At 42.1% G+C, this 71138-nt stretch overlaps 6 protein-coding genes, 1 long non-coding RNA gene and 1 pseudogene across 9 annotated transcripts in view; 6 read left to right on the top strand and 2 right to left on the bottom strand.

Annotated features, from left to right (window-relative positions):
* Positions 1-379, top strand: part of LOC129851429 (uncharacterized) — a 6939-nt gene extending 6560 nt beyond the window's left edge. The window contains exon 2 of the long non-coding RNA XR_008758970.1: positions 1-379. This exon is cut by the window's left edge and continues 1041 nt beyond it. This is a non-coding gene — a long non-coding RNA (uncharacterized LOC129851429).
* A 784-nt stretch (positions 380-1163) lies between these two features.
* LOC129851428 (adenosine receptor A1-like) lies at positions 1164-4622 on the bottom strand. Its single transcript, XM_055917949.1, has 2 exons — positions 4176-4622; positions 1164-2257 (listed from the first exon to the last, which is right to left on the bottom strand). The coding sequence occupies exons 1-2, from the start codon at positions 4514-4516 to the stop codon at positions 1630-1632; spliced, it is 969 nt and encodes a 322-aa protein (XP_055773924.1). The 5' UTR covers positions 4517-4622; the 3' UTR covers positions 1164-1629.
* An 8523-nt stretch (positions 4623-13145) lies between these two features.
* Positions 13146-16630, top strand: LOC129851427 (adenosine receptor A3-like). Its single transcript, XM_055917948.1, has 2 exons — positions 13146-15424; positions 15508-16630. Exons 1-2 carry the CDS (start codon positions 15096-15098, stop codon positions 16211-16213), a joined length of 1035 nt encoding a protein of 344 aa, XP_055773923.1. The 5' UTR covers positions 13146-15095; the 3' UTR covers positions 16214-16630.
* A 3837-nt stretch (positions 16631-20467) lies between these two features.
* LOC129834941 (adenosine receptor A3-like) lies at positions 20468-22061 on the top strand. Its single transcript, XM_055900314.1, has 2 exons — positions 20468-20877; positions 20961-22061. The coding sequence occupies exons 1-2, from the start codon at positions 20549-20551 to the stop codon at positions 21664-21666; spliced, it is 1035 nt and encodes a 344-aa protein (XP_055756289.1). The 5' UTR covers positions 20468-20548; the 3' UTR covers positions 21667-22061.
* Positions 22062-27058: 4997 nt separating this feature from the next.
* On the top strand, positions 27059-34625 carry LOC129851426 (adenosine receptor A1-like; annotated as a pseudogene).
* Positions 34626-48198: 13573 nt separating this feature from the next.
* LOC129851425 (60S acidic ribosomal protein P2-like) lies at positions 48199-55304 on the top strand. 2 transcript variants are annotated; one of them, XM_055917947.1, is made up of 5 exons: positions 48199-48306; positions 54127-54250; positions 54395-54443; positions 54781-54873; positions 55175-55304. In XM_055917947.1, exons 2-5 carry the CDS (start codon positions 54128-54130, stop codon positions 55246-55248), a joined length of 339 nt encoding a protein of 112 aa, XP_055773922.1. In that variant the 5' UTR covers positions 48199-48306; position 54127; the 3' UTR covers positions 55249-55304. The 2 variants fall into 2 exon arrangements, with proteins under 2 accessions (XP_055773922.1, XP_055773921.1); XM_055917946.1 differs by having other exon boundaries at positions 55172-55304.
* A 101-nt stretch (positions 55305-55405) lies between these two features.
* LOC129851423 (uncharacterized) lies at positions 55406-62499 on the top strand. Of its 2 annotated transcripts, none has more exons than XM_055917943.1 (4): positions 55406-59140; positions 59898-59967; positions 60360-60470; positions 60924-62499. In XM_055917943.1, the coding sequence occupies exons 1-4, from the start codon at positions 58858-58860 to the stop codon at positions 61609-61611; spliced, it is 1152 nt and encodes a 383-aa protein (XP_055773918.1). In that variant the 5' UTR covers positions 55406-58857; the 3' UTR covers positions 61612-62499. The 2 variants fall into 2 exon arrangements, with proteins under 2 accessions (XP_055773918.1, XP_055773917.1); XM_055917942.1 differs by having other exon boundaries at positions 59844-59967.
* Positions 62500-62652: 153 nt separating this feature from the next.
* On the bottom strand, positions 62653-70071 carry LOC129851424 (uncharacterized). The gene is made up of 6 exons (XM_055917944.1): positions 67991-70071; positions 66975-67617; positions 65067-65171; positions 64815-64876; positions 64221-64502; positions 62653-63835 (listed from the first exon to the last, which is right to left on the bottom strand). Exons 2-6 carry the CDS (start codon positions 67606-67608, stop codon positions 63806-63808), a joined length of 1113 nt encoding a protein of 370 aa, XP_055773919.1. The 5' UTR covers positions 67609-67617; positions 67991-70071; the 3' UTR covers positions 62653-63805.
* Positions 70072-71138: the final 1067 nt, after the last annotated feature.

Below are 71138 nucleotides of genomic sequence, written 5' to 3'. Positions count from 1 at the left end.
CACAAAATATATTTTCCCTCACACACCAGGGGTGGAAAGAGTACTGGAATATATTACTCAAGTAGAAGTACTGTTACTTTAATGAAAATACAACAACAACAAAAAGTACTCAGAAAAGATACTAAATTACAGTAACGAGAGTAGTTGTAATGAGTTACTTTACACCTCTGCTCATAGGTTCACGACTCAGAGCAGGAAGTAAAGAATATGAAATTACCTTAATAGAGAATGCATGAGTTTGACATAATCTAAACTATAAGGGTTGGTTCTCGAGACCTAAATCAAGCCCTGAATAAGTTTTTTCAGTCTTGTAGTACTGTTACAAGTCAACATTATTCAAGGTTTTATGAACGAATAAAGGTTAAATAAAGCTATGAAACTGCCTCTATCTTTTACTCTGAATTTTGAAGGAATTCAATTCAAGACCTCAGATTACTCCTATTTTTAGGGCTTCTACTCTTTAGCTTGTACGTAAATTATCTTTCTCTTGTATATAATGTCATGTGGATTATAATGTTTTGCATAGACATACCACAACCATGGACGAAACTACATCTTCCGCAGCGATGCTACTAGTATCACAATGACTTGAACACTAAAGCATGACCTAGTTTACAATATGTGAACAAAACTGAAAGTATGTAGCTCTAATGGAAAAATACACGATGGTTACAAAGGTCAGTGGACATGTGATAGAGTGAAGCCAGCCATTGTATCACTCTGGTAGGAACACAATGCGTTCATCTATTGCAATATGTCATATTGCAATAATGTAATACATATCCCACTGCGTACTGCCATCTAGTGCACTTAGACAAGACCAGGGGAACTGTAGATGTACTGCCAGTTAATATACATGAATCAATAGACACAATGTAATCATTAGCTTCAACAATTGTATATTACAACAAATGTAATAGTATGTATTTTACAAACCATTTTGAAATAAAAACTTAACTTCAGAGAGGATTTCCTCATCTCAGAAAATATATATTTTGATAAAGAAAGAATTTGATGGAGACCTATTTGTATACTTTCTGTGTCACCTGATGGTATAAAGACATTACCGCCATAAAATACGTGAAACATAATCTTGTGGGAAAAGTTGTGTTAGAACGTTGCGTATGGTTGTGTTGAAAATAACCATGATCATAAAAAAGTCATTAGGGAAGTGCCTCTTCATTGAGATCTTATTTCCAATTCTGGGAAAGAACTGTATACATACAGAAGGTAACAATTATAAAAACGACAAACTTTTGGATTGAGGAAGTGGCATTTAGACAAAGGAAATGTATCAATGAAATTAAACACCCACTACGCTTTCTATTTTCACCATCAGTTTCATTCGCAACAAATGCAATTTGCTGTGATATGACAACTCCGTTGAGCAATGCTAAAGTAAAATACTTTGACATTAGCTCTACCTGATCTACACATGCGTATATTATACTGATAACACAATGCATAAAGACACATTTGAGATATATACCACATTCTAAATTGCTTTGCATCCCTACAATGACCCTTTTCAAAGTATCTGAGAATAAAACCCTGGAACTATAACTTCTTACCACACTCTATACATGCCACTAACTGTCCCTCACTCACTCAATGATGAACTCCCCTGCATCAGTCATTCCTGGCTACCCTAGGATTACTGCTGGTGTTCTTCTCAGTGGTCTGGTTGTCACCTCGGTACACAAACTTCCTCCATATCCTCAGGTATGCTTCCTGGATCTTGCGGATCTTGAAGGCATACACGATCGGGTTGACAGCTGAATTGCCATGGGAGAGGAGGATGCCCACATAGAAGGCCTGTTGGGGTATGTCTGATGGGTTACCAAAGTAGGCAACACAGTTCATGAAGTGTAGAGGGAGCCAGCAAAAGGCGAAGAGTACCAGAACCAGAGTCAGGGATCGGGCCAGGCTCCTCTCCTTCCTGAAGTAGATGTGGGACTGGGCACCGCTACCCGTCCTCCCCTTCAGGTTCTTCCGGATCATACAGAATATGTAGCAGTACAGGACAGTCATGATAAGCAACGGTGTGAGGGTGCAGAGGAAGAAATTGAAGTATACGATGTATGACATGGGAATCACAGCCAGGAAACGGCAAATGATGGTGGTTGAGTTCCCTGAGTGAGACAAGGTGTCATGGTTGTACCACCCAAACATGGGTGGGAAGCTCAACATGAAGGCAACAAACCAACATATTGCTACCACCACCCAAGATCTCCTCTCTGTTACTGTCCTCTTGTACCTGTTGAAGCAGAGAATCTGTTCATCTGACATGACAACCTTGATGCTTTCCTTTGTATGCACGCACCCACCTATTTAGTGACACAGTCATAATAATAATTATAAAGGGGACATCCTTTGAGAAAATGTGCTCGGTGATAAATGTAGTGCCCTCCGTAATTATTGGGACAGTAAATATTATTTTCTTATTTCGGCTCTATACTCCAAAAGTTTGGATTTAAAATCAAGCAATGACTATGTGGTTAAAGTGCAGATTATCAGCTTTAATTTTTAAGTATTTTCATCCATATTCATAGAACGCAGTGACTGCATCAAGCTTGTGACTTTACACATTTGTTGGATGCATTTGCTGTTTGTTCTGTTTTGTATTTCAGATTATTTTGTGCCCAATAGAAATGAATGGTAAATGCTGTTGTCGTGGAATTTTTGACACAAGGACACTCAAAGTCAATCTTAAATGAATCATCCTTTATTTGTCAGTGCGCTGGAGAGGTTTCAACCAACTCAATGCACCATAGTACACATGTCAATCAGGAGCTCTACTGGGGCAGTCCCAGCAAGTGTCTTATATACGGCTATACACAGACAAGTTATATTTGCATGATTTAGCATAATTAATTAATCATTACCGTTTTGTTTCATTCATGTGACCGACCAATACTGGTTCCTAACATGTGACAGACCAATATCTCACGAGGCTTCTTCTCTCTAAGCTGAGACCTTGAAACTGAGATATCTTTAATTTGTTCTCAAAACAAGGTCTGGGCGAACTGCCAAATTGCAGATACTGATAAGGATTCGTGAAATCAGTCACTTGCATGAACACAGAACAGTACATGAATAGAACACAGAAATGAGTTATCAGAAAGGCACAAACATAAAAATTCCCTTACAATGTATTGTGTCATTTTGGAGTCACTTTCATTGTATTTAAGAATAGAATGTGTTTCTAAACAGTTCTATGTTAATGTGAATGCAACCATGATCACAGATAATCCTGAATGAATTGTGAATAATGATGAGCGAGAATCGAAATTATTAATCGAAATTATGGATTGCAGTTTATCCGCTTGTTGTCCTCTTATGCCATAGTCTGCACATCTCAATAGTCATTAGAAACCACATTTGTCAGCCATATCAGCTATGTTTTTTTTAAAGAATGCAAAATGAGGCCGAATGAACTGTTTCACTGACAGACAAGGCTCCGCTGATAGCCAGGTGAAGCAATGGTAAAATATTGGGACTGCTGTTGGGACAGCTTTATGTAGGCCCTAACAGTTTGTGGGCACAGTTTGTCACTGTTAACGTGCAATTCATTTGTTGTTTAGTGTTGTGGAGTGGCTTTGCTGGCATGCATCCCACTTTTATAAATGTTTTCCCCCACCAAGATTTACCTGCTAAAATTGCAACTGTGTGAGAGGTTAGAATACCCTGGGTGTATGATATTTGTACGTCTGTAACTTTCTCACTCAACATTATTCACAATTTATTCAGAATTATTGTAATCATGGTAGTGTCCACATTAATGTAAAAGTACTTAGAAACATATTCTATTCTTATTTACAATAAAAGTAACTCGAAAATGACACAATACATTATCTACCATTCATTTCTATTGGGCACAAAATAATCTGAAACACAACCACAACCAAAACAGCTAATGCATCCAACAAATTTGTACTACTTTATTACACATATAAGTGAATTTGTCCCAATACTTTTGGTTCCCTAAAATGGGGGACTTTGTACAAAAGGGATGTAATTTCTAGACTGTTCATGAAAATACCCTCAAATGAATGCTGACAGTCTGCACTTTGATCTCGTAGTTATTTTTTGATTTCAAACAAAAGAAGAAAAAATGCTTCACTGTCCCAATAATTACAGACGTTTTACAATATTTAGGTCAGAAGACAGCTCACCTGAGAGGGATGAAGACTCGTAGATATCGGTCCACACAGATGGCTAGTAGAAACAGTACAGAGGCCAATGTCAACAAAATTTCCACACAGCTTATGAAGAGACAGACATTGAATGAAATCTGCACTCTTCCATCTACCAGTATAGCTGCTGGCACAGCCACAGAACCCACAAGGAAGTCTGCCACAGCCAGAGAAACCATAAAGCAGAAGGTGGGCTGCCGTAGAGAGCTGCTCAACCACACTGCCGAGATCACTAGCACATTGCCCAGACAGCAGGCAACAGCGATCAGCACCTCCAGCACTGTGTAGGCCACCTCTCCTCCAGACATCCTGTCAGCCATTCCGATGGAAGTGTAATATTCTACTGTATTCCACTGAACTATAATCCTGAGGATTTTACAGCAATGTTTCTTGGACCAGACTGTCGAGTAAGTACATTTGCTCACTGAAAATGTTACCCCCTGCAACTTCATGCTTAGCTTCCGTTTCCTTTTCAACAAATGCAAAAGGTTTAAACGATATGCACATTGACAAATCATTAATATAAACAACATTTTAAATTGTCCTGCATCCTCAAATAATCTATTTTTGAAAAATTCTAATAAAATCATGTAAATATAAACAAATCTAAAATGTAATAATTTTCTGTAATTTTTATTAAAACAAATGGCATCTTTGTGTATCCTTTATTTCTATACATATACAGTTGAAGTCGGAAGTTTACATACACTTAGGTTGGAATCATTAAAAGTTGTTTTTCAACCACTCCACAAATTTCTTGTTAACAAATTTCTTGTTTGGCAAGTCGGGTAGGACATCTACTTTGTGCATGACACAAGTAATTATTCCAACAATTGTTTACAGACTGATTATTTCACTTACAATTCACTGTTTAACAATTCAAGTGGGTCAGAAGTTTACATACACTAAGTTGACTGTGCCTTTAAACAGCTTGTAAAATTCCAGAAAAGTATGTCATGGCTTTAGAAGCTTCTGGTAGGCTAATTGACATAATTTTAGTCAATTGGAGGTGTACCTGTGGATGTATTTCAAGGCCTACCTTCAAATTCAGTGCGTCTTGCTTGACATCATGGGACAATCAAAAGAAATCAGCCAAGACCTCCATAAGTCTGGTTCATCCTTGGGAGCAATTTCCAAACGCCTGAAGGTACCACGTTCATCTGTACAAACAATAGTTCTCAAGTATAAACACCATGGGACCACGCAGCCATCATATCGCTCAGGAAGGAGACGCAAACTGTCTCCTGGAGATTAATGTACTTTGGTGAGAAAAGTGCAAATCAATCCCAGAACAAAGGCAAAGGACCTTGCGAAGCTGCTGGAAGAAACAGGTACAAAAGTATCTATATCCACAGTAAAACGAGTCCTATATCGACATAACCTGAAAGGTCGCTCATCAAGGAAGCTCCAAAACCGCCATAAAAAAGACAGACTATGGTTTGCAACTGCACATGGGGACAAAGATCGTACTTATTGGAGAAATGTCCTCTGGTCTGATAAAACAAAAATAGAACTGTTTGGCCATAATGCCAATTGTGTAAAGACACCAAATTAGTGTATGTAAAGTGTATGTAAACTATGTTTGGAGGGAAAAGGGGGAGGCTTGCAACCCAAAGAACACCATCCCAACCGTGAAGCACGGGAGTGGCAGCATCATGTTGTGGGGGTGCTTTGCTACAGGAGGGACTGGTGCACTTCACAAAATAGATGGTATCATGAGGCAGGAAAATTAAGTGGATATATTGAAGCAACATCTCAAGACATCAGTCAGGAAGTTAAAGCTTGGTTGCAAATGGGTCTTCCAAATGAACAATGACCCCAAGTATGCTTACAAAGTTGTTGCAAAATGGCTTAAGGACAACAAAGTCAAGGTATTGGAGTGACCATCACAAAGCCTTGACCTCAATCCCATAGAAAATGTGTGGGCAGAACTGAAAAAGCGTGTGCGGACAAGGAGGCCTACAAACCTCACTCATTTACACCAGCTTTGTAAGGAGGAATGGGACAAAATTCACCCAACTTGTTGTGGCTTGTGGAAGGCTACCCATCACGTTTGACCCAAGTTAAACAATTTAAAGGCAATTTGGCAATGCTGCCAAATACTAATTGGGTGATTGTAAACTTCTGATCCACTGGGAATGTGATGAAATAAACCATTCTCTCTACTATTATTCTGACATTTAACATTCTTAAAATAAAATGGTGATCCCAACTGAACTAAAACAGGGAATTTTTACTTGGATTAAATGTCAGGAATTGTGAAAAACTGAGTTTAAATATTTTTGCCTACGGTGTATGTAAACTTCCGACTTCAACTGTATATATTTGTTTATTAAAAACATTTATTCCGATTTTTCAGGGATGCTGGAGCACCTGCAGCACCCCTACTTCTTGTGGCTATGCTGGCCGCCCACAGGAAGCGAATGCAATCCGTAATTATGGTTGAGCCCAAGTTTGCCCGAGCATATGATGTAATGGCTTTGGTGAGCCCACATGGCTGATGGAGATTTGTTTAAGTTACAATCAGAGAGGAAGAGGTGAAGCGAGAGCTTTTATCTGTCCAAAATAAGCCCAATGTGTTTCTATGGGCTTATTTTGGACCTAAGCTTGTAGCCTGCCTTCCTGGCTTTATGACAAAGACTCCAATTGTTAGGGTTGAGACATGTGTCAGCGTCGTGTGTATAGGTGGCAGGGAAGTCAGACGCAGGAGAATAAATGAAGTGTAGATGGAGACTTTTAATAAATCACCATGACATGCTCCACACACGCGAAAAATATATATATTAAATAACAATGGGTACGAGGACCCGTCGCGCACCTATACATCAAACAAACAACACTTGACATAAAAACAATCTCTGACAAACACATGAAGGGAAACAGAGGGTTAAATACACAACAGGTAATGAATGGGATTGACAACAGGTGTGTGGGAAGACAAGACAAAACCAATGGAAAATGAAAAATGGATCGATGATGGCTAGAAGGCCGGTGAAGTCGACCGCCGAACACCGCCCGGACAAGGAGAGGCAACGACTTCGGCAGAAGTCGTGACATTACCCCCCCCCTGACGCGCGGCTCCAGCCGCGCGTCGACACCGGCCTCGGGGACGACCCGGAGGGCGAGGTGCAGGGCGATCCGGATGGAGGCGGTGGAATTCTTTTAACATGGAAGGATCTAAAACGTCCTCCACCGGAACCCAGCATCTCTCCTCCGGCCCGTACCCCTCCCAGTCCACGAGGTACTGAAGGCCCCTCGCCCGACGTCTCGAATCCATAATGGATCGAACAGAGTACGCCGGGACCCCCTCAATGTCTAGAGGAGGCGGAGGAACTTCACGCACTTCAGCCTCCTGGAGCGGGCCAGCCACCACCGGCCTGAGGAGAGACACATGGAACGAGGGGTTAATACGGTAATTAGTGGGCAGTTGTAATCTATAACATACCTCGTTCACTCTCCTCAGGACTTTAAACGGCCCCACAAACCGCGGACACAGCTTCCGGCAGAGCAGGCGGAGGGGCAGGTTTCGGGTCGAGAGCCAGACCCTGTCCCCTGGTACGAACACCGGGGCCTCACTGCGGCGACGGTCTGCGCCAATTTTCTGGCGCCTTATGGCACGCTGAAGGTGGACGTGGGCTGCCTCCCAAGTTTCCTCAGCGTGCCGAAACGAATTGTCCACCGCAGGAGCTTCGGTCTGACTCTGATGCCAAGGAGCCAGAACCGGCTGATACCCTAATACACATTGAAAAGGGGTAAGGTTAGTGGAGGAGTGACGTAGCGAGTTCTGGGCCATCTTTGCCCAGGGCACGAACTTCGCCCACTCCCCCGGCCGGTCCTGGCAATAGGACCGCAGAAACCTGCCCACATCCTGGTTAACTCTCTCCACCTGCCCATTACTCTCGGGGTGAAAACCTGAGGTAAGACTAACCGAGATCCCCAGACGTTCCATGAACGCCTTCCAGACCCTTGACGTGAACTGGGGACCCCGATCAGACACTATATCCTCAGGCACCCCATAATGCCGGAAAACATGTGTAAACAGGGCCTCCGCAGTTTGTAAGGCCGTAGGGAGACCGGGCAAAGGGAGAAGACGACAGGACTTAGAGAACCGATCCACAACGACCAGGATCGTGGTGTAACCCTGTGAAGGTGGAAGATCAGTCAAAAAATCCACTGACAGGTGCGACCACGGCCGTTGAGGAACGGGTAAAGGTAAAAGCTTAACTCTAGGCAGGTGTCTAGGAGCCTTGCACTGGGCGCACACCGAACAGGAGGAAACATAAATCCTCACGTCCTTAGCTAAAGTGGGCCACCAGTACCTCCCATCAAGACAGCGCATCGTCCGACCTATCCCAGGATGACCAGAGGAGGGTGATGTGTGAGCCCAATAAATCAATCGGTCGCGGACAGCAGACGGAACGTACAGACGACCAGCTGGACACTCAGGAGGAGAGGGCTCTGCACGTGACGCCCGCTCAATGTCCGCGTCCAGCTCCCACACTACTGGCGCCACCAAACACGACTCTGGGAGTATAGGAGTGGGATCCATGGGTCGCTCCTCTGTGTCATACAGCCGAGACAATGCGTCTGCCTTGACGTTCTGGGAGCCTGGTCTGTAAGTAAGCGTAAACACAAAACGAGTGAAAAACATGGCCCACCTTGCCTGGCGAGGATTTAGTCTCTTCGCCTGCCGGATGTACTCCAGATTGCGGTGGTCAGTCCAGATGAGAAAAGGGTGATTAGCCCCCTCAAGCCAATGCCTCCACACCTTCAAGGCTTTTACGACAGCTAACAGCTCTAGGTCCCCCACATCATAGTTACGCTCCGCCGGGCTGAGCCTCTTCGAAAAGAAAGCACAGGGGCGAAGCTTCGGTGGCACACCCGAACGCTGAGAGAGCACTGCTCCTATCCCAGCTTCGGATGCGTCCACCTCTACTATGAATGGCAAAGAGGGATCCGGATGAGCCAACACAGGCGCCGAGGTAAACAGAGCCTTCAGTTTTCCAAAAGCCCTATTCGCCTCGGCCGACCACTGCAAGCGCACCGGTCCCCCCTTTAGCAGTGAGGTAATGGGAGCTGCAACCTGACCAAAACCCCGGATAAATCTCCGGTAGTAATTGGCAAACCCTAAAAAACGCTGCACCTCCTTTACCATGGTTGGAGTCGGCCAATTACGCACGGCTGTAATGCGGTCGCTCTCCATTTCCACTCCTGAAGTGGAAATCTGATGCCCTAGGAAGGAGATGGATTGTTGAAAGAACAAGCATTTCTCAGCCTTGACATATAGATCATGCTCCAACAGGCGACCAAGCACCCTGCGCACCAAGGACACATGCTCGGCGCGTGTAGCAGAGTATATCAAAATATCATCGATATACACCACTACCCCCCGCCCGTTCAGGTTCCTGAAGATCTCATCTACAAATGATTGGAAGACTGATGGAGCATTCATCAACCCATATGGCATGACCAGGTACTCATAATGACCTGAGGTGGTGCTAAATGCCGTCTTCCACTCATCACCCCTCCTAATACGCACCAGATTGTACGCACTCCTGAGATCCAATTTTGTGAAGAAGCGGGCCCCGCGCATTGACTCCATTACTGTATTGATCAAAGGTAGCGGGTAACTATATTTTACCGTGATTTTATTAAGGTCTCGATAATCAATGCACGGGCGTAAACCGCCATCCTTCTTCTTCACAAAAAAAAAACTCGAAGAGGCGGGTGAAATGGATTGCTGAATGAACCCCTGACGCAGGGATTCAGAGATATAATTATCCATAGCCACTGTCTCCGCTTGCGACAGAGGATACACGTGACTCCTGGGATATGCAGCGTCTACCAGGAGATCTATCGCACAATCCCCCTGTCGATGGGGTGGTAATTGAGTCGCCTTCTTTTTACAGAAGGCGAGTGCCAAATCGGCATATTCTGGAGGAATGCGCACGGTGGAAACCTGGTCTGGACTTTCCACCGTAGTAGCACCAACGGAAACCCCTACACACCTACCTGAGCACTCTCGCGACCACCCCGTGAGAGCCCTCTGTGGCCAAGAAACAGTGGGGTTATGAGTAGTTAACCAGGGTAGGCCTAACACCACAGAATACGCAGGGGAATCAATAAAGAAAAGACTAATCTTCTCCTTGTGACCCTCCTGCGTTATCATAGACAAAAGTGCGGTGACCTCCCTGATAAACCCTGACCCTATAGGTCGACTATCTAAGGCATGAATAGGGAAAGGCATATCCACAGAAACAATAGGAATTCCTAAACTATAAGCTAAATTTTTATTAATGAAATTCCCAGCCGCGCCTGAATCTACTAGCGCCTTATACTGGGAATGCAGGGAAAAATCCGGAAAAGTGACAGAGACAAACATAAGTGCAGCAGAGGGCTCTGGATGAGTATGGTGCCTACTCACCTGGGGTGATGCCAGAGTGCCCTGCCTGCCTTCTCTATTCCCAGAGGAACCAACCCGGCACCGATCAGCAGTGTGATCTCTGTGATCATAGATGGTGCTCGAGCGGGTACCCCCTCCGGTCTCCCTGCGCACCATCCCTCCCAATTCCATAGGTTCGGGAGAGAGAGTGCGGGAGGATGGAACAACCAGACCCCGATCTAGACGTCCCCGAGTAGCCAGTACGTTGTCCAGCCTGATGGACATATCCACCAGCTGGTCGAAGTTGAGGGTGGTGTCTCTACAGGCCAGCTCCCGACGGACGTCCTCGCGTAGACTACAACGGTAGTGGTCGATCAGGGCCCTGTCGCTCCATCCAGCGCCGGCAGCCAAAGTCCTAAACTCCAAAGCGAACTCCTGAGCACTCCTCGTCCCCTGCCTCAGATGATAGAGGAGCTCACCTGCTGCTCTGCCTTCGGAAGGGTGGTCGAATACCTTCCGGAAATGGCAGATGAGCTCCTCAAAATGGTCCAACGCCTTATCCTCTCCACACACAGCGTTGGCCCACTCCAGGGCTTTCCCGGTAAGGCATGAGACGAGGGCGGAGCTTTTCTCACGGTCTGATGGTACTGGAGAGACCGTGGCCAGATACAAGTTCAGTTTTAGGAGAAAACCCTGGCAGCTGGCAGCATCTCCATTGTATCCCGTGGGTAGGGATAACTGGATCCTGTTCTGTTCCGGAGGAGAAAAAGCGTTCAAAGGAATTCCAGGTGATGGTGGAGGTGCTGGAAAAGCTCCCTGTCTCTCCCAGCGGTCCATATTCTGGACAATGCGATCCATGGCAGCGCACAGACTGTCAATCTCCTCCGCTTGTTCCATGACGTGTTCCTCAACCTCCATTAGTGAAGTGCCTCCTCCTGCTGACTTCATTTTTATGGTCAGAGATTCTGTCAGCGTCGTGTGTATAGGTGGCAGGGAAGTCAGACGCAGGAGAGTAAATGAAGTGTAGATGGAGACTTTTAATAAATCACCATGACATGCTCCACACACGCGAAATATATATACATTAAATAACAATGGGTACGAGGACCCGTCGCGCACCTATACATCAAACAAACAACACTTGACATAAAAACTATCTCTGACAAACACATGAAGGGAAACAGAGGGTTAAATACACAACAGGTAATGAATGGGATTGACAACAGGTGTGTGGGAAGACAAGACAAAACCAATGGAAAATGAAAAATGGATCGATGATGGCTAGAAGGCCGGTGAAGTCGACCGCCGAACACCGCCCGGACAAGGAGAGGCAACGACTTCGGCAGAAGTCGTGACAACATGAGCACCTCGTCATTATATACAGAACGGTTACAATGGAGATTTAGAGAAAATGGACACATGCCACTTCCTATGCCCCCTGTTTTGTTTGGCTAGGGGTTAGGTTTAGGGGTTAAGGTCAGTGGCAATTTTAGCATGTAAATCTTGGTGGGGCAAACTCCACATTTTTTTTGTTTAATGCATGCCAGCAAAACCACTACACAACACAACACTAAACAATACATGAATTGTACTATAACGGTGACAAACATTGCCCACAAACTGTTAGGGTCTACATAAAGCTGTCCCAATAGCTTTCTTTTCAGCACCATGGAGTGAATCCTTTCCACCTCTACACCTGGCTATCAGCGAAGCAGTTTGACTGTCTGGCAGAGAAACAGTTCATTCAGCCTCATATACTGCCTTTTTTTAAATATAGCTGATGTGGCGGACTTGCTTAAACAATTGTGGTTTCTACTGACAATTGAGATGTACAAACAATGGCATAAGGGGACGACGAGCGCATGAGAGGCAATAACTAATTTCGCTTAAGACATTAATGAGCGAGCTAGGACGGACGTTGTCAATATAACTATTTGTTCAGCACTTTTGAAATATACAGCGACGGAATTCAGAACATGGGCCGTTCTTACAGTATTCTCCCTGTACACCAAGTCAGAACCGTAGGATAAATAAAGGGGGCACATAAGCAGCCAATGAAAGCGCTTACAATATTTGATAATTACATTTCTCTAAAACGATAGGCTACATGTGCACCACCAAGTCAGAACAGTAGGCTAAGTTATGAAGGCACATAGGCTACTAACGGCTTACTACACAACATACACTTAGTATTTCTTTCTTAGCTACAGTATACCTATCTTCCTGTTATATTATAGAATTTATGCAGCAGCATAAAATACATTTTTGGACTCACCTTGTTGTACTGTGCTCACTTGAACAGTAAGGTGGCGCAGCGTTTCTTCTGGGAACATTTTGTCATCAAACTTTGTCATCAAAGTCTGGCATTCTCTGGATTTATGGTGCTTTCATGACAACTGGGAACAAGTAAAAAAACAAGGTAGATTCATGACGTCAGTGATCTTCATGTCTAGAAAGAGGCCAGAGTTGCCGACTTAGAATTCCATGTTGGATGACCGTTCAAAACGTATTTTCCCAGGCTGAGCTAGTTTTATCCCGAGTTGCCAGTTGTCTTGAACTCACTGAAGTCATGCTGGATTGATATCAGGGCCAATGTATTCAACCTTTTCTGGCCCATGGTGGGTTGCGAGTGAATGTTTATCATTTTAAGCTTGGAAAAAAGACCCTTAAACCCAGACTTGGACCACACACCCACTCCACTGACCAGCAGGCTAGCTAGTGATTGCTTTGCAAAACTTGCAGTTAGCCACTGATTCCTTCCAAACCACTCATTGTTGAATTTGCGATATCCAACTTGTTGTGTAATGTTTATGTCCAATGGCTGAAGAGCACCGATACATTTTATCTATAATTTCTCTTCATATGACAAGGAATGAAAAGGATTTGCCAGTAGATTGTCAACTTGATTCATGATGATGACTGCTTGCTAGCTACGATTTTGAAAGTATGATGTTGACATGCTCTGTCCAATCAAATCTCCGGTTAATATAATGTGATTTGACGTCATTTTATCTGTGGCCAATAACCTTGAGGCTTCTTGGATGGGCACTTCTAATGTAAATCTATGGCTGCACCCAAGGGGCTTGAATTTTCGAGCTCTACCTGTAATTTTTGTGGTGACGTAGTGACCCCATGAGTGACAGAACACTGAGCCAATCACGGCACAACCAGAGAACATTACTAACCCCTAAGCTCCATATTTTCCGATGGTTGCCCCACAACCATAGAAAGCATAGCTAGACTGAAACACCGACATTTTGGGGCTGCCTTATAAAAGACAGCAAAAAAGAGACCATGTTTGTATGCAGCTTAATTAAGTCAATCAATTTTTTTACATTGTTTGCAAACGGATATGTGACACGTATTAATGCCAACATATCATGCAAAACAGAAAAAAAATAGAGGCAAAACCTGCCCTGAATGACGGGTCGCCACTGGTTAAGGTTAGGAGTTAGATTAAAGGGTTAAGGTTAGGGGACGGGTTAGTTAAAAGGTTTAGGGTAAGGGTTAGCTAAAATGCTAAAGTTGTCTGTGATGAGATTCAAACAAGCAACTTTTGGCTTGCTAGATGTTCGCGTTACACGCCCAACCCGACCAACCACCCTCATTTAGTTTTAGCCTTAAGTAACCTTCTATCTTATGTAACCATACCAAACCTAATATATCATAGTAATTTGGGTGTCCCGGATTTACATGTACTATGTTACGTCTAGTCTATGAGACCAGGCTGGATTTTGAAGTAGCATGGTTTTCTAAGTTAAAAGCAAAAAGAAAAATTATGGAAGTGAAACATTTGAACTGAATTGTGGGACAGTGTTAAAAATGGTGATTGAACTTGATTACTGAAACGATGATGATTGAAAACCATGCCTTAAAATACATGTTGAAACTGGCCTTTTTGTTGTCTGCCCCTGCCTTTCTGTGCCTACTTGTCCAAGACATAACACCTGTCACTTTCCACATTGTGACATGTATACCATTCACAGAAGCAAGTGTATTTTTGAGCATCCTTCCTCTAAAGCTACAGGAAATGTGTACACCACGACCACAGCTAAACACGACCACAGCTTAACACGACCACATCTGAACATGTTTCTGCAGCCAACATAAAGTGTTGTATCACCTCTCAGATTTGAAGATGGAAAAACCTTGCCTCGTATTACCAAATGCTTATGTAAGACAATGTTTCATCTGAGAGGAACATAAATGTTTTAGCTGTGGTAGCATTTTCAGATTTACTACAAGTCTATTTATGGTATATTGAAACTCTTTAATACAGTCTCCTCCTACTAACAGTGTAGGTGAAGTGAGATACCACAACTCCACCTATCACCAACCTATAGCGGGCAAGTGGTGGCTTTGACATTTCAATAAACCTTTTCAATAACCAAGTGAACATCCTCGATCCTATAGGAACAAGAAACGTACTGGCAAATCTCCAGCGGTCTAGAATAGAGCACACTTAGTGTTAAGTACAGCAATTGCCAATATTAAACTTCCATTGGACAGTTGACAGGATGTCTGGAGGAGATGTTGTCTACACAGTGCTGGAGGTGCTGATCGCTGTTGCCTGCTGTCTGGGAAATGTGCTGGTGATCTGGGCAGTGTGGTCGAGCAGCAACCTCCGGCAGCCCACCTTCTGCTTTGTGGTCTCTCTGGCTGCAGCTGACTTCCTTGTAGGTTCTGTGGCTGTGCCGCTGGCTGTGCTGGTGGATGGACGGGTGTGCACCTCATTCAATGTATGTCTCTTCATAAGCTGTGTGGTCATCATGTTGACAATGACTTCGGTTATGTCTCTGCTAGCCATCTCTGTGGACAGATTCCTACGCGTCTTCATCCCTCTCAGGTGAGCGTGCATGCATATATAGTACATACACAGTTTAAAAAAATGGTTGTTGTGTCATATGAACAGATTCTCTGCTTCAACAGGTACAAGAGGACAGTGACAAAGAGCAGATCTTGGGTGGTGGTAGCAATATGTTGGTTTGTTGCCTTCATGTTGAGCTTCACACCCACGTTTGGGTGGTACAACCGTGACACCTTGTCCCACTCAGGGAACTCAACCACCATCATCTGCCGTTTCCTGGCTGTGATTCCCATGTCATACTTGGTTTACTTAATATTCTTCTTCTGCACCCTCACTCCGTTGCTTGTCATGGCTGTCCTGTACTGCTACATCTTCTGTATCATACAAAAGAACCTGAGAGGGAGGGTGGGGAGCAGTACCAAGTCCCACACCTACTTCAGGAAGGAGATGAGCCTGGCCCGATCCCTGACTCTGGTCCTTGTACTCTTCGCCTTTTGCTGGCTCCCCCTAAACATCATGAACTGTGTTGCCTACTTTGGTAACACATCAAACATACCCCAACAGGCCTTCTATGTGAGCATCCTCCTCTCCCATGGCAATTCAGCTGTCAACCCGATCGTTTATGCCTTCAAGATCCGCAAGATCCAGGAAGCGTACCTGAGGATTTGGAGGAAGGTCTTTGTGTGTCGAGGTGACAGTCAGGGCTCTCAGACCAACCAGACCACTGAAAACATTATCAGCAGCAACCCTAACAGTGCGGATAGAAATATTGATGGAAATGCTATCAGTGTTATGAAAATTGACACAGTTGAAGGTACAGCATGTTAATAGTGTAGGAAGACAATATAAGTGATAGTCGCTTAGCTTTTTTTCTTTGGCAAAGTGCATCAAGACCTTAGAACCTGTATAAAAAGGGAAAACTACTGCCAGGGTGTTATACATTGGCATATTTTATAATATTTGGCATTTGTTGAAAAAAACTGAGGGGTAAAAATAGACAGAGGAAGTTGCAAGGAAGTCAAGTAAGTGGGCTCTTGCAGGTTTCTTTTTACTCTTATTGATTTCCTGTTTAAAGACTCTCGTTTCTTGAATGTACTGAATTTTAAATGTTTTTTTCTGTATGATCAAGTTTGCCTGAAATGGTAATAACATGATTTTCCAATAAATATGTAATGTCTAATCTGAAAACGTAAATGTGAATGTGAATTGGGCATATGAAATAAGGAAATAAAAATTGCAATCTCATTCAATGATTTGTCTGCTTCAGCAATAAATGATAAGAGTGTCTGCTAAATTAGTCAAAAATATAATAAAATAATCTGTAAACCCCATGGGACTAAATGGGACTAAAGCAGGTTTTTTCATTGTGACTAAAGCAGGATTTTTCATTCTTTAAAAAGAGAAGAAGCAAAAAAAATAGATTGTAACGGCTGTTGGAAGGAGAGGACCATGGTGCAGCGTGGTACGTGTCCATATTTATTTAATGAACACTAAAATAACTAAAATAACAAAGAAAACAACCGAAACAGTTCTGGATGGTGCAGACACACAACAGAAAACAACTACCCACAAACCACAGGTGGGAAGAGGCTACCTAAGTATGGTTCTCAATCAGAAACAACGATAGACTGCTGCCTCTGATTGGGAACCATACCAGGCCAAACACATAGAAATACAAAACATAGAACAAAAACATAGAATGCCCACCCCAACTCACGCCTTGACCAAACCAAAATAGAGACATAAAAAAGGAACTAAGGTCAGGGCGTGACATACAGTAGATGTTAAGTTAAAGGGATCGTTGTGTCAAAACATAGGCCCCTTATTAAGCTATGACGCGAAAACAATAGAATCTTCCACAGAAGTTGTGTGGATGATAATGCAGTAGAGTTCGTGCTGCTTCTAGTCTTCTGAAATCCTACTGGTATTACGTTTTCAATGCCATTGTTTTATTGCTGACTCCCTCAGAACAAAAATACAATATTATATATGTTAACTCACTGTTTTTATATTTTACCATTGGAACACATTCACCCAGTCTACGACCCTCTTCTCTGTATCGATGTCCATTACAGCAGTCATAATAGGATAGCTAGCATTGTGTAATGTAGCTTTAGAGCTGTATTAAGTGCTAATGGTTGTTGGAGGCACCCTTCATCTCCAATAGGAAGTTTGGTGAGGATGTGGAGAACATTACACTCAGTTGGTTACCGGTAATGGGAACTCTTCACCACAGCCACATAATCCCCTGCGGAACCTGACCTGGCGAACCTCTGCATGGTACTGTACTAATTCATTACTGCTATTCATAGGGTTGGTTACAGTCTCAGAGGTGTATTCACTGGCCAGTGGGTTTCTGTTGCAAAACGTACCCAGAAGTCAAAACTTTGGCGGACAGATAGGGCTCAACCATCGCCCGAGCACCTGTCCTTTTGCCATCCTATTAAAATAGGAACTCGCAGCTCAGTATATGTTTTTAATTTTATGATTTACTTTGGTAATATTCCATAGAATTGGATAGTTAGCATTTTTCACATTTCATGTCAAAATCATGTTAAAGTAACGTTTAGACACTTTAGGATTATCTGGATATAAATCCACAAAATGTTAATTTCGGGGATATTGACTTGCAGTGGTTTTTGGACACAAATGATAAAAACGTAGCGTTGTCTTACCTTGTCCATAGATTGCTTACAGGGCAAGGAAACCAATTTAGGTTAACTATTCCTTTAAATACTCTTCTTTCCTGCATCATTGTCCTACTTCTCATCATGTTCACTTTCAGTTTCATTCTCAACATGCAAAATGCTACAATAATGCCAATGTGGTTAAGAAAACCTTTGCTGAAATACAATGGCAATAGCTCTTCTTTATACAGTATATTAGAATAAAACGTTCTACCACATTAGAATGATTTAGTCCCTGTATTGGCGATGCCAGGTCAATCTAGAGGAGGTAATGAGGAATAGAGGACTACAATCTTATATCCAGAGAGCTGTAGGCTAGAATACCATGGACCGGTCCATTTGTGTGAGATTAGGTTTTGGAACAAGTGTTAGGTTATAGGGATAGTTCACCAAAATTCCAATATTAGCATTTTTGGTGCTTCATGTCCAAATGATCTATAAGTAATTTTATTGAGGTACACAATACATTTGAGATACTTTAGTATGATTTGGACATGAAGCTCAAAAAATGATACTATCGGTGCCAAAGTTAGCATTTGGAAACAGTGGCCTGGGGTGTGGTCAGTGTGACAGAACGGTGTGCAATGTTCAATTCAACAGAAATTGTACTGTATTGAACTTCCAGTTGAAAAATGCTGTGATTATGATTGCCCAGAGGGCGATTACCGTATGATGTGCTGCACGAGTTTTGCGATTTCAAATGGTTACACTCAAATTGGTCAGGCCACACCCACCAAATCGGAGTAAACGTACCTCAAAGGCTATCGAAGGACAATGTGGACCCTTTTGGAGAAAAGTGTTGTTCAGTACAAATTGTCAAGCAAAATGAACACACCCCAGGTAAACGAAAGCAAAACATGGATTGCTGGCATACCTTGTCTATAGACTGCTTACAGGGTAAGGAAAACCAAAATGTAATTTTGTAATTATCATTGAACAAATCATTAACTATGACTCACTCACAGTGCTAGGATTACTGATGATACATGTTTTGTTCACGGTGGTCTGGTTGCCCTGGTTGTCATCTCAACTGTTTTGTTGGGGGGGGGGTGCAAATCTACAGATGGCTATAACGGTCCTCTAATATAGGACTAGTATAGGTATATATATATTTATATTTTTTACCCTGATTTTTCAGGGGGTGCAGCAGCACCCTCAGCACCCCTACTTCTCGCGGCTATGCTGACAGCCCACAGGAAGCGAATGCAACCCGGAATCATGGTGGATCCCAAGTTTGACAGAGCATGTAATGGCATTGGTGAGCCCACATGGCTGATGGATATTTGTTTGAGTAACAATCAGAGAGGAAGAGGCGAAGCGAGAGCTTTTATCTGTCCAAAATAAGCCCAATGCGTTTCTATGGGCTTATTTTGGACCTTGTCGTCTGCCTTCCCGGCTTTAGGACAAAGACTCCAATTGTTAGGGTTGAGACATGAGCACCTCGTCATTCTATACAGTTCTGTTACAATGGAGATTTAGAGCAAATGAACGCCTGCCACTTCCTATGCCCCTTGTTTTCTTTGGCTAGGGGTTAGGGTCAGGGGTTAAGAGTAGGGTTAGGAGAAGGGCTAGTTAAAAGGTTTAGGGTAAGGGTTAGCTAACATGCTAAGTAGTTGTAGTTGCAAAGTTGCTAAAATGCTAAAGTTGTTTGTGATGAGATTCAAACACGCAACCTTTGGCTAGCTAGATGTTTGCGTTATACGCCGACCCCGACCAACCACTCTCATTTCGTTTTTGCCTTAAGTAACCCTCTGTCTTATGTAACTATACCAAACATAATATATTGGATATCCATTTGCTATGTTACGTCTAGTCTATGAGACCAGAATGGATTTTTAAAGTAGCATGGTTTCTAAGTTAAAAGAAAAAATAAAATATTATGGCAGTGAAACATTTGAACTGAATTGTGGGACAGTGTTAAAAATGGTGATTGAACTTGATTACTGAAATGATGATGATTGAAAACCATGGCCTATAATACATTTGTTGTCTGCCTCTGCCTTCACTGTGCCTGCTCATCCCAGACATAACACCTGTCACTTTCCACATTGTGACATGTATACCATTCACAGAGATAAGTGTATTTTGAGCATCCTTCCTCTAAAGCCACAGGAAATGTGTACAACACAACCACAGCTAAGTATTTTTCTGCAGCCAACATAAATTTGCAGATTGCGACACCTTGCCTCTTATTGCCAAATTTTCAAGATAAGGGTTCAACTGAGATGAACAAACTATTTTTTACACAGTCTCCTCCTACTAGCAGTGTAGGATAAGTGAGAAACCACAACAACCCTTATCACCAATCTATAGCAGGCAAGTGGGGGCTGTGACATTTCAATAAACCTTTTCAATAGCTAAGTGAACATCCTCGAGCATACAGGAAAAGGAAAATCTCCAGCGGTATAGAATAGAGCACACTTAGTGTTAAGTACAGGAATTGCCAATATTAAACTTCCATTGGACAGTTGACAGGATGTCTGGAGGAGATGTTGTCTACACAGTGCTGGAGGTGCTGATCGCTGTTGCCTGCTGTCTGGGAAATGTGCTAGTGATCTCGGCAGTGTGGTCGAGCAGCAACCTCCGGCAGCCCACCTTCTGCTTTGTGGTCTCTCTGGCTGCAGCTGACTTCCTTGTAGGTTCTGTGGCTGTGCCGCTGGCTGTGCTGGTGGATGGACGGGTGTGCACCTCATTCAATGTATGTCTCTTCATAAGCTGTGTGGTCATCATGTTGACAATGACTTCGGTCATGTCTCTGCTAGCCATCTCTGTGGACAGATTCCTACGCGTCTTCATCCCTCTCAGGTGAGCGTGCATGCATATACAGTACATACACAGTTTAAAAAAATGGTTGTCGTGTCATATGAACAGATTCTCTGCTTCAACAGGTACAAGAGGACAGTGACAAAGAGCAGATCTTGGGTGGTGGTAGCAATATGTTGGTTTGTTGCCTTCATGTTGAGCTTCCCACCCACGTTTGGGTGGTACAACCATGACACCTTGTCTCACTCAGGGAACTCAACCACCATCATCTGCCATTTCCGGGCTGTGATTCCCATGTCATACTTGGTTTACTTTTTCTTCTTCCTCTGCACCCTCACTCCGTTGCTTGTCATGGCTGTCCTGTACTGCTACATCTTCTGTATCATACAAAAGAACCTGAGAGAGAGGGTGGGGAGCAGTACCCAGTCCCACACCTACTTCAGGAAGGAGAGGAGCCTGGCCCGATCCCTGACTCTGGTCCTGGTGCTCTTCGTCTTTTGCTGGCTCCCTCTGGACATCATGAACTGTGTTGCCTACTTTGGTAAGACATCAAACATACCCCAACAGGCCTTCTATGTGGGCATCCTCCTCTCCCATGGCAATTCAGCTGTCAACCCGATCGTTTATGCCTTCAAGATCCGCAAGATCCAGGAAGCGTACCTGAGGATTTGGAGGAAGGTCTTTGTGTATCGAGGTGACAGTCAGGGCTCTCAGAGCAACCAGACCACTGAAAACATTATCAGCAGCAACCCTAACAGTGCGGATAGAAATATTGATGGAAATGCTATCAGTGTTATGAAAATTGACACAGTTGAAAGTACAGCATGTTAATAGTGTAGGAAGACAATATAAGTGATAGTCGCTTAGCTTTTTTTCTTTGGCAAAGTGCATCAAGACCTTAGAACCTGTATAAAAAGGGAAAACTACTGCCAGGGTGTTATACATTGGCATATTTTATAATATTTGGCATTTGTTGAAAAAAACTGAGGGATAAAAATAGACAGAGGAAGTTGCAAGGAAGTCAAGTAAGTGGGCTCTTGCAGGTTTCTTTTTACTCTTATCGATTTCCTGTTTAAAGACTCGTGTTTCTTGAATGTACTGAATTTTGAATATTTTTTTTCTGTATGATTACGTTGCCCAGAAATGGAAATAACATGCACTATTTGGCAGTTATCCCAAAAAATGTGTAGGAAAAAAAATTGCAATCTCACTCAATGATTTGTCTGCTTCAGCAATAAATGGTTACATTGAGTTGAGTGATAGTGGCCAGGGATCTGGGTCATTGTTGAGTAATATTTCACCATGTTCCTGTACAGATGCCAAAATTTTCTACCCACAATATCTGGGGGAGTCACAAGCGCCTCAATATTTACACTTCTCCTATAGGACATATTTGGCAGTGCTATCCGAGTTCCTTGGAACATCCCTACCCTATACACTAACCCTAACCTCAACCCTTACTTTAACCATTTTAAATGTCAACTTCAATGAGGTAGGGATGTCCCAAGGATCCCGGATTGCACTGACATATTGCTGATTTATCCTTCTACTCTACTTCATTGATGAAGGCAGCCATGACATCCAGAAAACAGATACAGATGTATAATCTTAATTTGACCAGTATTGTTGCAACAAAATAATCCTGCAGCAACGGGATTTGAACGTTTCGTACATAATGTTGCGTGTGCGATTGTTAGGCTATTAGCTGTCCAGAATCAGTCTACATGAAAAATGCAATACTGTAAATACAGTGGGGAGAACAAGTATTTGATACACTGCCGAGTTTGCAGATTTTCCTACTTACAAAGCATCTAGAGGTCTGTAATTTTTTATCATAGGTACACTTCAACTGTGAGAGACGGAATCTAAAACAAAAATCCAGAAAATCACATTGTATGATTTTTAAGTAATTCATTTGCATTTTATTGCATGACATAAGTATTTGATCACCTACCAACCAGTAAGAATTCCGGCTCTCACAGACCTGTTAGTTTTTCTTTAAGAAGCCCTCCTGTTCTCCATTCATTACCTGTATTAACTGCACCTGTTTGAACTCGTTACCTGTATAAAAGACACCTGTCCACACACTCTATCAAACAGACTCCAACCTCTCCACAATGGCAAAGACCAGAGAGCTGTGTAAGAACATCAGGGATAAAATTGTAGACCTGCACAAGGCTGGGATGGGCTACAGGACAATAGGCAAGCAGCTTGGTGAAAAGGCAACAACTGTTGGCGCAATTATTAGAAAATGGAAGAAGTTCAAGATGACGGTCAATCACCCTCGGTCTGGGGCTCCATGCAAGATCTCACCTCGTGGGGCATTAATGATCACGAGGAAGGTGAGGGATTAGCCCAGAACTACACGGCAGGATCTGGTCAATGACCTGAAGAGAGCTGGGACCACAGTCTCAAAGAAAAACATTAGTAACACACTATGCCGTCATGGATTAAAATCCTGCAGCGCACGCAAGGTCCCCCTGCTCAAACCAGCGCATGTCCAGGCCCGTCTGAAGTTTGCCAATGACCATCTGGATGATCCAGAGGAGGAATGGGAGAAGGTCATGTGGTCTGATGAGACAAAAATAGAGCTTTTAGGTCTAAACTCCACTCGCCGTGTTTGGAGGAAGAATAAGGATGAGTACAACCCCAAGAACACCATCCCAACCGTGAAGCAGCGGAGGTGGAAACATCATTCTTTGGGGATGCTTTTCTGCAAAGGGGACAGGACGACTGCACCGTATTGAGGGGAGGATGGATGGGGCCATGTATCGCGAGATCTTGGCCAACAACCTCCTTCCCTCAGTAAGAGCTTTGAAGATGGGTCGTGGCTGGGTCTTCCAGCATGACAACAACCCGAAACACACAACCAGGGCAACTAAGGAGTGGCTCCGTAAGAAGCATCTCAAGGTCCTGGAGTGGCCTAGCCAGATCTCTCCAGATCTGAACCCAATAGAAAATCTTTGGAGGGAGCTGAAAGTCCGTATTGCCCAGCGACAGCCCCGAAACCTGAAGGATCTGGAGAAGGTCTGTATGGAGGAGTGGGACAAAATCCCTGCTGCAGTGAGTGCAAACCTGGTCAAGAACTACAGGAAACGTGTGATCTCTGTAGTTGCAAACAAAGGTTTCGTTACCAAATATTAGTCTGATGTATCAAATACTTATGTCATGCAATAAAATGCAAATGAATTACTTAAAAATCATACAATGTGATTTTCTGGATATTTGTTTTAGATTACATCTCTCACAGTTAAAGTGTACCTATGATAAAAATTACAGACCTCAACATGCTTTGTAACATTGTTATAAACACATCAAGGACTACAAGAGATGAAACAGGTATACAAACTGATTAACCCTAATTGCTCCTGTTAGTCACTCTGGATAAGAGTGTCTGCTAAGTGAGTAAAAAATATATAATAAAATAATCTGTAAACCTCATGGGCCTAAAGCAGGTTTTACGTTGGGACTGAAGCAGGTTTTTTCATTCTTTAAAAGGAGAAGAAGCAAAAAACACTAGATGTAAAGTTAAAAGGCTCGTTGTGTCAAAACATAGGCCCCTTATTAAGCTATGATGAGAAAACAATAGAATCTTCCACAGAAGTTGTGTGGATGATAATGCAGTAGAGCTCGTGCTCCTTCTAGTCTTCTGAAATCCTACTGGTATTACGTTTTCAATGCCATTGTTTTATTGCTGACTCCCTCAGAACAAAAATACAATATTATATATGTTAACTCACTGTTTTTATATTTTACCATTGGAACACATTCACCCAGTCTACGACCCTCTTCTCTGTATCGATGTCCATTACAGCAGTCATAATAGGATAGCTAGCATTGTGTACTGTAGCTTTAGAGCTGTATTAAGTGCTAATGGTTGTTGGAGGCACCCTTCATCTCCAATAGGAAGTTTGGTGAGGATGTGGAGAACATTACACTCAGTTGGTTACCGGTAATGGGAACTCTTCACCACAGCCACATAATCCCCTGAGGAACCTGACCTGGCGAACCTCTGCATGGTACTGTACTAATTCATTACTGCTATTCATAGGGTTGGTTACAGTCTCAGAGGTGTATTCACTGGCCAGTGGGTTTCTGTTGCAAAACGTACCCAGAAGTCAAAACTTTGGCGGACAGATAGGGCTCAACCATCGCCCGAGCACCTTAGGCTTAGGAGTCACTGGCACTAGCTTGCTTACAATGTGTGATGAGTGAGTGTGTTGTTTCAGAAAACAAATAGGCAAATAAACGTAAAATATTTTGGCTAGAGAGGCAGTTGGAATGTTTTTACTTTGAGCACCTGTCCCCCGCTTCATCTAAAGGTGTACTGTAGATAATATACCATTTAGAAGACTATTTTATCGAAAGCAACTGACAGTAGTGTGTGCATACATTTTTCATATCGGTGGTCCCACCAGAAGTTGAACCCACAATCCTGATGTTGCAAGTGGCATGACCTACAAACTGAGCTACTCTACTGGTAGACTACAGCATGCCAACAGGTTGGTTGATCGATGGTCCATTTGACAAAAATGTGCTCATTGGCCTGAAACAGCTCTTTAAAGGTTTATTGACACAGAATAAAAAGCTTGTCACCATACCTTTACCAACCCATGCATCAAAGCTCACTGTTGCTATGTTACGATTGTCGCTCTATCATAGACACACACACAAAGCTGACTATCCCTGGGACTCAGATGACGTAAAGAACATGGGAAGGTGACACAATCTCCAATAAAAGTGAGTTACTGTTGTGTCTGCTCACCAACAAGCTAATGCACAGAGCACGGTCTGAGGTAGGGGGCAATGTCCCCAAAGAAAGTCCTGATTCATCGGTTTCCTCCAAAAAATAGAGAATATAAAATGAATGTGTTTACGGGCAGACGTTGAAACTTCTTCTCTCCTTAATAATCGATTGAGAAGGGCCATCACAGAAATTGCTTCATTACAGCATCCTTTATAGTGACAAGACTTTCAGATTTAGACATTAACATTGCCTTATTAAAACCAAGCAAGAGAAAACAGTGTTTCAGGATAATTACACGTTTTCGGCTTGGCTTGCTGGCAGTCATCAAAATTATGCAATGCCACTCAAATTCAATTAATTTCAGTGCATATGATATTTCAATATGTCAGTATTTAAATTGTGTCCCTTTTTTTGCATGGCTCCATAACTATTTTAGCAAAGAGCTGGTCCAGAATGGTTAAGTTGATGGAAAGAAGGTACAGAACGGGAATGAATGTGCAACTGGTGGACAGAGTGAAGTTTTTAAAAAATCACAGAAAATTATAATGATGTTTCAAAATGATAAAAGGAAGAAAATGTGTGCTGAAATGTATTCATGAGCATAGAAATGTGATAAAATCACAATCATCTTCCTGCCGCTATAGAGTTACATAACTGAATGGCTACAGTTACGCACTAATGTACCATTCAAAACGTACCATATTTCACAAAAGTTATTTAGCCTGTGTATGAAATGATATCACGGATTGCAACTGAATAACTTGCACATTACATAATTCCAATTACTCCCATGTATCTTATTTATTGATTCTTTGTGATTAAGGAGACATCTATACAGGCAGGGGAAGCACTCTAGTCACACTAAAGATGATGGATTGATTAATTAATTCACCTTTATGAACAAGGCTAAAGGCAAAAAGGCAGGATACAACAATTATCTATAGGCGATGTAAGGTTCTATTTCTACAGATTCTCTGTTATTCAGGAAGTAAAAACATATCACATACAGCTCATCTGGACACAGCGTGCAGTCCAGTCATTCATGCAAAGCCATTTAAGAGGATGAAATCGGTTTTGGTTAGCACAAAAGCATGGGTGGGGGGGCAGAATGTTAGTTTCTCACAAATCCTCTTGGGTAAGTGTCAAGGTCCTGTCTGCAGTGCATCTCAAGTGACAGAAAGAGTATTAAAATGGTGCCTAGGTCGCTCACATTGTCATTAGACACCCTGTTATCTTGAATGGCAATGTTAACAAATATCCCAAACGCATGTTTTATGAGACCCACCTGCCAGACCAGTCACAGCACCCCTCTCACCCACATGTATGCACACACAGATTATCACATACAAAAACACACACATAGCACATGCGCACCCACACACACACACATGCCATGTGCGCGCCCATATGGCATGTGTGAGAAGCTCCCTACTGTTCCAGAGGAGTGATGGGAGGAGAACGAGGCCCCTCCCCTCTAAGAGAAGGAGAGACGCAGGGGATCAGCTGGTCAGTGTGGGGCCCACTCAGTGAGTCAATGCCAGGTCGGCAACCACCCACGCTTCTCTCACCAGCAGCAGCTCAGAGAGAACACACAGAATGGAAAAGGACACAATGAAATTAGCTGAATGCAAAGGACCAACTGAAGAAGAAGATTTAACTACTTCTTAAACAATTTTTAATCTGAGGAAAGGCAAAGGGAAATCCGGGGACTTTTAAAATGTCTTCCTCCCGGTGTCAAGCCACAGGAGCATGTGGACATGATGTACATCTCCATGGAGACAGCCATAGCCCTGGCCTCTGTGCTGGGCAAAGTGTTAGTGGTGCTGGTGGTCTGTACGAACCGGGCCCTGCGGGACACGTTCTGCTTCATCGTGTCTCTGGCGGTGGCCGACATCGCTGTGGGAGTCCTGGTCATCCCCCTGGCTGTAGTGATTCAGTCTGGGACTGAAGACTCAGTTCTACACCTGCCTCTTCTTCTCCTGCCTGCTCCTCATCATCACCCAGGGCTCCATCCTGTCCCTAATGGCCATTGCCATCGACCGCTACCCCCGGGTCAAGATTCCCATCAAGTGAGTCGAATTACACCAGCTGTATGCTATTTACTTTTCCCAGGTAGCGTTCTGAACAGTCTGAAAACAACTGCCAACTTTACCACACAGAGGGCTCTATTTTAACGAACCTAATGCAATGTTAAATCGTAGTGCTGGCTGTGGCGCTGCTCCATGGCTAAATATGTGGTTGCTTTAAGTTGTGTATTTATAGTCTTTTATGTGTTGCGTTGTCATCAACTCTAATAAGAATGTTAGTCCGTTTTAGCCTAGTTTGTTAAATAGCACGAGGAAACATTTTCTAAATATGGTGAATTTGTTTGCAGTCCACATTGTTCTAAGTAATTGCATGGCTTCAATATGGAAATGCATTGTTAACATATGCCTACTATAAAATGCATTATGTCTGAGACATGGACATGTCAAACGTTGTCACGATTATTTATAAAGCCCTTTTTACATCAGCAGATGTCACAAAGTGATTATAAAGAAGCCCAGCCTAAAACACCAATGAGTAAGCAATTATGGAATGCCGTTTGGGTATTTGCGTGTCAAAATAACACTATTTGACACGTCAAATAACACAATTCTATCATAGAATGTTGTGTATGCTGAATTTGCACGTGCAAGCCAAGCGCCACAATTACGATCAGAAGCACTACAAGCACACGCCGGCCACGAACGATGTGTTTACAATCCCACGTTGGTAAAGAGGCATATTTGTTAGACCGAATGGGAAAACGTCTGTGTGAGCATCTGAAATAAGATCAGGGTCAAAAGAGAAGGATTAAAAAATAGGCAAATATCTTTTATACAGATGTTAGAACTGTGAAGGATGGTTTTGTTCTCTTTTAACATAAATATATGCCTTATAGAAGTAGGACGTGTTAATCACAAAACATAGCGTGACTGCAGAAAAGCTGTTGTTAATCTAGGCCGGGTGTCGACTGTGCTAACCAGAAGGTTGAGACAAGATGGAAAAATGCTGAATAACAAGAAGACAGGAACTGAGGAATGTAGGGAAAATGCTGAATAACAAGAAGACAGGAACTGAGGAATGTGTAGGGAAAATGCTGAATAACAAGAAGACAGGAACTGAGGAATGTGTAGGGAAAATGCTGAATAACAAGAAGAAAGGAACTGGGGAATGTGTAGGGAAAATGCTGAATAACAAGAAAACAGGAACTGAGGAATGTGTAGGGAAAATGCTGAATAACAAGAAGACAGGAACTGGGGAATGTGTAGGGAAAATGCTGAATAACAAGAAGACAGGAACTGAGGAATGTGTAGGGAAAATGCTGAATAACAAGAAAACAGGAACTGAGGAATGTGTAGGGAAAATGCTGAATAACAAGAAGACAGGAACTGAGGAATGTAGGGAAAATGCTGAATAACAAGAAAACAGGAACTGAGGAATGTGTAGGGAAAATGCTGAATAACAAGAAGACAGGAACTGGGGAATGTGTAGGGAAAATGCTGAATAACAAGAAGACAGGAACTGAGGAATGTAGGGAAAATGCTGAATAACAAGAAGACAGGAACTGGGGAATGTGTAGGGAAAATGCTGAATAACAAGAAAACAGGAACGGAGGAATGTGTAGGGAAAATGCTGAATAACAAGACAGGAACTGAGGAATGTGTAGGGAAAATGCTGAATAACAAGAAGACAGGAACTGAGGAATGTGTAGGGAAAATGCTGAATAACAAGAAGAAAGGAACTGGGGAATGTGTAGGGAAAATGCTGAATAACAAGAAAACAGGAACTGAGGAATGTGTAGGGAAAATGCTGAATAACAAGAAGACGGGAACTGAGGAATGTGTAGGGAAAATGCTGAATAACAAGAAGACAGGGACAGAGGAATGAGTAGAAACCAACAAATCAGCTCAATCTTCACAAGCACCATTCCGGACATTTCAATCCTGAGTGCTGTGACTGGACACCACCGATAAGCTAGCAAGTTTAAAACCACGCTAAGCCTCTACTGTGACAGGCCAACTCTAAAGTTGGAACTAACTCTGGAACAGTATAAAAGAAGATGTCTGTACTATTTCAGTCAGTTCTCTGCTTTACCCTGCGTGGTGATACAGTGAACCCGTATATACGAAAATTGCATTTACCATTTATCACTTGTGTTAAATAAAGATAATTATAGTATAATCAGTGACTCTGAATCACATTATATCCTGATACCAGATTTGATTGACGCAACCTTTCACAGAACTTCGGCGGTAGATAGCTAACGTTAGCACTAATGCAACCAGCCTGAAAACAATGACCAGTAAAAACTGCAATCATTTTCAATATCCTTAGCAATGATTTAGGAATCCTTGGGCGTAAGTATTAGCTAGGTAGCCACTTGTTGTTCGCCTATTGACATTTAACTTCAGTTCATGAAAATAACTGTTGCCCAGAGCTAACGTTATAAGCAGCCAGCTAGCTTCATCTGGCTGGCGAGGCTTGACCGGACCGGGTAATGTGTTGTGAAGCCAGCCACAATAATGATTAGCCACGCTAGTGGAATTTTCAGTTCGCCTTCAAAGTAAAGGGTTATCTTTGAAAGTGACGCAGAAAGTTACAATTGGTGGAATCATGCCATATTTAGACTAGATAATGTTTAACAAGGTTGGAATGTGGAGCAATGAAATGGTTTATCGGTCTACTCGGTGACACTAGGCAAGTTAGTTAAGAACAAATTCTTATTTACAATGACGGCCTACCAAAAGGCAAAAGGCTTCTTTTGGGGACGGGCTGGGATAAAAAAATAATAATAATAATTTTTAAAAAAGGTCAACAAGTTTATTTGACACGTCAAATAATGTTATTTGTATTAACTGCCTTGATTTTGCTGGACCCCGGGAAGAGTAGCAGCTAATGGGATCCATAGTAAATATAAATGACACTTTTCTTTTGAAGGCTAACCGCAAATACCACTATTGTGGTTTATCCTTATTGTGGCTAGCTTCACATAGATGGGTCCTATTTAATAAAAAAAAAAACTTTCTTCAAAATTAGGGGTATTTTAGATGATGACACCTTGCTAGATAGTTAGCTAGCTAACTATAACTACTGAAACAGATTATATCGTTTTGCTATGTTTTTGGGGAAGAACATTGTTTGCATCCATCAGCTATAGCTAGCTTCTTTTTTTTACCAGCAGTGCCCAGAGCTTGGCGAAGGGCAGGTGCGCGAGGCAAAACTTTACCAGCGTCATAGCATAAGTATCTATTAATCGTTGTGACATATGAAATACAAGTGATAGTGTAATCAATGTGTAATAACTACATAAAAAATGTATGAACGTGTTAAATTATTATGTGACTAATATATGACTATTAGGTCCTGATTGGTGGGCTCCCGAGATGCACTACATACCCTGGTTCGATTCCAGGTTGTATCACAACCCGGCGTTCCAATCACAGCCGCACAATTGGCCCAGCGTTGAACGAAGTTGGTACCAGTTTAAAAAAAATGTTTTTAAGTAATGTAAGTATGGAGGTAGTTTTATGCCTACCCCAAAAAAGGGGTTAAACTCAAACTCAATACAACACATTAATGAGTGCCACTGTCCATATTTTCAAGTATAGTGGTGGCTGCATCATGTTGGTATGCTTGTAATCATTAAGACTGGGGAGTTTTTCAGAATATAAACGAAATGGAATGGAGCTAAGCACAGACAAAATCCTAGAGGAAAACCTGGTTCAGTCTGCTTAGACACTGGGAGATTAATTCACCTTTCGGCAGGACAATAACCCAAAACACAAGGTCAAATCTACACTGGAGTCGCTTACCAAGAATACAGTGAAAGTTCCTGAGTGGCCGACTTACAGTTTTGACTTAAATCTACTTGAAAATCTATGGCAAGACCTGAAAATGGTTGTCTGGCAATGATCAACAACCAATTTGACAGATCTTGAAGAATGTAACAAATAATCAATGGGCAAATGTTGCGCAATCTACAATGCTCTTTGCATTTTACCCAGAAAGACTCACAGCTGTAATCGCTGACAAAGGTGCTCCTACAAGTATTAAATTAAGTCAGGGGTGTGAATACTTATGTGAATGAGATATTTCTGTATTTCATTTGCAATACATTTGCAAAAACTTTTCATATAGGATTGTCTATAATGAGATTGATTTTGCTTTAGGGCAACAACTTTAGTATTTTACTGTATTCCTAGTGAAGAAAATGTTCTGTTAATTCTAATTACACGTTGATGACTTAAATTACACATTGATGACTTTTATTTGTAATTTAAAAGCCCTGTTTGTGGTGTGAGGGATACCAAGGGAGTGTGCAGTAGCAATCTAAGTAGAATTTCTCTCAGACTGCTGGGAAGCCATATATCTTCGCTTAGTTTAATAGAAATCAATGGGCTAGACATTGAAAGCTTTTAAGTAAATAAAAATGTTCCTGTCCGTCCCAAGGAGTGACTTTTAAGGCTAGTTCGTTGGGCATTTTTTGGCAGAGTTCCTCGTGTGTCTCATTTATTTGTAGTGTCATGTGGACAGGGGAGTTGTGTAAGAGAGCAATATATGGTAACAGCAACTTACTATCAAAGTTTCCTTCATTTTGTTGTTTTATATTAAATTATCATCAATGTAGTTTAAAATTGATTTCTGTCATACTACCAACTTTTGTGTTCTCACATAAAAATCTGAAACCAATGTAAATATACTAAACAAAAATATAAATGCAACATGTAAAGCGTTGGTCCCATATTTCCTGAGGTGAAATAAAAGATCCCAGAAATGTTCCATACGCACAAACAACATATTTTTCTCAAATTTGGTGCACAAATTTGTTTACATCCCTGTTAGTGAGCATTTCTCCTTTGCCAAGATAATCCATCCACCTAACAGGTGTGGCATATCAAGAAGCTGATTAAACAGCATGATCATTACACAGGTGCACCTTGTGCTGGGGACAATAAAAGGTGACTAAAATGTGCAGTTTTGTCACGCAACATATGTCTCATGTTTTGAGCGAACGTGCAATTTACATTCTGACTGCAGGAATGTCCACCAGAGTTGTTGCCAGATAATTGAATGTTAATTTCTCTACCATAAACTGCCTCCAACGTCGTTTTAGAGAATTTGGCAGTACCTCACAAAGCAGACCACGTGTAACCATGCCAGCACAGGACGTCCATATCCGGCTTCTTCACCTGCGGGATCATCTGAGACCAACCACCCTGACAGAGGATGAAACTGAGGAGTATTTCTGTTTGTAATAAAGTCCTTTTGTGGGAAAAACTTGTTCTGATTGGATGGGCCTGGCTCCCCAGTGGATGGGCCTTTCTCCCAAGTGGGTGGGCCTATGCTCTCCCAGGCCCACCCATGGCTGTGCCCCTGCCCGGTCATGTGAAATCCATAGATTAGGGCCTAATTTATTTATTTCAATTGATTGATTTCCTTATATGAACTGTAACTCAGGAAAATCGTTGAAATTGTTGCATGTTGTGTTTATATTTTTGTTCAGTATAGATGCTTGGATTTACTTAACTCTCAGTATTTTGCATTCTAAAATCAACATGTGCCAAATTTGGTGACACTTTATAAATCGCCTTCATTAAAAATCTGAAAGCAATATAGCTTGCATTTTCTTATCTCTCAGTATTTTGCATTCTAAAATCGATTTGTGCCAAAATAAAAAAAATATTTTTATTGTATTATTATTTGTTGACATTTTATAAATCACATTCAAAGAATAAATTAATCCATTGTGCTTCTGTCACATAATAGGTTTGACAGCCTGTTAGCTTGAGTGGCACTGAAACAATACCATTTTTTAACCTTTATTTAACTAGGCAAGTCAGTTGAGAACAAATTCTTATTTAAAATGACAGCCTACCAAAAGGCAAAAGGCCTCGGATGGGGGCTGGGATTAAAAACACAAATAAATGAAATAAAAATATCGAACAAAACTTAATACATGCATAAATTAATGTAATCACTAATGCATTACACAGAGATGGTGTATCATTGGTATTCATAAAATCTCATACTTAGCTCCTTAGAACAGCATGTACTGTAAAAATGCATGCCTGATGCATTCAGCAAGCATCTTAAACAAATGGCTTATGGAAAGGTTTTCAGACATATTTGTCTAGAGATAATCAAAAGTCTAAGCTAAGCTTCACCTCCAGCTGTTTTGTATGTTTTATGTTTGTCAATGTACTGTATAATTTTTCAAACTGACTCTGATAATTCCTCTGGTCCTCTGCAGGTACAGCATTATCGTGACCCAGAACAGAGCATGGGTGGCGGTGTTCCTATGCTGGCTCCTCTCTGCCCTGACGGGGATGGTGCCCATGTTGGGCTGGCACAACGAGCACACACAGGGTAACCTGAGCATCACCAGCGATGACATAATAGTTTGCAAGTTCACCAAGGTCATGCGTATGGACTACATGGTCTACTTCAACTTCTTCGGCTGGGTGGTGGTTACGCTCACCATCATGATCGTGCTGTACGCTGAGATCTTCAGGGTGATCCGGAAGCAGCTTAACATGCGTGCCGAGGCCACTTGCGACACCAGCAAGTACTTGGACAAGGAGCTAAAGCTAGCCAAGTCCTTGGCGCTCATCATCTTCTTATTCGCTCTGTGCTGGCTGCTGCTGCATGTCATGAACTGCATCCTCTTCTATTGCCCGGAGTGTGGGATGCCCAAGAGTGCCATGTATGTGGGAATCTTTATGACCCACATCAACTCTGCCCTCAACCGGCTGGTATATGCCTTCCGAATACAGCGGTTCCGTGCCATGCGCTGGTCCAGATCTTCCACTGCTGCATGCTGTGTAAACCCACAGAGAACAGCCCTTGCCCCAACCAGCCCAGCCCACCACCCCTGTTTGAGAAAACCCCAGTCCACCTGTACCCACGACCTGCCCTGTTGATATGCTACTCCTGCGAAATGTTGTGTCAAAGAAGTAGTCGTAGTGCAATAATAAGGAGACTTCTGCTTTCCAACCATCATCTGGGATGAAGGATACAGCATATGGACTGCAGTCTGTTTAGTGTTTAGTGGACTAGACTCCAAAGAAAAGCACTTCACTGAATTATGAGAATTAAGTTAATTAACATCTCGTTAACATTTGCAATAGGCACCTCCTGGGAAAGTCAATCCCGTAAACAGGAAGACTTTAAATGCCAGTACCAGCCCATTTCCGGGTCCATCTGTACATTTCCTTCAGTGATAACATATCAAAGAAAGGAGAGGGTAGAACGGTGGAATCTGCATTGCCACTTTCACAAATAACTGGTTCTTCAGGATTAGCTGAAGGACTTGTCGAACATGTAGGATGTGTTCTTGGGCAGAACGGGAAAAAAACAGGATGTTGTCGAGTTAGACAAACACGAAACGACTTAACATGTTCCGGAGCACATTGTTTACCAAGGCCTGGAAGACCGCGATGACCTGCTTAGGGCCAACTGTGACCTGAGGAGACAGATTGATGAACAGCAGAAACTCCTGGAGAAATACAAGGAGAGACTGAACAAATGCATCACCATGTGCAAGAAACTGGTGAGTGGGGCGTTGGTGAGTGCAAACGGCATGACCAGGTATTCATAACGTCCACTGGCAGTGTTGAAGGCTGTCTTCCACTCATCCCCTTCACGTATCCAAACCAGGTGGTAGGTATTCTGACGGTCCAGCTTGGAAAAGATGGTAGCCCCCTGGAGAGGTTCGAAAGCTGAGTAGAGGAGTGGTAGGGGCTAACGATTCTTGATCGTTATGTCATTAAGGCCCCGGTAGTCAATGCACGGACACAGGGTCTTGTCCTTTTCCACAAAGAAAAACAGGGGATGCAGAAGAACGCATGCCTCCAGCAGCCTGAGAGTCCTCAATATACTCCTCCATGGCCTTGGTCTCCGAGCCGGATAGGGAATATAGCCGACCACGAGGCGGTATGGTGCCTGGAAGAAGGTCAATGGCACAATCATAGGGACAATGCGGGGGAAGAGATGTAGCCCGTGCCTTGTTGAAGACCTCCAGGAGGTCATGGTACTCTGCGGGGACTGCAGAGAAATCCGAGGCTTGACTTAAGCCCTGAGGAGGCCGTCTCGGGTAAGGCTATGCCGCTTTGAGGCAATGGGAACGGCAGAACGGACTCCAACCCAGGATTGAACTTGTGGTCCAGTCAATAACGGGGTTGTGTTTTTTGAGCTAAGACAATCCCAAAACAGGAACATGGGAGGACTCAATGTGTCACACCCTGATCTGTTTCACCTGTCCTCGTTATTGTCTCCACCCCCTCCAGGTGTCGCTTGTTTTCCCCCGTATATTTATCCCTGTGTTTCCTGTCTCTCTGTGCCAGTTTTTCTACCAGCGTTTTTCCCCCGTTTTCCTGCTTTGCCTTTTCTCCTTTTTCTAGTCCTCCCGGTTTTGACCCTTGCCTGTTCTGGACTCTGTACCCGTCTGCCTGCCCTGACCTCGAGCCTGCCTGCCAGTCTGTACCTCCTGGACTCTGATCTGGTTATGATCTTTTGCCTGTCCACGACCATTCTCTTGCCTGCCCCTTGGGCAGGGTTGGGGTTAGAGAGAAAAGGAAAAAGCAGGAGCACGGTGTAACACGCTTCTTGACTTAACAAAACAAGACTAACTGGCACAGACAGACATAAAACACAGGTATAAATACCCAGGGGATAATGGGGATGGGTTAGGGTTAGCGCCAGGCTGCCCTACATTATGCACTCCTGCCACCATCAATACACACACCAGCTTCCCTCGTAACGCGCATCAGCGATTCATTGCACTCACCTGGACTCAATCACTGTATTATTACCTCCCCTATATCTGTCTGTTCCGCAGCTCTGCTCCACGATTCTGCATTAATTGTTGTATGTCTTTGTCTTACACGGTTCTGACGCTGTTCCTGTCCCGTTCCATGTCTGTGCTACATTAAATGTTCAACTCTCTGTACCGGCTTCTCATCTCCAGCGTTGGTTCTTACAGAGGTGATAGAATAGCTGCCACAGGGTTTGCATTATATTGAAAAAATGCCTATAAATTGAACAGAATAAAATATGTTATGTATGAACAGAATAATTGGTGGCTGAATACATTTTGGTTTTTGGTATTCCTCCACACATAGTACACTCAAGTGTGTTTCTCCACACATACTACATTTAAGCGCATTTCTCCAAGCATACTGCATTTAAGGGTATTTCTCCACACATACTACTTTCAATAGAAACATGACCGAGTTTGATCAATTTACAATAGAAACTAGTATTTAAATTGGCAAAAAAAATAAATAATATGTAACCTTTATTTAGCCAGGTAGGATAGTTGAGAACAAGTTCTCATTTACAACTGCGACCTGGCCAAGAATAAAGCAAAGCAGTTCGACACATACAAACACACAGAGTTACACATGGAATAAAGAAACATACAGTCAATAATACAGTAGAAAAAAGTATATATACAGTGTGTGCAAATGAGGTAAGATAAGGGAGGTAAGGCAATAAATAGGCCATGGTAGCGAAGTAATTACAATATACCAATTAAACACTGGAGAGATTGGTGTGCAGAAGATGAATGTGCAAGTAGATATACTGGGGTGCAAAGGAGCAAGATACATAAATAAATACAGTATGGGGATAAGGTAGTTGGATGGGCTATTTACAGATGTTTTATTTTTTTATTTTACGTTTACCAAATTTGCTTTTTCAATGACGGTCTAGGAACAGTGGGTTAACTGCCTGTTCAGGGGCAGAACAACAGATGTGTACCTTGTCAGCTCGGGGATTCGAACTGCCAACGCTCTAACCACTAGGCTACGCTGCCGCCCCAGGGTAGATGCGCTATGTACAGGTGCAGTGATCTGTGAGCTGCTCTGACAGCTGGTGCTTAAAGCTAGTGAGGGAGATATGAGTCTCCAGCTTCAGTGATTTTTGCAGTTCGTTCCAGTCATTGGCAGCAGAGAACTGGAAGTAAAGGCAGCCAAAGGAGGAATTGGCTTTGAGGGTGACTAGTGAGATATCCCTGCTGGAGCACGTGCTACGGGTGGGTGCTGCTATGGTGACCAGTGAGCTGAGATAAGGCGGGGCTTTCTCTAGCAGAGACTTGAAGATGACCTGGAGCCCATGGGTTTGGCGACGAGTATGAAGCGAGGGTCAGCCAACGAGAGCGTACAGGTCGCAATGGTGGGTAGTATATGGGGCTTTAGTGACAAAACGGATGGCACTGTGATAGACTGCATCCAATTTGTTGAGTAGACTGTTGGAGGCTATTGTGTAAATGACATCACCGAAGTCGAGGATCGGTTCGATGGTCAGTTTTACGAGGGTATGTTTTGCAGCATTAGTGAAAGATGCTTTGTTGCGAAATAGGAAGCCAACTCTAGATTTAATTTTGGATTGGAGATGCTTAATGTGAGTCTGGAAGGAGAGTTTACAGTCTAACCAGACACCTTGGTATTTGTAGTTGTCCACATATTCTAAGTCAGAACCGCCCAGAGCAGTGATGCTGGACGGGCAGGCAGGTGCAGGCAGCGATCGGTTGAAGAGCATGCATTTAGTTTTCCTTGCATTTAAGAGCAGTTGGAGGCAACGGAAGGAGACTTGTATGCCATTGAAGCTCGTCTGGAGGTTAGTTAACACAGTGGCCAAAGAAGGGCCAGAAGTATACAGAATGGTGTCATCTGCGTAGGGGTGGATCAGAGAATCACAAGCAGCAAGAGCAACATCATTGATGTATACAGAGAAGATTCAGCCCGAGAATTTAACCCTGTGGCACCCCCATAGAGACAGCCAGAGGCCCAGACAAAAGGCCCTCCGATTTGACATACTTAACTCTATCAGAGAAGTAGTTGGTGAACCATGCGAGGCAGTCATTTGAGAAGCCAAGGTTGTTTAGACTGCCGATAAGAATGTGGTGATTGACAGAGTCGAAAGCCTTGGCCAGGTCGATGAATACGGCTGCACAGTATTGTCTCTTATCGATGGACGTTATGATATCGTTTAGGACCTTGAGTGTGGCTGAGGTGCACCCATGACCAGCTCTGAAACCAGATTGCATAGCAGAGAAGGTACGGTGGGATTCGAAATGGTCGGTGATCTGTTTGTTAACTTGGTTTTCAAAGACCTTAGAAAGGCAGGGTAGGATAGATATAGGTCTGTAGCAGTTTGGGTCTAGAGTGTCTCCCCCTTTGAAGAGGGGGATGGTCGCGGCAGCTTTCCAATCTTTGGGATTCTCAGATGATACGAAAGAGAGGTTGAACAGGCTAGTAATATGGGTTGCAACAATTTCGGCACATCATTTTAGAAAGAGAGGGTCCAGATTGTCTAGCCCAGCTGATTTGTATGGGTCCAGATTTTGCAGCTCTTTCAGAACATCAGCTATCTGCATTTGGGTGAAGGAGAAATGGGGGAGGCTTGGGCGAGTTACTGTGGGGGGTGCCGGGCAGTTGACGGGGTTAAGGGTAGCCAGGTGGAAAGCATGGCCAGCCGTAGAAAAATGCTTATTGAAATTCTCAATTATAGTAGATTTATCAGTGCTGACAGTGTTTCCTAGCCTCAGTGCAGTGGGCAGCTGGGAGGAGGTGCTCTTATTCTCCGTGGACTTCAGTGTCCCAGAACTTTTTTGAATTTGTGCTACAGGATGCAAATTTCTGTTTGAAAAAGCTAGCCTTAGCTTCCTAACTGCCTGTGTACATTGGTTCCTAACTTCCCTGAAATATTGCATATCACAGGGGCTATTCGATGCTAATGCAGTACGCCACAGGATGTTTTTGTGCTGGTCAAGGGCAGTCAGGTCTGGAGTGAACCAAGGGCTATATCTGTTCCTGGTTCAAATTTTTTTGAATGGAGCATGCTTATTTAAGATGGTGAGGAAGGCACTTTTAAAGAATAACCAGGCATCCTCTACTGACGGGAGGAGGTCAATATCATTCCAGGATACCCCAGCTAGGTCGATAAGAAAGGTCTGCTCGCTGAAGTGTTTTAGGGAGTGTTTGACAGTGATGAGGGATGGTCGTTTGACCGCAGACCCATTACGGATCCAGGCAATGAGGCAGTGATCGCTGAGATCTTGGTTGAAAACAGCAGAGGTGTATTTGGAGGGCAAGTTGGTTAGGATGAGGGTGCCCGTGTTTACGGATTTGGGGTTGTACCTGGTAGGTTCATTGATAATTTGTGTAGATTGATGGCATCAAGCTTAGATTGTAGGATGGCCTTGTCAGCTCAGGGATTCGATCCAGCAACCTTTCAGTTACTGGCCCAACACTCTAACCACTAGGCTAGAGTGCCTATAGCAGATATGATTTCAACAACTCAGGGATAAGTGCTAGCTCACGGCAAAGCACAATACAGTAAGTACATTATCACTCAAACATAACATACATGAGAATAAATAAGAGATAAATATGACTTCCAATAAACTCTTCGTCCGCCCATTCACAGCACCACCAAGTGTTTCACAACCTCCTTCGTCCACTTCGTTCTGCCTGGCCTTTAATCTGTGCTGTCTAGATATAATAATTCCAACATCTTTAGATTTTCTTTTCGCTGTGTCTGAGGAAAAGATGATCTGTATAGTGCCAGTCAAAAGATTGGACACATCTACTCATTCAAGGGTTTGTCTTTATTTTTATTATTTTCTACATTGTCTAATAATAGTGAAGACATCAAAACTATGAAATAACACATATGGAATCATGTAGTTACCAAAAAAGTGTTAAACAAATCAAAATACATTTTAGATTCTTCAAAGTTGCCACCCTTTGCCTTGATGACAGCTTTGCTGTTAAGCGGAGCGACACAGGGGAACCCAAGAGAAGACTCAGATGAGGAAACAGGGATGAATGAACCAAAATATTTATTGTACACAGGGAGATATGGAGTGCAGATCCATATCTGGAAGCTCGGATGAGTTGCAGAAAATCCAGATTTGGAGACTGAGGTTGGAGTTAGCTGAGTAGAACAGGTTAAACAGGGACTGAGGGGAATCCAAGGTAGTGGTGGGGAGTACAATCCAGAGCAAGGTAGTTGGATGGTGAGATGTGGAACAGGAGACAGGAGCCAGAGACAGAGCGGTAACGGCAATGAGAGGATAAACGGTGTCAGGCAGGGAAACAGGCACAGCAGAGTAACAGGATCTTGAATAATCATAAATGGCTAGAATCATGAACTGACTGAGCAGAGATTACGATCTGGCAGAGTGGAAGTGGCAGGACTGAGTATTTGTAGAAATCTTGATTATGCTCTGATTCCAGCACACCTGTCTCCAAACACACAATCACATAGAGGGAGAGGGAGGGAGAGAGAGTGTACAGGGGGAGTAACTGCAGGTCAAGAAGACACCGGATGAACACCAGAGGGCGTAGCAGGAGCAGATGTGACAGTACCCCCCTCTACGGACGCCGCCTGGCGCACGACCCGGCTTGCCTGGGTGTGAGGTATGAAAATCCTGTAAGAGGGAGGGATCCAGAATGTGGCGACGGGGCACCCAGCAGCGCTCCTCAGGCCTGTATCCCTCCCAGTCCACCAGATACTGCCAAACAAGAACCCAACGGCACACATCCAAAAGCCGCCGGACGGTATAGGCAGGATGGTCATCGATGAGCCGAGGGGTGGAGCATCAGCTGCAGGAGGGGACTGGAGCAGACTGGTTTAATTAAGGATACATGGAAGGTGGGGTGAATTTTGAGAGAGTCTGGGAGTTTCAGATGAACAGCAGAGGGGTTTATGACACGATCAATCTCAAAGGGGCCAATGAATCGGGGAGCTAGTTTTTTGGAAAGCACTTTTATGGGCAAGTCCTTAGATGAAAGTGATAAAAGAATTTACAAGGTTTAAGATATATGATTAAATAATTATATCCGGACACTTAACCATTAGAGATTAGCGGTTATGTAGCATGGATAAGGAGTAATTTAAAATATGAAACATAAGTCCGACTAGGTTAGACTGGGAGAGGGAGGAATGTGTGTGTATGCCTAAGAAAACACCTAGAAACAATTCAACTATGGTTGAACCGACCCGGCTATAACTCTGAGAATGTAAGATAGGACAGGGAGTAGCCCTCCAGGTTTCCTTTATCTGGGGGGGACTGGAACTGTCAGCTGGGTAGTGGTAAACTGTGTTGAGAATTCTGGAGAAGATAGCTCTCCTAATGTTAGTGTGCATGTGTGTGCGTAGGTCAGAAGAATGTTATAAAAGGAATATCTTTGTATATGAACGGCAGAGCTCTCGTGAATAAACTTTGATTGGACTATTTGTGAGTTGGGAATTCTGTCTCATTTTCATTTAAACCAGAACTTTACACACTGGGTTGCAGACCGATTAGAATACTTGAAAACTATAAACATTGGTAACAAAATTCTATATCAGAAAGCCATACCTTTTGGCCTGGAGTGTAGACTGGGGCTGAAGCGCGGCGACGGTTAGCTTTGGATTGGGTCCTGGCGGAGGCACGAAGAAGAGCAGCCCGGGCCCTCCTCCAGGTGCGACGACAACTTCCCATGTGGTCCTGGACAGAGGGCACCGCTACTTCAACCTCTTGGGCAGGGAACAAGGGAGTTTGGTAACCCAGAGCACACTCTAAGGGAGACATGCCTGATGAGGGTGTTGTGGGCATATTCCACCCAGGGTAGCTGGGCACTCCAAGAGGAAGGGTTAGCCGAAGTCACACAGAGTATTGCAATTTCCAACTCCTGGTTGCCCTGCTCGGCCTGGCCGTTGGTTAATACCCAGAGCTGTGCAGAAGGCTCTCCATACCTGGGATGTAAACTGGGGTCCTCAGAAACAATGTCACTAGGGATGCCATGCAGCCACAAAACACGGGATACCAGCAGGTCCGCAGCCTCCCGGGAGGAAGGAAGCTTGGAGAGGGGAATGAAGTGAGCTGCTTTTGAAAATTGGTCAATAATAGTGAGGATGACTGAGTTACCATTCGATGGGGGAAGGCAAGTGACAAAGTCCAAACCTATGTGTGACCAGGGGCGACTAGGTATGGGAAGAGGATGAAGCAGACCAGATGTAGGTTTGGTGGAGGTTTTGTTCCGAGCACAGACCGAGCAGGCTGAGATGAATTCCCGAGCGTCTTTCTCCATGTTGGGCCACCAAAATCACTGACGCAGGAAGGCGACAGTCTGGTTCATGCCAGGGTGACAGGTGAGGTGAGTAGAATGGGCCCATTGAAGAACATCAGAACAAACTGAATCTGGCACAAACAGAGCCTTACAAGGACCGTTTCTAGGATCAGGCTGGTTCAGCTGAGCCTGACGAACACTGGACTCAATCTCCCAGGAGACAGCTGCAACGATGCAGGAGGATGGCACAATGGTTTCTAGCTCGGAACTTGTGTTGTCTGCGGTGAACTGACGGGAGAGGGCGTCGGGCTTGAACATAGGGGTTCCTTTTGTCCAGGTGGGAAAGGGCAGTGGAGTGCAATAGAGATTGCATCATCTGTGGATCTGTTAGAGCGGTATGCAAATTGGAGTGGATCTAGGGTTTCTGGGATAATGGTGTTGATGTGAGCCATTACCAGCCTTTCAAAGCACTTCATGGCTACCGACGTGAGTGCTACGGGTCTGTAGTCATTTAGGCAGGTTGCAGGGACTATGGTGGTCTGCTTGAAACATGTTGGTATCACAGACTCAATCAGAGACATGTTGAAAATGTCAGTGAAGACACCTGCCAGTTGGTCAGCACATGCCCGGAGCACACGTCCTGGTAATCCGTCTGGCACCGCAGCCTTGTGTGGCTCAGGTCCTGCATGGATCTGTTAGAAGGAGCTGTTAGAAATGGACAGTCTACCCAGCTGAAAGACTCCATGACAGGACATGGGAGAGGTGACACTGATGCAAGAGGACTTGTGCTCCTATCAATCATGCTAACTGTCTGTATAAGAGGACACTGACTTGATTGACAAAAGCCAATTTTCCATTTGAATTATCTCTCTTTCTCTCTCCCTCTCCCCTCCCCCTCTCTATCTTTTACAATCTGTTACCTTGGGTCAAACAGGATTGTAAACTGCTGTGTGGCTTAATCCCCTATATCTTCTTAGTGAAGTGTCCTGACTTAACTAATCAGCCTGGCACAGAATAAGACACAGGAGACATAACACACAGGAGACAACAAACCAGACAGAATAACACACAGGAGACATCAAGACTGTTTCTCGTTGATTCAGAAAACAGAGACAACAACAGGAGGAGGAGTTGACAATGGAAGCTAAGTTAACAGAGATCCAAGAGTGCTAATTGACAGACTGGATACCAATCTTCACGAGGGACACACAAGCAGTATGGATGCTGTAAAACTATAATCACCACTCTCTGCATTTCTCTCCATCTCTAAGTATTTGTTAGTTTTGTGAACGTTGAAATCTTGAATTCCTGAACTAGAGGGTTTAGGGTGAAGGGATATATTGAATCGCCCAATAGAGGAAGTCTTGAAGAGATGGCACAGGGAGACGGAGTTACTGAACATGAGAGGGAGACGGCTGAGGAGGAGGATGCCTTGCTACACTTTAGCCGCTATGCCGAGGCCCGCCAAGCCCTGCCCTGGGACCAGAAGACCCGCAGGGAGAAGATTACCTACTACACTGACCGCTGCTTTCTCATCTTCGTCATCATCTTCCTGTCTGTGCTGTTTGGGGAGGCTATGTACAAAGCATGGTGGGTGTCAAACGGGCATAAGATTAAGGCCTTTTTGTTCAATTTTGCCACATACCTGTTCGCCCAGGAGGAAGGTGAGGACATGATTGAACTGTAGGCCTATAGGACAGTATGACATTGACAGATATGCCGAACACATCCTCATGATCACCTGAGGATCACCACACCTGAAATTATTATCTGTCAGTCAGTAGGCTATTTTGTTTTGACACAAATATTTGAAATGTGATTGATTGTTTTGTCTGTTTGGAAATCCTGTTTTTGTTTGTTACTGAACGTGTGCAAGGAAATCAACTAGATATAATCCGAACAATCGTCTGAACTCCGAAATGGTTAATTATTCAATAAAGTCAACTGTCTACATGAATAATTAGGTGTGCTTGCTCATACTTCCCACAGGACACACACTGGTTGAATCAATGTTGTTTACACATAATTTTAACAAAATGTATTATTATTCCGCTACCACCTGTAGCACCAAAACCATAAAATCTACCAACACCAAAACAACTTGCTTGAAAAAAAACGTTTTGATACTACTAATACTTTTCACACTACAAAAATACTTGCATAAATCACAATGCATTACAATGGTCATAGTTTAACATGGTAAAAGTTTGAACCGTAAGTCATTTTCAACCATTTAATCTAGAAATGCCATTCACACTTAAAATGTGCTGACCGGTCTGGCACAATAGTGTGATAGTATTCAGCTTTTTGATACCATTTATACTTTTTCAACTATAACCAATTGAAATTTGCATAAGGCTCAAATTCTCTCTCTCTCTCTCTCTCTCTCTCTCTCTCTCTCTCTCTCTCTCTCTCTCTCTCTCTCTCTCTCTCTCTCTCTCTCTCTCTCTCTCTCTCTCTCTCTCTCTCTCTCTCTCTCTCTCTCTCTCTCTCTCTCTCTCTCTCTCTCTCTCTCTCTCTCTCTCTCTCTCTCTCTCTCTCTCTCTCTCTCTCTCTCTCTCAAGGGCATATCTTATTTTTTTCTTACTCAACTTTTAACCTAAATCCAATGAAATGGCAAAAAAAAATGTTGATTTCACATTGAATTCACATTAGTTGAAAACTCAACCAAATGTAAATCAAAACTAAACATTGATCTAATGTTTGTGCCTAGTGGGTAGCTAGCTAGCAGTATCTGTGCTATTGTCTTGAAGCTAAAATGTAATGAGTGTACGGACAAGAAAATAAACTGTCCAATATGGTTTTGAATTGTTGCATTATTCAAGGGTGTAATGTGGTCTGGTTGCATTATTCATTCAAGAGTGTTATATAATGAAATGTTGCTTTCATGGTGAAACAGTTTGTTAAAAGCATGCTTACTGGCTAGTGGCTATACTGGGATATTTACAATACATTTGAGCTGTGGAGCAAAAATGTGTGTCATGAAATCCCCAACCCTCTCTCGGCATGTGACATTCCTTTGATAATGTAAAAGTTCAAATTAAAGCTGCAAGAAGTACATTTTTGGTCGACCCAACCAAATATGTGTTATAGATCTACCATTCTCATTGAAAGCAGGCTTAAGAAGAGGTAGATCTGTTCTAGGTGTCCAATGTCTATGCTTCCCTGTCTTAAGTTTCGTTTTTGCGCCTTTTACTTTCGGTTTTGTAAAGCAGCTTCAAACAGTTGAAAATACAATATTTTTGGTTATGGAAAATATATTTCAAAGTGGTTTAGATGGTACAATGGTTCTCTACACTATACTTGTTTGTTTTGTCACAAACTGGAATTAAGCGAACTATTAGAATTTAGCAACCTGAAAATGGCGGAGCGATTTCTGCATAGTGCATCTTCAATGTACATATTATCTGAATTTAAATCTCATAGCGTTGCCTCTACTTCAACTCTCTTCAATCTGAAAAGTCTCTTAATCAGTGATGTAGTGGTAAACTCTGATCGCTGGTTGCGGTAAAAAAAAGTCATGCTGCCTATACTTTTAATAATTTTTCCGCAAAAGGTTGGTAAACTGTCAAGCAAAAAAAAAAAGTGAAAAAAAAAAGTTTACTTCCGTTTACCCTCCACTACACCACTGTTTTTAATCTCTTATATCTTCTTAGTGAGGTGTCCTGACCTCACTAATCAGCCTAGAAATTTCTGCCCTACAGCCAGTCCAACACAAACTGTCCCTGGAGACGCTTGAGCTCTGACAGAGAGAAAACAAGACAGTATAATGCATGGATGAGATCATAATTGATTCTAGTTGAAAAAATAACCATTCAAAGGATATACAAAAAATAAGCCAGACAAAAACAGAAGAGGTGACAATGGAAGCTAAGCTATCAGAGATCCGGGAGTGCTGATCGACAGACTGGATACCAATCTTTAGGAAGGACACTCAAGCAGTATTGGTGCTGTGAAACTATAATCACCAGACGCTCTGCATTTCTCCCCATCTCTTATTGTTCTTCAGTTTTCTGACCATTGAAATCTCAAAAACCTAAACTAGAGGACTTAGGGTGACGTGATTCCTAGAATCTCCAGATAGAGGAAGTCTTAAGAAAGATGGCAAAGGGAGACGCGGTTACTGAAGATGAGAGGGAGATGGAGGCCGAGAAGCCGTTGGGGGGGGGGGTGACCGAGGAGGAGACTGCCTTGCTACAGGCCTTGGGAGGGATGACCGGGGAGGACGATGCTGCCTTGCTACACTTAATCCGATATGCCGAGGCCCGCAACGCCGTGCCCTGGGATCAGAAGACCTGCCAGGAGAAGATTACCTACTACACTTACCGCTGCTTTCTTGTCTTCCTCATCACATCTGTCATCTTCTCCCTCTTTCTGCTGTTTGGGGAGTTTATTAACAAAACGTGGTGGGTGTCAAACTGGCATAAGATGAAAGTGTTTTTGTTCGACTTTGCCACATACCTGTTCACCCAGGAGGAAGGGAAGGAGATGATTGAACTGTAGGCCAATTGGACAGTATGACAACGACAAAGATGCCTAACACATCCTCATGATCACCCGAGGATCACCACACCAAAGATTATTATTTGTCAGTAGGCTACTTTGCTTTGACAGAAATATTTGAAATGTGATAGACTGTTTTGTCTGTTTGTAAATCCTGTTTTTGTTTGTTTCTGATTGTGCGAAATCAACTAGATGTAATCTGAAGTCCAAGATTGTCAATTATTCAATAAAATAAACTGTGTGTTTTCAAAATTGGTTATTATTCTGCGGCATAGTTTATGTTTGATAGACCATTTTTTGGTTCCATGATATAGGTTACCCATACCAGAGATGGACTATTCTGGATATGTACCAGTGCCAGTTTCACCAGAGAGGAAGATGTGAAGCGGGAGGGTTTACCCTACCCAATATCTGTTCATGAAAATAAGACTATGAAGTGAGGAATTATTTTATGAGGATCAATGAAAAGGGTCGAATTTGTTCCATTAAAAAAAAAAATTGCTACATAGGGTTATTTGATTGAATAGACGTTTCATAATGGTTAGGATGTTACGTATTCACTGATATAACTGGGCTCACGTGGCATTTCGGCAACAAACATTTATCTGAGTAAGCCTGTCCGTCACAAGCGTATATCTGACCTCTCATTGGCTAGAATGGTCCCATCTGCTCTGGCCTTCGACAGCCTGCCTTCCATCTTTAAATACATGTCTTTCCATTGTTAGAGTGGTCACTCGATTATCTTGTCAATTTATTAGATATTCTTTGGTTTCATACGAAACTAGTCTACCCCTAGTCTGTACCCCCTATCACACATTCCAAATAATCATTTAATTTCGTCATGGCTTGACAAAATGTGCTGCTGCTGACATTCATGTTCATAAAAACATGTTTTAGTCCTAGCTATGTCGCGAAGAAATTGAAAGATCCTAAAACTATTTACGGTGGTAATGTATTCATACATAACGACAATTCAGTCGTCAGGCGCATCTCGTCCAAGCTGATTTTTTTGGACGAGGCTTGATGATGGACCAATAATATCTGGGCACCCCAAATTCCTCTATCTTCCGGTGACGACCCTCTTTCTCTTCCGGAAGATTCAGCGTGACCGACGTTTCGTGTCTGTATAGACTTAAAGTAAGTTAAACTATTTAATACGTGTTAGACCATCAAAACGGCTTCAGTATTATAGTTCAGATGTTTTAATGTGCAAGTATATGATCAGAATCCATTCTGTATAACATATGTTCCACGTTTAGCAAAAAAAGGCGCGTGCAAGTTTTGCTAGCTTTATAGAAGCTAATGTCAGCGTTTGCTAGCTAACTAACATGACACCATTGCATGAGCACCAATAATTACATGGAAATGGGCACAAGAAAGCCAGTGTTTTAAACTTTTTTTATATGTTCATTATTTTATCATTAACGTTCAATGTTGTAGGATCGTTAAAGGGGAGGGGGAGAGTGAATGTTACAAGGACACAAACGCAGTGTGTAGCCCACTGAGATATTGACCGTGGCCTGTGCTAGGCTGGACACATGAAATTAACGTTTTTTTTGTGATAACTGGTTCATTGCATCCGCAGTGTAGCCCAGTTTCATAATATTACCATCTGTCCCAACTGTTTGCCATAGTTTGAAGTAATCGCGTAAAAACATATTATTTTAGGGCATTTTTCACCCTGACAGCTTCTATTAGTTCTATTGAGCACCGTGGAACCAACTCGCCTTCCGAACGTTCTATTCCCAGCCCATTGTTCTACTTCACAAAACGTGCCCACATTAAACTCATAGGCTTACCTCAAGTAACTTATTATCAACAAGGCTAACGTTACTTGGTGAGCATGTTCACTGTTCGCCTGGGTACACGTTGTTGTTACCTCCATCGGAAAAAGGTGTAAACCTAAACATAACGCAAGTCACTGGACGTAGTTTCAAGATGTGGCCGATTTTAAACAGCCAGAAGACATGTTTTTTATATATATTTTTTACATTTAATAGTAACCCATTTTTTTGGACGATTTGTTGTTTCTAAATGGCTGCTGGATAATTTGATATGTGTCAAAATGTGCTCATTAGTAGGCATCAAATGCTGCACAGGTTCAGAGTTGCAAACCAAATGGATAGGTCTAGCTCATTGATTTGCAGATCTGACGCTGTTGCTACCTCAGATTATGGCCACAGGGAGAAGCAAGTGAGCTATAAACAATAGTTGTTTTGCCTTAAAACCCCCAACCCTAGGTATAACCTATTTTAGCCCTAGTCATTATCCGAGGTGCCTACATTCCAGCACAGGCGAGACAAACAAAGGGCTCTATGGGGTAATGCTTTGTGTTAATTATTTGCATGTGGAAAGCAATGCCGAGACAGAGGGAGAAGAGGTCTAAGAGGGTGAGCTTGAGTTGTAAAAATGGTGGGGAAAAGGGGGATGGTTTGTCGAAGAATGGTAGAAAGTGTAAGCAGAGGGAGCTGAAGACAGGAGGAGAAATGGAAGTGAATGAGGGTGAAGTATTGGTGGTGGTAGGTGCGGTAAAGTCATTTGTGGTTTCACGGGTGGGTGAAAAATGAGTTTAGTCATGTGGAATTGGTGAGGGTAACCAGAAGTGGTCTAGTGATAATTTTTTGCGTTTCTGTTGGGCAGAGGAAGAATGTGCTTGAAGTAAAATGGATGAGGGTACGCAAAGTGTTTCGTTCTCAAGAAAAAGGCACTAATGACAGGAGTGATAACTGGGTAGATATAAACGTTGAGGTCAAAGATTCCCGGTGTATGTGATGCTTGTCGTTTGATGCTACGCAGACAAGGTGGCGAGAGTGGGGAAACGGAAGTCATTGTTCTTTTGAGTTTTGAAGTTGAATCTTTGCCTGAAAGTGAAGTTAGGATATATAAGTTATCCTGAACAAGCGTATGTGCTGAATATGTTACAGGTGTCAAGCTTATGGGCATGTGGCAGCAGTGTGTAGGAGGGAGGTTCCAAGGTGGGAGAAATGTGCAGAAGGGCATGATAAAATGGAATGTGTAGTATTTGGGAAAGTAGTGGAATGTGTTCATTGTAGGGGTGCCCATGGAGATGGGGATCAGACATGTCCCGTGCGAGAGAGGCAGGTTGAAGTTTCCAGGGTTAGAGTAGAGCAGAAGTTGTCATATGCTGAGGCAGTGAAGAAAGTAGAGGAAGATGGGTTAAGGGGGAGGAGTGGTGAGAGTAGTAGAGATATACCAGTACAGGGGGATAGGCCAAAAAGTGAAATAAGTTTCAGTAAGATTGGGGTTTTAGTATTTATAGCAATGGTTATTAATTGTACTGCGGGGATGGATCGGAAGTCCCCGAGAATTGAGGTTGTGGTGCCAACTGCAGAGGTATGTGGGTGTGCAAGACTTGACAGCAGAAGTTACAGGATGTGTTAAGTGGTGGTGGCATGAGGTAGGAATAAATATGTTTAATTAGTGGCATTGAGGGGTGTTTTATTTTATCTAATTTTGAAGTTGGTGAGTCGTGTTAGATGGTAGGGTATTTATTTAGTACATTTTTCTTTTTCAAGTAATGTATAAGGGAGTTGTACTCCAGTCTAGTAGGTGGCGGTAATGCAACAAATTGGATGCCAGCCGCCGTTTAACCTCATAGGTTATTCTTCTATTTTAGCCTTAACCCTAATTATTGGGCAGGGTAACCTAACACTTTTTAAGAACTGTTTTTGTAATAATATTATGTTAGTAAATACCATTATTGTACTAAATAGCATTTTTAGTGTTATGTTTTTAATCAAAACCAATGCAAGCATTTTGCTATTTTTTTAATTTATTTTATGATAGTTCTTACAGAACACTTAATGAACAAGCCACATTTTATTTTTCAAATGTGGTTTGAACTGTGTGTGACTTAGTAACCTATATGTGAAAGTCCGGCAATTGGCTGGGATAGGTGGTGAAGGTTTGAGACGGATCTCAGGAATTAATACGAAAAATACACTTTCTCAGCTGCCTCACCAATGTCTTTGTGGATTAATAACTTTTAATTGCAAAATATTTCCAAGAGATGGCAGCATAAGACATAAGACCATGAAGCATCAATTATAGGCTGTAGCAGCAATATAATTGACATAAAATAGCATGCAACCAAGAACTATATGTTCCATGATTTTCTAAAATGGTCACTCATTACTTTACAGGTTGCTATTTATCTCATATTAGGCCTGTGTTGCTTTTGGGGGAGCAAAAAAATATTGACTACAGCAGGTATTGAACCCTGGCCAAATAATCACTAGACAGGTGTGCTAACCTCAACCCTAGTAGACATGTATTATAAAAAGCTCTGTTAGTGTATCATATTATGAGTAAACAGCATAGAATAGAAAAGACGAGTGTTTCTTCCAGCTCGTCAATAAATGACATCATGCAACCCTTGCGGTTAGCAAATTTACCTCAATATGCCCCTCGATTGCGCGAGAAGTCAGTGCACGCTGCTGCCTAGGGCACAAGCTTTTCACAGGATTTTGTTGAATTGGTCAATGCTGGTTGATGAATTTGACAATGAATGTACTAGGCATAATATGTTTTGTTGACCAGAGGTGACTGAATTAATGTTCAGTCTTATTGATAAAAGTTATAGTAATGAAGTATATTTTCAAAACATGCCCATTTTTAAAAACAAGTAGTAATAACATGAATCATCATTATATTACTTCACAGTAATCTGTTAAATGCATGTTCAGTCCTTCCTCTTTCGTTAGAAGTGTGGAAAGAGACAGAAAAAAGCACGAACGGGAAACTGAAGGGAGTATCCAGGGAGAACAATCTTCTGAAATTTTATTTGTGGTCTTATGCTTCCATCTATTGGAATTATTTAGCAACTGCGGTAGTAATGAATAAATTGTATATCCTTACCAAACTAGTAATTACTTAAAATTGCAAAATATAACATTTTCTAGTTAATTTTATCACTTACAACCTTAACTATGTAAACTATAGCAATGAAACGGACATAAACACTATACATTTAGTTATATAAAAAAACTTTATTTAGATGGGTGACATTATCTGCAAAAGTAACACCCCCTTAACATATAAACACAGACACTAAAATGTTTTTTTATATATAATAAATCTGGTGGCTCTCAAAAGTGCCCTTTTTTTTGCTGAACAGTTTGTTTTCATGAGTGTGCTGCCTGCCATCAGAGGAGTCTGTTTGCCTGCCTGCCTGTGCATAATGAAAAGTTTACAAATCATTGCCACGCTTTCACATAGAGGCCTAGTTTACATTTTAGTCATTTAGCAGATGCGCTTATCTAGAGTGACGAAGGTAAAGTGCCTTGCTCAAAAGTACATCGACAGATTAACCTAGTCTGTTCGGGGATTCAAACTAGCCACCTTTCGGTTACTGCCCAACGCTCTTAAACAACTAAGATTACAAACCACAAAATGTTAAACACAAAAGGGCAAATGGTAGTAGATAAATGGTAAACTGTTTAAGTAATTAGGGGTATGTATGTCTATTTTGCCAAATTTCTCTCAATGTGTGTGTGTATATATATATATATATATATATATATATATATATATATATATATATATATATATATATATATATATATATATATATATATATATATATATATATATATATTTTTTTATATATATATTTTTTTTTTATATATATTTTTTTTTCAAGTCCGACACCATTTTAATCAGGAGAATCTCCTTTGTATTAATGTAAGATTGGGCAGTGAGCTCTGCGGTCATCAAACACTAGCCTTTCAAATATCAGAAATGACACATTACTGTTTGAACTCTGAGGATGCTCCATTGTTTCCCTATGGGGAAATTCTACACAGACATGTCTTTATTTCCCCAAGTAAATACACACATTGTGAGATATATTTATTTCAAGTTGGACACATTTTTTTAATCAGGAGATTCTCCTCTTTGTAATGATGTAAGTCTGGGCCGCGAGCTCGGTTGTCTTCAAATGCTAGCCCCATAATACTTTTTTCCCTTGGAATCCTGCGCTCCACCCATTGTTTTCCTATGGAGAGGCATGCTGGTCTATTTCGACAAATATCTCACAATCTGTATATTTAGATTTTTTTCAGGTTGGACACCCATTTTAATCAGGAGAATCTCCTCTTTGTAATTATGTAAGTCTGGGCAGCGAGCTCGGTTGTCATCGATCACTAGAAAATAAATAGTCAGAAGCCACTATTGTCTCAATTCATTTTTTTTAATATGTTCATTATTTTTTCATTAACGTTAAATTTTGTAGGACCGTTAAAGGGGGGAAAGGGAATGTTACAATGACACAAACGCATTGTGTTTCTCACTGAGATATTGCCCGTGGCCTTCGCCGAACCTGAAGTCTGGCAGAACAGTAGTGTTCCTTTTGGCAACGACCACGGTGTCTTGATATGAGAAAATTACATTTTTGCGTGTAGTGATGCTGTTGGAATTAATTTGTCGATCTATGCAAAAAAAGAAACCTTATTGGATTATAAGATATCAAGAACTGTAAATAGCAGTTATGTTTTTTTATTCTTAGCTCCCTTTTGTTCACAGAATAGCATGGGATTTACGTTTTAGACACGGTAAAGTTTAGAATCAACAATACTTGAGGTTGAGATAATTGTAACAAAATGGCACATGTAAAAAAATATATATATATATATATTTTTTTTTACACGTGTCATTTCGTTACAATTACCTCAACTTCAAGTATTGTTGATTCTAAACTTTACCGTGTCTGGCTATATCCGGGTCTATATTAGGATAGGAGTAGCCAAATTAGTTAACCACTATGATTATATATTTATAAAATAATCATTAACTAATTTGGCTACTCCTATCCTAATATAGACCTGGATATAGCCAGTATGAATATCCAGAGTGCATTTCAAGTAGGCCAATATATATTATAATAATAATAATATATATATAATAATTTTTCCTCCTTCTCCATCCTCCTGCTTGCAGAATGCGTTACGTGTCCGCTTACCTCCTGGCTGTCCTCGGTGGCAACATCAGCCCCTCCTCCAAGGATATCAAGACCATTTTGGGGAGTGTAGGAATCGAGGCCGAAGATGTGCGCCTAGACAAGGTATGCCTCCATTTAGGGCAATGCTGTCTTGTATTTTGAGAAGATGAACTGAGTTACTTTTGTGTACTTCAACACTATTGCAGGACAGAGGCCTTGGTTTACATAGTAACTGGTGATAATAAAAACCTGAATTTGTCTCCACAGGTTGTCAATGAATTGAATGGAAAAGACATCAATGAAGTCATGAACTCTGGTGAGGCATTGTCCTTATGTCTTTGTTTTGACTCATGAAATCATACATAATTATGCCAGATTTACACTATTTGGCCAACCCAAACAGTACTGTTGGCTGTTCTGTTTTATGTCATGTTTCATGGTTTGTGTGGACCCCAGGAAGAGTAGCTGTTGCTTTTGCAACAGCTAATGAGGATCCAAATAAAATACCAAAAATACCAGTACAGCTTAGTTTGGCACCATCGTGTGATACAGATTTGGTCTGTAGATTGCATATAGGTGCAAATGTTGTCAAATCACCAGTCACTGTACAATCTAAATGACCTGTCAATGAATTACTCCGTTGCTCTTTGCAGGTCTCTCTAAATTGGCCTCCGTGCCAGCAGGTGGTGCTGTGGCAGCTCCTGCTGCTGCTGGATCTGCTGCAGCTGGAGTTTCTCCTACTGCTGGTAAGCCATCATAGTAGGGAGTCATTAATTTCAACGGACTGAAACACGTTTATTTGAAATGAATTGCACGAGAAGACACATTTAGAGGAAAACGCTTGATATTTTAAATGCACTTTGATTATGTATGTATGTATGTATGTATTTCTGGAAATGGTCAATGTTTTTTGGGGGTAGGCTCCCAAATATGAAACTAACCTATGTATGTATGTATGTATGTATGTATTTCTGGAAATGGTCAATGTTTTTTGGGGGTAGGCTCCCAAATATGAAACTAACCTATGTTTGTGTGTCTGTGTAGCAGAAGAGAAAAAGGAGGAGAAAGAGGAATCTGAAGAGGGATCTGATGATGACATGGGATTTGGACTCTTTGATTAATCTTCCTTCCGTTAGAGGTTGAAAACGAATAATAAAATGGAAATGGTTAGAAGAAAGCCACTGTTGTCTTCATTTTTTAAAATGTTTTTTTTAATCATTAACGTTCAATGTTGTAGGACTGTAAAGGGGGGGAAAGTGAATGTTACAATGACACAAACGCATTGTGTTTCTCACTGAGATATTGACCGTGGCCTTCGCCAAACCTAAATTCTGGCAGAACAGTAGTGTTCCTTTTGGCAACGACCACGGTTTCTTGATATGGGAAAATGTATCTTGCGTGCAGTGGCTCTGTTGGGATTAATTTGTCGATCTAGGCTAAAAAAAGAAACCTTGTTGGATTATAAGATATCAAGACCAGTAAACCCCTGGTATGTTTACTTTTTTTTTTCTTAGCTCCCTTTTGTTCACAGTATTGCATGGGATTTACGTTTTAGACACGGTAAAGTTTACAATTAACAATACTTGAGGTAATTGTAATGACTATTGTGTGTGCTTTTTGAGGTAGTCTCAACTACGTGTTTATTTGGACAGTGAAGCTAAACCTTATAATTTGGCTCTATACTCCAGCATTTTGGACATGAGATCAAATGTTTGAGGTGACAGAACAGAATGTCACGTTATATTTGAGGGTATTTTCATACCTCCGTTTAAGCATTTGGAAATGAAAGCACTTTACGTGTATATGGGGGCGGCAGGTAGCCTAGTGGTTAGAGCGTTGGACTAGTAACCGGAAGGTTGCAAGATCAATTCCCAGAGCTGACGAGATAAAAATCTGTCATTATGCCCCTGAACAAGGCAGTTAACCCACTGTTCCTAGGCCGTCATTGAAAATAAGAATTTGTTCTTAATTGACATGTCTAGTTAAAAAAAGGTTTAAAAAATGTCACCCCATTTGAAGGTGTCAAGTATTTGGATGAATATACACCGAACAAAAATATAAATGCAAGATGTTTCATTAGCTGAAATAAAGAATCCCAGACATTTTCCATATGCACAAAAGCTTATTTCTCATTCTGTCCACATATTATTTTACATCTGTTGGTGAGCATTTCTCTTTTGCCAATGGCATCTCAAGAAGCTGATTAAACAGCATGATCATTGCACAGTGCTGGGGACAAAAAAAGGTCCACTTTTAAAATGTGCAGTTTTGTCGCACAAAACAATGCCACAGTGGTCTCAAGTTTTGAGGGAGTGTGCAGTTGGCATGCTGACTGCAGTAATGTCCACCTGAGCTGGTGCCAGAGAATTTAATGTTAATTTCTCTACCATAAACTGCTTCCCAAGTCGTTTTACACACAGACCATTTGGCACCACGCCAGCCCAGAGCCTCCACATCCGGCTTCACCTGCGGGATCGTCTGAGGGGAGGTGGGGGGCACAACAATCTGAAACAACCTAAACAAAGTGAAAATGCATCCAACAAGTTTGTAGAGTCACAAGCTTGATATAGTCGATGCGTACTAAACTTTTGACTAAATTGAATAAACTAAGTTAATTTGTCTAAATACTTATGACAACTTCAAAATGGGGGGAATTCATTAATAATGGTAAAACCGATGTATGAAAATACCCTCAAATAAAAGGTGACATTCTGTGCTGTCGCCTCATAACAAATGCCAAATTCTGGGTTATAGAGCCATATTAATTGTTTTACTTCACTGTCCAAATATGTAAGGAAGTGATTCTGCTTCACCTAGCTAGTAGAATATATTTTGTTTACTCATTTCCTATCGCTACCCCAAAACAAAAGACCAAAACTCCATATTAATGACCAAAAGTATGTGGATACCTGCTCGTCGAACATCTTATTCCAAATTCATGGTCATTAATATGGAGTTGGTCCCTGCTTTGCTGCTATAACAGCCTCCACTCTTCTGGGGAGGCTTTCCACTAGATGTTGGAATATTGCTGTGGGGACTTGCTTCCAATCAGCCACTAGAGCACTAGTGAGGTCGGGCACTGATGTTGGGTGATTAGGCCTGGCATGCAGTCGGCGTTCCAATTCATCCCAAAGGTGTTCGATGGGGTTGATGTCAGGGCTCTGTGCAGACCAGTCAAGTTCTTCCACACCGATCTCATCAAACCATTTCTGTATGGACCTTGCTTTGTGCACGGGGGCATTGTCATGCTGAAACAGGAAAGAGCCTTCCCCAAACTGTTGCCACAAAGTTGGAAGCACAGAATCGTCTAGAATGTCATTTTATGCTGTTGCGTTAAGATTTTCCTTCACTGGAACTAAGGGGCTTAGCCCGAACCATGAAAAACAGCTGTTCTAAGAACTGTTCTTAGGCTTGTGTGCGGCTGCTCGGCCATGGAAACCCATTTCATGAAGCTCCTGACGAACAGTTCTTGTGCTGACGTTGCTTCCAGAGGCAGTTTGGAACTTGGTAGTGAGTGTCGCAACCCGAGAACAGATGATTTGAAGGCAGTGACATTCTGTGAGCTTGTGTGGCCTGTCACTTCGTGGCTGAGCCGTTGTTGCTCCTAGACGTTTCCACTTCACAACAACAGCACTTACAGTTGACCAGGGCAGAAATTTGACGAACTTGTTGGAAAGGTGGCATCCTGTGATTGTGCCATGTTGAAAGTCACTGAACTCTTCAGTAAGGCCATTCTACTGCCAATGTTTGTCTATGGCGATTGCATGGCGGTGTGCTCGATTTTATACACCTGTCAGCAACTGGTGTGGCTGAAATAGCCGAATCCAGTAATTTGAAGGAGTGTCCACATACTTTTGTATATATAGTGTATTTGGACTGAAATGTCACTGATCCGTACTTGACCTGTTTGCTTGTGAAACTACTACTCTAACTCTGCTTGGTGTATTGCATACAGCTCCATGCAGATCAAGTCCCCATCTGACTCCTCCTGTATTCCACCTGTGTTATATTTCGCTGTATTTGGCATCTTTAACAATATCTAAGGGGGACGAGAAATGGTCTACTGCCATTCATGACACAGCAGTGGCATCTTGTGGATAAATTGAGTACAATATTTCATTTAGTACACATTTTCTCTCAGAAGGTGGTTGAAAATGGCATCTTTACAGACAATGCCAATTACAAATATTTTTTTTCTCCAGAATATCTACTCAAAGGTTAAAAAGTAAATACATAAAAATGAATCTGTTGCTGGGGAATTTCGAGTCATGGTGTCCACTAAAAATAGTTTCACCTTGCAACATTGCATAGTCTGGCAGTCCAAACAGTGCCTGGTCAAATATCCCTGTCCAGTGTCCACTCCACACTGTGCTGGTTGGGGGAGGAACTCGACCCCTTTTCCCCTGCTCCTACTTCTCTCCTTGTGCCTGTATCTATCTCCCTGGAAAATGAAATATGCTAATAACAGAGGCAAGTGTTACCCTTTAACTGCATGCATGACACAATAAAAGTGTGAATTGCTTTTTTTCTTAACTAGTTGTTTGCTTTGAAATGTTTAGGTACACTGTACACTATAAGAGCTTTGTGGACGGGATCCCTTTTTTTTGAAGACAAATGACCTCATCGCTCTGTGTAAAGAGATTCATAGTGGACTGATGAGAGCTGTAGTTATTACAATGTATAAATAGACCAGAGTCAAAAGTTCAACCAAATTAAAATGTGTTGCAGATATGAAGCACCCTCTAGTAAGGATGAGAAACGTTCATTCCCAGTCCTCTCTGGGGAGTGACACCGACTCGCAGCCTGTCCTGAAAGAAGAGGAGGAAGAGGAGGAGGTAACACTAGAGGAGGAGAAAGAGACGGAAGAGGAGAAAAAAGGGGACGTATTGACGGACTCAGAGCTGGATCCAGAGTTGCCTGAGGAGTATTCCCATGGCCTGGAGGACCTGAGGTGGAACCTGAGCTCTCTAGAGAAGGCTGTATATCTCAGCCTGCCACCATGGGTCCAGAGAGGTATGCATGACGACACCACCCACACCACATCACCATGTCATGCCACTGCGGTGTTGTTAGTGGGCATTTAGCCACAACTTCAGCTGTCCCTTAACCGTGAAGCCATGCCCAGATGGGTGAGACAATTATAAACGTTGCTCAATAGTAAAACACAAAACATTTATCTCTCACGTTCAAGTTTTGTTTTATGGTTTCTTCACATTTGACAGCCAAGACTGTTAAAATATCATAACGTTATGTTTTATTTGACAGAGATTCACCATTGAGACCAGGGTCTCTTTCGCAAGGGAGCCCTGCACATACAATTCATAGACAAAATCAAATCAAAATCAGATATGACAAAAACAAACTAAAATATTGCTCAATAAACAATCAAGAAAAACAGCCACATTCCTCAGCAAATAGTTCCCCAATCATTATTTAAAATTGCACAAGCAGCATCAGAGCGTATAATTGCAGTGTACTTTAGGATTTACCTAATTTGGGGGAGATCTGAGGAACCTCGAGAGTTAACCAACCCTGTGAGCGGGTTTGGTATGTAATGTTTTTTTATACTATAACAACAAAGTAGGGAAGTTGGAAGCTTGTGTAGTAGGGCTTTGTAAACAAAAAGGGAGTAATTAATTGATCTACGGCACTTTAATGGAAACCAGCCAACCTTTTGATACAGTTGTGGTTGTGCTTGTTTTGTCTACTGTTTCAGCATTGCTGTGCAACCTCATGGCTAAATGTGGTGTAAACAACTCATTCTTCCCAGCCCGTCTGCTGTCCTACCTGCTGCTGCCCTACATACTGCCAGCCTCTATCTTTCTCCATGTCAACTACAGGTGATGCTCAATACTAGCATCTATACAAACAACCATATTGAATTTATCAAAAGAACAAAGAAAACAAGTCACATTACCCCACTGACTATAAAATGTCCATCAATCAAAACATGATAGCATAGTTACTATGACTAACACCATTAAAATAAGTAGAATTATGGAAACTTCCATAGACAATTCATAGACATTTCCGGCGATTTCCAAGGGTAAACTTAGCTGTGAACTGATAGTGTTTACAGTACACATTCTGTACAGTCTACCCCTTGGTTACATACTGTAACTATGGCTCATTCTGTCATGCTTGTGTTCATACCATATTACCATTTGTACATTTGTGTCTGTATGTTTTTCTTTGCTTCAACTTGTGTGTACATGGACTTTACGTCCCCCAGGGTGCTGTGTTGGCTCCGCCAAGTCCCAGGGAAGTGGCTGTGGCCGGGTGTCGAAGTGGCTGTGCCATTCCTTCTAAAGCTCTCTCACCCCAGGAAGAACCTCATGCACAGGTGAGACGTGACTGTCAGATCATATCAGCTGTAAGTCAGCGATCCCAGTTACTGGAAATCATGTGCCACACAAACACCATGGTGTTATTGGCAAGAGCATCCCCATCAGGTTAGAATTGGTTGAGTCACCATTTGTTATTTCAACATACTGTCTGGTTATCGTATGATATCAACGTGGTTGGTAAATCATATTTCAATAGATTTTCTTGTCAGGTTAATCCTGACATCAACAAATTTGACTACAGGGTTTCTAGGTGTGGTTCATTTTAAACTGTGGGCAATTATGTATCAATCAAAATTGAATGTTGATCTGCCATTGCCCGGTGGGTAGCTCCTGTCTGTCAGACATGTTTTTTTTTTTTTCTCTCTTCTACCAAGTACTTTTCCATAACACCTTCTGTCAGGCTAGTGCAGCCAGTGCTCTCTCTTAACCCTGTTTTGTGATGCTTTTAGGTTGTGGCCCTCTGGTCCTGTCAGATTTTGGCCCGTTGGTCCTGCCAGGTTGTGGCCCTGCAGTCCTATCAGGTTGTGGCCCTACAATCATGTCAGGTTGTGGCCCTGCAATCCTGTCAGGTTGTGGCCCTACAATCATGTCAGGTTGTGGCCCTACAATCCTGTCAGGTTGTGGCCCTACAATTCTGTTGGGTTGTGGCCCTGCAATCCTATCAGGTTGTGGCCCTGCAATCTTATCAGGTTGTGGCCCCTACGCTTTCTGGCATCTGCCAAAGAAAAACATACACAGTTTAAGAGTGCAGAGGATCCTCCTCCACAGCAGCGCCGTCGCTCCGTCCTGCGGTTCCAGCTGTCCACCACCAGCACCCATTACACAACCGAGAGCCCCAACACCCCAACCGAGAGCCACCCTGACCCGCTGGGCTTCTCCCTCCTCTTCAACCTGGAACTAGCGATGGACAACCAGCCCAATCAGCCCAACAACCAGTCTCTACTCCATCATAGCGAGAGGCTGCTGCCACTGGAGTATGGCCCCTGCATAAAGAAAGAGGCCCTGGCCTCCCCACACATCTCCTACATGGGGGTGGAGGAAGAGGAGGAGAGGATGTCTCAGGGAGGGGATGAGGTGGAGGAAGGGTTAGCTCTCCTCCCCAGCCTTCCTGTGAAGTGTGCCAATACTGGCTACTAATGTTGGCTGACTTTAGGGTCAGGAGTTTTTCCCTGATCGGGTCACATGGTTAGGAATGTGATTTTCTCAGCAAATGAATAGCAGACCTAAGTCTGCCTGTATCCAATTCACAACTAGTTTGTACTTTGAAGTATAATGTATGTTGAACCAGATTAGTGAAGTCGACTCTCATGTGCCACATGAGGCAGTAAGCACAAAAGCTCTCTTTCTACTACGCCCTTCCATTCTCACTCCAGTATGCACAATGACTGGAAGGAATGATGATTAGGGTAGAGTCCCTCTTAGTCACGTCACATAGTCAAAACAACTCCCTCATGTTCCTTATCAGCTGACTTCCAGGTAAAGTAGTAGGTATTACCTTATCAGCCGACTTCCAGGTAAGGTAGTACTTATATTGTATTAGATTTATGTATTTTATGAAATTGTATATGCAGTGCTTGAAAGACACTGGTCTCAATGGTGACTCCCTGATTAAATAAAGGTAAATATTGTCCACAGGACATGTATTACATCTCAACTAGTTTAATCAAATTACTTTCAGGTATTTGACCACGGGTATTGTTCATCAAGTGAGTGACAGTCCTATGAGTGGGGGGCTACCCGGCAGAGATGAAAATATAATCTTGAACGGAGAACTCCATTCGCCCACTGGCGGTAGGAATTTACAGCCTTGGGCATAAGAAAGGTGGCAAATAGCAAGCACAACATTTTTTCCTATCTGGTTACTATCAGTGTTTGATAGGATCCTAATAAACACCATTATTTTGTTAGCTGAATAGTAATACCTTTGGATTGAGACAATGTTAAGCCTTTTAACCTTGACCAGCTGTTTTGCTGAGGTTGAGTGGAACTTAGTTCATTTAAATAAAAGTAGTTAACACATGAAAAGGCTGTGGCTTTCTGTTTCTTACTCAAAGCTCTGGCAGTTTCAAGAATGCAGCTCTCTCTCGAAGGACAGTTTGGCCATTATCTAACCAAAGTCAAATGCTGATACTGTATCAACCAAGGTACCATCAAATAATGCATTTCAATCAGTAGAAGTAGTGCTTTTTAACAAAAACATAATTTATTCATGTAACAAATAGTGTGAATGCCAGCATACACATCTATATAAATGTCATATTGTTCATCAGCAGTTGTTCAGCCCAAAACAGGTAGACAATGATGAAACTAAAGATTGCACTGCCAATAACAATAATAGTTTAAAAAAGTTAATAGAAGTATGCTGCAATTTTCATGTAATTGCACTAATACGAGTGCACTGTGTAAAGTGCTGGACATTGCATTTCATTATTACATAGCCAGATAAAGTTTTGTAAAGTGCATTCTATCAAATCTGTAAAACATTGATATTGTAGAAATAATATATACCATTTAGCAGACGCTTTTATCCAAAGTGACTTATAGTCATGCGTGTATACATTTCACATATGGGTGGCTCCAGTGGGTGTTACAAGCATCATGCTCTAACAACTGAGCCACACAGGACCACAGTATTAGAGAAAATATATTTCTACCACCTGGAAATATTGCTACATAAATAGTTTGGATCAATAGCTTGGTTTTCTTATTTTCTCACGTGTCATAAGTAGAATCCCCAGAAACAATGCATTACTCTAGGGTCACTGTAGGGGCGTGTTTCTTAGTCCTGGTCCTGGGGATTCAAAGGGGTGCACATTTGAGTTTTTACCCTAGCACTACACACATCATGTCACTAATCAACTCATCATCAAACCTTTGATTAGTGGAATCAGGTGTGTATTGCTAGGGCAAAACCAAAATTGTGTACACCTTTGAGTCCACAGAACCAGGATTAAGATACCCTGCTGTAGGAAAATAACCAGTGTACCTGTACCTTGTAGCAAGTACATGCAGTTACAGTAGGCTACATAGTACTTACTATCACTACTTCAGATAAGTAAATACAGACTGCACCACAAGTGGTAAGAAGTGGATATATTTCACTTACTAACCTGTACACATAGTAGTTATTTAGATTACCTAGTGTAGATTTACTGGTACAAGGACTACCATAAGTGGCTGTCATGTGATGTTCCCTAGGTGACCTGCCTCTGGGTTTTATTTGTGTCCCAAGGAACACTACATGTGCTATTACAGTACTGAGTATGTTTACTTTCCCCTGCAGTAGTTGGTCTCATTTGCATGTGGTGGTGCATCAATGATTAGGACCATCCTAGTTATGCAACGTCTGATCTGGATTAACCTGCAAAGCAAAATAAATGCCATTAGAAACATATGTGATCTTCCTTGATTCACCTGCTAACAGCACTGTGGTTAAAAGTACAAAACAGGTTTTAACTTGCGTGTTGGGGGTGTTTCTGTGTCACAATCCCTTCTGACAATCCCTTCTATTTTAGTTTATACCACATGAGGCTTCTGAGGGGAGAACGGCTCATAATAACGTCTGGAACGGAGCAAATGGAATGGCATCAAACACCTGGAAACCATGTATTTGTTGTATTTGATACCATTCCACTTCAGTCATTACCGCGAGCCCGTTCTCCCCAAATAAGGTGCCACCAGCCTCCTGTGATTTACACATAATTACATGCATTTGAATTAAAAGAGAAAACAGGGCTGACTCTTGCCTCTGGTGTCTGGGTGAAGCGGTCCTCTAAGTAGCGGTTGCCCAGGCCCATGATGTGTCCTGTGGATTGTCTGGAGAGACAGGCCACCCTGGCTGTGAAGTCCAGAGTGAAGGCCAGCTTGACCAGCTCCGGGGCGTTGACGGGCCCGGGCCCAACAGTGTGTGGTGTCTGGCGGCTCTGGCCTGTAGGGGTCTCTGTCTCCACGTACGTATCAGCCAACTGCTGGAAGGTACTGTAGGACAGCTTCTGGAAGAATGCGCTCAGGCTGGGGTTCTCCTTCAGCTATGGAGAGCAGCACATACTTTCATGAGTGACCATAGAATAATACATTATTATCCATGAGGAAATAGCAAATTTAGCCTGAAATCCAGACCAGTTTTGTGGTAATATTCCACTCCTTGTACTCTGTGCCATTTACCAAACCTGTTTGGCATAGGATACTGCGTACAAGGCGTGGAATGTTAGCACAAACAGACTGGTACCCAGGCTATAGCAAGCTATCCTGGATGTGAAAGAAGCATTGAGTGTCAAAGATAGACTTTGTATTAAGTTTCTCACATACATTCTTTTTTTTTGTAGTTTACGAACACAAACCTTGTTATCAATGACGTCTCCTTGCTGCTTCATCAGAACAATTATCCTTTTGATGACGTCCTCTGTAAGAAATGGATAGAAAGGGTCAATAGAAGTCTACACAGTTGTAACAGATGTGTGATGTGCTGTATTACATGGCCGTTACAGTTTTATATATAGATTGCTTAGGATGCTATTGAATGTGCGATTTCTATTATGATTAGATAAGACATCAATACACATGAGAACATTGCTTGATGATAGGCTACTTACCATCTGTAGAAGCTGTGTCTGTCTCTTTCTCCTCAGACACAATCTTCTCCAGCTCTTCTGACACTTTCTCATAGTACGAGTCTGTAAGCACCACACTCACAACCGCTGTAGAGAGTAACAAGTAACAGAGTATTTTTTTCATGCAATAACTCTCTAATAACAGGACTACCAACTAATAACAGGACTACCAACTAACTCTCTAACAACTGGACTACCAACTAATAACAGGACTACCAACTAATAACAGGACTACCAACTAACTCTCTAATAACAGGACTACCAACTAATAACAGGACTACCAACTAACTCTCTAACAACTGGACTACCAACTAATAACAGGACTACCAACTAATAACAGGACTACCAACTAACTCTCTAATAACAGGACTACCAACTAACTCTCTAATAACAGGACTACCAACTAATAACAGGACTACCAACTAACTCTCTAATAACAGGACTACCAACTAATAACAGGACTACCAACTAACTCTCTAATAACAGGACTACCAACTAATAACAGGACTACCAACTAACTCTCTAATAACAGGACTACCAACTAATAACAGGACTACCAACTAACTCTCTAATAACAGGACTACCAACTAATAACAGGACTACCAACTAACTCTCTAATAACAGGACTACCAACTAATAACAGGACTACCAACTAACTCTCTAATAACAGGACTACCAACTGATAACAGGACTACCAACTAACTCTCTAATAACAGGACTACCAACTAACTCTCTAATAACAGGACTACCAACTGATAACAGGACTACCAACTAACTCTCTAATAACAGGACTACCAACTAATAACAGGACTACCAACTAACTCTCTAACAACAGGACTACCAACTAACTCTCTAATAACAGGACTACCAACTAACTCTCTAATAACAGGACTACCAACTAATAACAGGACTACCAACTAACTCTCTAACAACAGGACTACCAACTAACTCTCTAATAACAGGACTACCAACTAACTCTCTAATAACAGGACTACCAACTAATAACACACCTACCAACTAACTCTCTAATAACAGGACTACCAACTGATAACAGGACTACCAACTAACTCTCTAACAACAGGACTACCAACTAACTCTCTAATAACAGGACTACCAACTAACTCTCTAATAACAGGACTACCAACTAATAACAGGACTACCAACTAACTCTCTAATAACAGGACTACCAACTGATAACAGGACTACCAACTAACTCTCTAACAACAGGACTACCAACTAACTCTCTAATAACTGGACTACCAACTAACTCTCTAACAACAGGACTACCAACTAACTCTCTAATAACAGGACTACCAACTAATAACAGGACTACCAACTAACTCTCTAATAACAGGACTACCAACTAATAACAGGACTACCAACTAACTCTCTAATAACAGGACTACCAACTAATAACAGGACTACCAACTAACTCTCTAATAACAGGACTACCAACTAACTCTCTAATAACAGGACTACCAACTAATAACAGGACTACCAACTAACTCTCTAATAACAGGACTACCAACTAATAACAGGACTACCAACTAACTCTCTAATAACAGGACTACCAACTAATAACAGGACTACCAACTAACTCTCTAATAACAGGACTACCAACTGATAACAGGACTACCAACTAACTCTCTAACAACTGGACTACCAACTAATAACAGGACTACCAACTAACTCTCTAACAACTGGACTACCAACTAATAACAGGACTACCAACTAACTCTCTAATAACAGAACTACCAACTAGGGCCCAATTTCCCAAAACACTGTTAAACTAAGATTATCCACAAAATCCTGTTTGAACAAAAGGATCCTAAAAACAACAACAAAAACAGTAGTGTGTGATGTTTGGGTGCCATGCCCGCTCAAACCTACATTCAACTCCAGTTATTTCTGTAGTGTTGGCCCTGTTTCGAGTCGATGATCTCCTCACAGACCCTCTGAGGCTGTCACTCTTAGTTTTTCTCTGAGGTAGTCTCCTCATGGAGCGCCATTGCTTTTTTATGGATTTGTTTCCTTGTGACTGTCCACCAGTCTCTGTACCAGACTCATGCTCATCTTTCTGGTCACTCCCCTTCTTTGAGAAGAAACCCAAAAAACTTTTCCAGAGAGAGGGCCTTTTGGTCTTCTTCTTTCCCTCTTTAGACTTATTCTCCAGTTCAGTAGACACATCAATCTCAGGAATATCAGCAGGCCCTGGGATTTCTACAGGAGCCACATTTGGTATAACAAAGCCCTCGTCGTGTGGTGTGCTGGTGGCATCGCCCTCTTCAAGTTTGCTGGGCTCTAAGGTGACCAAGGAGTCAATAGAATGCCGGTGGACTCTTCTGCGTTTCTCTGACAGTGTCACCCACTTCCGAGGCTTTGTTGGTGACCTCTGGTCCTCACATGTCCCGTCACTTAAACTGATGCTGCGCTTCACATACACTTCCAAGAGGTGACTGGTGTCCTTGCGGCCAAGAGAGAGCAGCTGGGCCTGTTTGGGCATCTTCTTTTCTGTAACCTGCATAATAGGAATCTACAATAGATAATGCAAAATTAGATACATGTTTTTCATTACCGTAAAGACGTATTTCTTTCAACATTATGATATGTCACAATTGCACAATTGTATTGGATATGTTGTTCTGGTTGTTTTGGTTTCACTTGTAAAATAGCCTAAAGTAAAGTTTTCGTTTACATTTTCTGAAATACGGCTAAACCAACGATTAAACACAGCATTGGGTGACCAAAAAATTGCATAACAGTTCTCTCTGGTCGTGGTATTTCACCCAATGCTGATCTTAGTTCTTCCTGAATATTAACAGTAGCCTACCATGACCAATTTCCCATGTGAATACGTCAGTCGACAACATGAAATATAATAGATTATCATACAGTAGGCTACTCACCTTTTCACTAAGTGTCTTGCTGTTCCCTTCCCGATAAATGTGTTGATTTCGACGTGTTGACTAGGTGAGATATCCTTACCTAAATATGACCTCTTCAACAAAAACCCTGTTCAGGACATGTAATGACGCTTTGGTTTACGCCTCCTTCTATACCGACAGCCTATCACCACCCTTCATGCAGAGCGCGTGGCTGAAGTGTAGCAGGTGAGTAGAAGCCTACAGTTCAATGCGTCATATGATTTCTCCTCAACGGTGCTTTAGGGCTTGTTTACGGTTTCGGTGTTGTCCTGCTCGTCCCACAAGGGGAAATTACGGTATTGGTTTTAGTTAACCTGAAACACACACACACACACACACACACACACACACACACACACACACAGTCGATGCTGCTGTTCTAATATATACTATTGATTCTACTACCCACTTTAAATATGTAAATCCATTGTAAATCCAGTCCCTTATTACTAGGCATACTACCTCTTCTGCTACTTCTACTACTTCTTATTTAATTTTTTTTACTTCATCGTTGTTATTATTGATTAAGGATTTATGTTCTGCATTGTTGAGGGAGCTAACGCATAAGCATTTCACTGCACCTTTTATACCTGCTGTAAATTGTGTATGTGACTAATACATTTGATTTGAGTAAGATAACCCTTCCCCATCAACAAAATAACATTCATATGGCCTATATAATAATGCAGGTTTAGTGGCATATGTGACTAGAAACAAAACAGAATCCTCACCCTCTTGTTTTATGATTGATCATACACACTGGGCACAGTCAAATCAACTTTTATTATTGTCAAAGGCAGCAATAAAGGCTGCCATCACCATTTCTGGACCTCTGTAGTCAAACCCGTAGCCTACTGATAAGAACATTTGTTGACTGCAGGGAAAATGTGAGTAACTACTTTGTGGGGGATTTGGACTTTCGGTTCAGCTGATAATATATTACCATAACCTTTAGGTCTGGAGAAACACAAAAATACATGATATATCATTGAGTGTGCTCTTTTTGGGGCAGGTCTTTGTGGTGGCATGATGCTACATGTTCCAACCTGGACTCAGGGTCATTCTGCATATTCCCAAGCAGTGTTGTGGATTTTATTGTGCAACCTTGGAAAGGATGGAGGAGGGGAGGGGGGATGAGAAGGAGAGGAAGTGGAGGAGGAGGAGAGACTTCCAGGCAGATATGACTGAGAGCGGCCCCAACTGGTGTGACCTTTGACCTGGAAAAACTTGCCCTGAACCGAGAGAGACAGAGAACATTCATCGACGCACTATGCTCCTTATAGGAGCCATGGGCTTTAAGTCTATACACCACCCTAAAGTGACCTATATTCTCTGAAATGGAAGTTTGAACAGTTCCTAAAAAGTAGATGGTGTCTGAGCCATTCGCTGACAAGTGTTATGACTACACTGTACGATTCAAGAGAAGTGATCAAGACACAACTAGGCTACAGTATATGGTTATATTGTATGGCCACATAGCCATTAGGCTGCAGTGGCATACACTTCTAGAGTCCATTAAAAGTCTACGCTGCACTCCTCATATTCAAGGCTACATTATTTGAAGTGTAATCTTATTCCATCATAAAGGTGCATCGCATTAATCATGAAATCGACCACAGCTCATGATTGTGACCAGAGATGAATGTGAGGAGCAGAGATAAGAAAAGGGACGCCGTTCACGTTAATGCACTGGTTCTGATTAATTTACTCTTGGGTTCATTTGATCTGAAATTTATTTTTGACTGTTACTATTATGGCTGTGATTTTTCATTTTTAATGACCCGCTGGCTTTGGTCGTGTTCAAAGCCTGTTAATCTATTTGCTCCAGTCAATGTCAGCCACACACACTGTAGTCATATGACCAGCATTTAGATTAAGCTGGCAGAATACTAACTCATACAAAAAAGGATTCTGTTGAATTCTCAGTGCATCATGTAATGCAACGCAATACAGGCTACTCACAAGGCACCATCATAGTCAAAAACCAGCTAGCTATATATCTGGATTTACACTATTGGATGGCACACATAGCCTACATTGCATTTTATAGTAAATCAATAACAACAACCATACAATGCAATACAGTACAACACAATACAAATACAATACTATACAACACAAGACAATACAACACAAGCCAATACTATAAAACACAATACTATACAATACAATACTATACAACACATTACAATACAACACTATACAACACACGGCAATACTATACAATACAAATACAATACTATACATTACAACACAATACAATACAACACAATGCAATACTATACAATACAACACAAGACAATACTATACAATACAAATACAATACTATAGTATGCAAGACAATACTATACAATACAAATACAATACTATATAACACAATACAATACTATACAACACAATACAATTCAACACATTACAATACTGTACAATACAATACAACACAATAGTATAGAAAGACAATACGAATGACCGTTCCCATCAGTGGGTGCTCTGGTCAATGGGTGCGTTCGCCCCCACCCTCCCCGAGACGCCAGCAGGGTAAAGCTCCTAGGGCAGGAAGCACCAAGACCCGCCTGTCGCCCAGGCGGGCATGGAAGTGAGCGCAACCGAAAGCACCAGGGCCAGCACACACACCATTCACAGAGTGAAACCATAACACAAAACATAAATAACTAAATGCAAAACATACAATAATCACATCCCCACCCTCACCTCTGATTGGTTGGAGGAGCTCAAATATCTATACTGTGCATGTGGGTATGTATTTATTCCAACACTCATTAATTCCAACCTTCAGACAGCCACAGATAAACTCATATTTCCCAGTAAATCATCATTCTACCATTTCCTCTTGCCATATGTCTCTCCATTCTCCCATGGTGTCTCACTAGGGACTTTATCCTCCCATCTGCAACATTTCAAACCAAATGTCGCCAAAAATATTTTTTTTACCCAGGAGCACAATTATATTTCCTGTTAACACCATAGCACTTAGCACACCATCACAATACATAAACAATCAGTAGACTACACATACTGTACACCATGCAATGGAAAAATACAAGCCTCAATCAATCAATCACATTTATTCATGAAGCTTTTTGTGGCTTCACCACTGCAGCATCCTCAT

The sequence above is a fragment of the Salvelinus fontinalis genome, chromosome 3 (genome assembly GCF_029448725.1).
Source record: "Salvelinus fontinalis isolate EN_2023a chromosome 3, ASM2944872v1, whole genome shotgun sequence".
NCBI lineage: Eukaryota > Metazoa > Chordata > Actinopteri > Salmoniformes > Salmonidae > Salvelinus > Salvelinus fontinalis.
This window is presented reverse-complemented; position numbering and strand designations above follow the sequence as displayed.

Coding starts and splice junctions, on each gene's coding strand:
- LOC129851428 (XM_055917949.1), bottom strand. CDS start 4,516: ATGGCTGACAGGATGTCTGGAGGAGAGGTGGCCTACACAGTGCTGGAG. Junction 2,258..4,175: donor CGAGTCTTCATCCCTCTCAG/GTGAGCTGTCTT, acceptor CTGCTTCAACAG/GTACAAGAGGACAGTAACAG.
- LOC129851427 (XM_055917948.1), top strand. CDS start 15,096: ATGTCTGGAGGAGATGTTGTCTACACAGTGCTGGAGGTGCTGATCGCT. Junction 15,425..15,507: donor CGCGTCTTCATCCCTCTCAG/GTGAGCGTGCAT, acceptor CTGCTTCAACAG/GTACAAGAGGACAGTGACAA.
- LOC129834941 (XM_055900314.1), top strand. CDS start 20,549: ATGTCTGGAGGAGATGTTGTCTACACAGTGCTGGAGGTGCTGATCGCT. Junction 20,878..20,960: donor CGCGTCTTCATCCCTCTCAG/GTGAGCGTGCAT, acceptor CTGCTTCAACAG/GTACAAGAGGACAGTGACAA.
- LOC129851425 (XM_055917946.1), top strand. CDS start 54,128: ATGCGTTACGTGTCCGCTTACCTCCTGGCTGTCCTCGGTGGCAACATC. Junction 54,251..54,394: donor AAGATGTGCGCCTAGACAAG/GTATGCCTCCAT, acceptor TTGTCTCCACAG/GTTGTCAATGAATTGAATGG. Junction 54,444..54,780: donor CAATGAAGTCATGAACTCTG/GTGAGGCATTGT, acceptor TGCTCTTTGCAG/GTCTCTCTAAATTGGCCTCC.
- LOC129851423 (XM_055917942.1), top strand. CDS start 58,858: ATGAAGCACCCTCTAGTAAGGATGAGAAACGTTCATTCCCAGTCCTCT. Junction 59,141..59,843: donor GCCACCATGGGTCCAGAGAG/GTATGCATGACG, acceptor CTACTGTTTCAG/CATTGCTGTGCAACCTCATG. Junction 59,968..60,359: donor TTTCTCCATGTCAACTACAG/GTGATGCTCAAT, acceptor TACGTCCCCCAG/GGTGCTGTGTTGGCTCCGCC.
- LOC129851424 (XM_055917944.1), bottom strand. CDS start 67,608: ATGCAGGTTACAGAAAAGAAGATGCCCAAACAGGCCCAGCTGCTCTCT. Junction 64,503..64,814: donor GAGACGTCATTGATAACAAG/GTTTGTGTTCGT, acceptor TGCTCTCCATAG/CTGAAGGAGAACCCCAGCCT. Junction 63,836..64,220: donor GCTTCACCCAGACACCAGAG/GCAAGAGTCAGC, acceptor TTTGCTTTGCAG/GTTAATCCAGATCAGACGTT.